The sequence below is a fragment of the Epinephelus fuscoguttatus genome, linkage group LG4, assembly GCF_011397635.1.
Source record: "Epinephelus fuscoguttatus linkage group LG4, E.fuscoguttatus.final_Chr_v1".
NCBI lineage: Eukaryota > Metazoa > Chordata > Actinopteri > Perciformes > Serranidae > Epinephelus > Epinephelus fuscoguttatus.
The window spans coordinates 31086990-31157859 of record NC_064755.1 but is presented as its reverse complement, the minus strand read 5'-3'; the positions used below and the strand labels follow the sequence as shown (position 1 = coordinate 31157859).

General features: G+C 40.4%; 5 protein-coding genes across 9 annotated transcripts; 4 read left to right on the top strand and 1 right to left on the bottom strand.

The window, feature by feature from the left end:
• The first annotated feature begins 14280 nt into the window (after positions 1-14280).
• On the top strand, positions 14281-19798 carry tmpob (thymopoietin b). Its single transcript, XM_049574336.1, has 6 exons — positions 14281-15376; positions 15501-15618; positions 16619-16774; positions 17003-17112; positions 17528-17628; positions 17832-19798. Exons 1-6 carry the CDS (start codon positions 15143-15145, stop codon positions 18220-18222), a joined length of 1110 nt encoding a protein of 369 aa, XP_049430293.1. The 5' UTR covers positions 14281-15142; the 3' UTR covers positions 18223-19798.
• A 4366-nt stretch (positions 19799-24164) lies between these two features.
• On the top strand, positions 24165-32049 carry ldhbb (lactate dehydrogenase Bb). Of its 4 annotated transcripts, none has more exons than XM_049574339.1 (8): positions 24165-24251; positions 26539-26675; positions 27603-27720; positions 28237-28410; positions 28486-28659; positions 28782-28899; positions 29662-29785; positions 31313-32049. In XM_049574339.1, exons 2-8 carry the CDS (start codon positions 26547-26549, stop codon positions 31478-31480), a joined length of 1005 nt encoding a protein of 334 aa, XP_049430296.1. In that variant the 5' UTR covers positions 24165-24251; positions 26539-26546; the 3' UTR covers positions 31481-32049. The 4 variants fall into 4 exon arrangements, with proteins under 4 accessions (XP_049430296.1, XP_049430295.1, XP_049430297.1 ...); XM_049574338.1 differs by having other exon boundaries at positions 24189-24323; XM_049574340.1 differs by lacking the exon at positions 24165-24251 and adding an exon at positions 25849-26072.
• A 7428-nt stretch (positions 32050-39477) lies between these two features.
• Positions 39478-43028, bottom strand: golt1bb (golgi transport 1Bb). The gene is made up of 5 exons (XM_049574239.1): positions 42875-43028; positions 41870-41961; positions 41600-41778; positions 41426-41507; positions 39478-40005 (listed from the first exon to the last, which is right to left on the bottom strand). Exons 1-5 carry the CDS (start codon positions 42897-42899, stop codon positions 39967-39969), a joined length of 417 nt encoding a protein of 138 aa, XP_049430196.1. The 5' UTR covers positions 42900-43028; the 3' UTR covers positions 39478-39966.
• Positions 43029-44305: 1277 nt separating this feature from the next.
• On the top strand, positions 44306-51778 carry slc35b4 (solute carrier family 35 member B4). The gene is made up of 10 exons (XM_049573934.1): positions 44306-44578; positions 46071-46184; positions 46283-46385; positions 46484-46533; positions 46640-46721; positions 46849-46909; positions 48684-48793; positions 48935-49010; positions 49094-49169; positions 50031-51778. Exons 1-10 carry the CDS (start codon positions 44502-44504, stop codon positions 50278-50280), a joined length of 999 nt encoding a protein of 332 aa, XP_049429891.1. The 5' UTR covers positions 44306-44501; the 3' UTR covers positions 50281-51778.
• Positions 51779-53387: 1609 nt separating this feature from the next.
• LOC125887253 (uncharacterized) lies at positions 53388-65891 on the top strand. Of its 2 annotated transcripts, XM_049573932.1 has the most exons (9): positions 53388-53586; positions 60585-62130; positions 62221-62335; positions 62829-63009; positions 63119-63133; positions 63380-63463; positions 63843-63913; positions 65098-65233; positions 65344-65891. In XM_049573932.1, the coding sequence occupies exons 1-9, from the start codon at positions 53509-53511 to the stop codon at positions 65365-65367; spliced, it is 2250 nt and encodes a 749-aa protein (XP_049429889.1). In that variant the 5' UTR covers positions 53388-53508; the 3' UTR covers positions 65368-65891. The 2 variants fall into 2 exon arrangements, with proteins under 2 accessions (XP_049429889.1, XP_049429890.1); XM_049573933.1 differs by lacking the exon at positions 63119-63133.
• The last annotated feature ends 4979 nt before the right edge of the window (positions 65892-70870 follow it).

Genomic DNA, 70870 nt, shown 5'->3' with positions numbered 1-70870 from the left:
GATTAGTGAAGGGTGGATGTGACTCATAGACTGTAGCAAAGCTTGACAGGCAGCCTGTCACTCAAGCAGCCCCGTCCTTTAAATATGCGTAACATGAAGCATTAATAAAATATTAACAGGTGAGTTATATAAAAATTCATCCTCTGTACAGATGTCATGAAGAAGGCAAATCTCTTTTTTTGTACCAGGCTGAAAACATGTTTATTTCTGCTGTAAAGTTGGACATTTTAACGTGGGAGTCTATGGAGATTGGCTGGCTTCTGGAGCCAGCCTCAAGTGGCCATTCAAGGAACTACAGTTTTTGGTATTTCTGTGTTGGCTTCATTTTTGAGCCCCAAAAGTTGCTGCTACATTTTTGTTACGTTGTATACGTGTGATCTGGTAAGTTTCGGTTTCACATTACAATTATGCGAGCGCACTAAATGATTATGCATGACCTACCTATATCCAGTCATCATCATCTACGTGAGCTGCGTCTCCCTATAGCTTGACATTAATTGGTTTATAGATGGGCTCTTCCATCCTCTCTTACCTCCTGTCTCTCATCCTCTTAGAAGATCTCAGAAAAGTATCTGAGTTTTTGTGAGTTTTTCCTGATGACCTTTTATAAAGTCTTCTCTTCCTCTCCCCATGTGCTACAGTAGCTTATTTTGTTATGTTGTATTGTTCATGGACAAACTCAAACCTACACTGTACTACTACTTGACAACTTAGGCCCTGTTTATACGACAACGATTTCAACTGAAAACGGTAAACTTTAGTCGCGTTTTGGCCAATCGTTTACACGACAGCAGCATTTTGGGTGCCTGAAAACGCAACGTTTTGAAAACGGGTTCCAGAGTGCAACTTTTTGGAAATGGCAGCGTCTCCGTTGTCATGTAAACTTGCAATATGCAGTTCCTCTGAAAACAGAGACTTTTCGCACATGCACATTACGGTTCCAGTCACTAGGCATACCGACCATCACAACAACAATACCGAGCTCTGTTTGTGATGCTCACCCTGTTGATTTGAAGTGAAGTGCAGATCTGTTACTGTAGCAACTCCACCTCGTCGTCCATCCAGACAAAGTTATCTGTGCATGCTTTCACCATTGTGTCTTCTTTGTTTTGGTTTGTAATCACCGCATTGTAAAGGAAGGCGCTTCAACGCAGGCGCATGGCATCATGTCGTGGTGTTGCTTTGCAAATTTACACTGCCACCCACTGGCCTGGCGTGCATACTACAGCACTACAGCAAGACTTTTCCGTTTTTAGAGAAACCGTTGTCATCTGAACAGGGCCTTAACTGCTAATTTCTTCTCTGCTCTGATCGCCAGCATCTGTCTGCTCTGAGCACAGCCATCGTCACTCTTTCTGTCGCTCATCCACACACACATACAACACAAAGAGACACTACACTACTCTTATCACTTGACGATAGACTGCCAGAATGTGTTATATGTCCGAAAGTCCAAACCATCTAAAAAATGCTTTCACACCAGAAACGAACTGAATTGTGGTTCAGTTTGATCCATAACAAGACCACCTCTTTTCAAGGAACCAAGGTTCAGCTGTTTGGTCCGGACCATGATCCAGAAGAGGTTTCACACCTGTAATTTTAGTTTAGATCAAACTCAAAAGACCATAAGTTCAAGAAAAGGGCCCCTGAAAGAGTCTAGATGTGGCCATTGTGTCAAAGGTGTGGATCCAGGTGCTTTGCCGTAATAATCTAATCTTACCTAGATCACATCATGTTTCTTTGTGTACTAAAAAACAACTATATTTAACAGATTAGTATCTTAAAATCATAAATTTAAACAGTATGCCAATCAGCTTTACAGCACTGAAACCTTTTTTGAACAAACACTTTACAGATGTTACTTTATCTTTGAAAAAATATACCTAACATACCCTTCCAGTTCTTAAAATGATTATAGTGTGACAACGTAACACACAGTACTGGAATGTTCCCACTGTAGCTCAGTACTATCAGTGGTGTTAGAAAATTTTGATTGAGGAACCTTTGAAGGTGGTGTCAGTGAATAATCGCTCCGTTGAAACGGCCCCACCACAGAAAAATAAACTTGCCGTCTTTTGTTTTCCTTGTGTGGTCAAAGGTAATTCATAGGGTAAAGAGAAATGGGAGGGAATTCTTTTGAGGCTTTTGTTTGCTAATTCGTTACGTTCTCAGGACCGGGGAAAGTGGCTGCGGAAATTAAATTTATTGAAATCTATTTCAGTGGTAAAGTTGGCCATGTTTCTTAGAGAGTCAAGCTCTTTTTTAAACTTGCACAGTGAGTTTTGGTCAGTGAGGAGGTGAACTGCCTTTGTGGCTAAGCTCGCAGGGAGGAATGTGTAGGTTTGTGGCCGGTGGAAACCTGCAGTTGGAGGAACTGGTCATGATGGGAAGTTATAGTCTGATCAGCAGTCTTTCATGTTTAAAATGAAAACACTGTGATTCTTTTTCCTGCGGATAAGTGGCCAGCAGGGCATCACATTGACTTTCAATTTGACTGGATAATGAAGCGTGACAGCGCAATATGTGTCAATCAAAAGCATCAGTACAAGTAATGAAGAACAACGGTTATAGCTGTGTTAAGGAGGAATATTTAACAATGCTTGCAGCTACAGATATTTTGTGTTTTGACCCAACATGCCTCTTGTTTTGCTTTTACCTTCCTGTCACTGTCACTGGCTTTCTAAATCACTAAAGAAAATACTCGCAGTAATGGTAGTTTAAAGTGAGACTATGTAACCTGCATGGATCCGGGCACATTTAAATGGATCTGTATCGGCTAAAATAAATCAGATTAAACTATGGTCATTTTCTTTTACTGTATTCAGCTGGGTTTTGTTCACCTTTGCCTGCAAGTACTGCAGTGTTGTCTCCGGAGATATACTTGCTTTTAATGACGTGTCCACATGTGCATGATAGTTGTCCAGTGCATCCTGTGTCTGTTTGGAGCGTTGGTTGTGCACATCATAGAAATTAACACAACACATCCACAAGATGTAGTATGGACATGTAGGGGCAGTGTTGTCAAAACATAAGGAACATACTCACTATTGTCATGAAATGCTTGATCTGTGCCAGTGTCAGAATTAATGATATAGTAACCTCATTAGGTGTCACCATGTTTAATATTTATTTCAGTGGTTCTCAAATGTTTTTTTTTAAAAAAATGTACCTCCTTTGGAATATTTTTGAGCCAAGTACCTCCTGGCCAGCACAAAGTATTTTTGGTAGAAACACACAGTGAACAATTGTAAACTAGATTGTATTTGTTGCGCCTATTTATGGCCATTGAAGATTGCATCGAAAAGAGGAATATTGACTATGAAATGTTGTATATCGAAATTACACTTACAGTTTTTATTGAACTTGTTACAGTATGAGTATTTGAGGAAATTTGCTTGACTGATATATTTTAAATGAATATCTTAAAGAGTCTTGTGTACCCCCTGCAGTACTCCAAAGTACTTTTCGATACCTGTACCACCATTTGACAAACGCTGATTTACATCGTCATTCCCCGGGCTGGGGGGGTTTGAACTCCAGGGTTAGGGAGCCCTTCTGTTTGAAGTTTACATGTTCTCCTTGTGTTAGCGTGGGTTTTCTCCGGGTGCTCTGGCTTCCTCCCACAGTCCAAAGACATGCAGGTCAGCTTAATTGGTGACTCTAAAGTGTGAATGTGAGCATGAATGGTGGTCTGTCTCTATTTGTCAGCCCTGTGTGAGTTCTCTGGTATGGAAGTGGAATCCTCAAGACACACACCTAGTACAGTTGGCAAGTATGTTAACAATTGCACAACCACTAGAACCATCAGTGTCATTCACGCTTGTTACCATTTTGGGGGGAAATTTTTCTGGCTCTGGCCAAGGAAGTGACATCACTATTCTTAATTCTGCTCAAAACAGTCAGTGAGCCAGACCTTAACCAGATTGTTTTGAAATGCTGAAAAAATACAGAAGGCTCATTTTTGCTGGTTTTTAAGAGGTCAAACCCTATGTCATGACAATATTTTAACAAAAAGAAATTGCATAGTGAAACTGTGGTGACATCCTAATGTACAATGTTCTCAGACACCGTTTTGCTGCTTTCCTCCTATGCAATGTGCCACCAGCAAGTTTTAGATGTGCAGACTTTGACTTAAAGCTCTGTCCATCGTCCAGCAGCTCCGGAGCCTGCTGAGATGAAGTACGACCTGACGGACTGAAAGACTTCCTCTTCCCTGTCCCTCTCACTGGGCACAGAGTGGGTGGATATGGTTAGCAGCAGTCATAACAAGCATTTTTCAAAATGAGCTTCATCTGATGACAACCTCGGACATATTGAATGCCTGTCAGTGTATTCCAGTCCAAGTCTCTGATGAGGCTGTCCAACAAAGACTTTGCTCTCTAACTGTATAGAGGGAGGAAATAGAAAAATAAATGTTTTTGGAAATGGAGCAGACATCATCCGGGACAGCAATGTTTTAAACATCTTACACACAGCTGGACATGAACTACTTCCTCAAGCTGCTAGAAAAATTTTAACTGAATTCACCCCAAATCATTATGTTGTCACTTCAATTTCAGTCTCACATATGGCATTATATGTCTTAATGCATGTGGTTACTACACTTATTACTTTACCATAGTGTGTCCATCAACTTGCAAAGCTTCACCAATAAACTAATTTCCATTTACTGTCTACTGCGTCTTTGCTTTCCAGATCCGTGGTGACTGCCAGCACTTGCCCAACCCACCCATCTGGACTCATTTTGACACCCGAGGATGCCATCTTGTAAGTCAGAAAAAGTAAGAGCTATAGAAAGGTGACAACAGTTTTCCCTCCTAGCTTACCTCCCTGCACCACACTGAGTCTGACAAGCTGCTGAAAAATAGGACCGGGTCACATTTCAGCCTCAAAAGAATGTGCAGGGGCTGTGAGTAACCCTGTGGTCTGCTTCGGCATGTTTGGTCTGGCTCCTCATAATATCATGTAGTGTGCCATTGACGACCGAGGGCATGAACACCAAAGAAAAGTGCCGAGGGCGTTCCTACTTTGGACCAAAATTGACGCCAAAACCTAATAGTAGCACTGTAATCAGTCTTCCCCCTAATATTAGCACCATGGCTTTTTTCTCCAGGGTGGCGGTTGGTGTGTTTGGCTCCGTGCATCCTCTTTGACCTTAAATTCAGTCCTGTGGCTTTATAAAGCACCTCTTGGCATAGTCAGCAGTCAGCACATTAATAAAATTCAGCATTAACCTCGTTCAAGATGCTTTTACCTGAAGATAATGATACCAATGATTTCAAAAACATCCCCGATTTCAGCACTAATCCTTCTTAAAAACAGAACATATTACTGAATTGATCCATTATGCTTCTTGGCATGTCAGATGTATTAACTTCTCAAGCTATTTTTGCCACATGGTTTTATCATTGAACTCAGGAAATCTAATGGAGCTGGTTTCTCTTTTATCAAAACCAGAAGTGCTGGCAATGGCGGGCTGAAGCAGGCACAGAGAAAGAGTCCAGTTACAGAGGGAAATAAATTACGTGTCCCTAAAGGACTGGACATGGACTTAAAGATAGCTTGGTCAATGCACTTCAAATCATGGTTGATATTCTATATCACCCCCACTGGCAATTGTTGCACCTCTCACGCTGCAGGGTTGCCTTCGATGCTATCGCACCTGTGCTGAATTTGCAGGAAAACTCACCCAAAAGAGAAGAGCTTGTCAATTAAATGAAAAGCCGATCTCTGGTCAATCAAGCCACCCAGTATGCGCTCTCACTGTGAATTAAAATTAAAATTGATATCCCCAGCAAGGCCAATATTTTTTGTTCTGCCACTAAATGTCGGCGATTTATCATTCAAACATCCCAGGGTTTTGTGTAGGTACTTCTGGACCTCAGGTTCAGTGGGTTTGATGCTCAGCCAGGGACAATATCGAATCCATGCCAAGAGTCCAAGCTGTGAACGCTTGTCTGAGAGTTACCGTAAATCCTTCTGCTCGCACCACTAAGAAGCTCAGAAAGCCACAGCCCTGCTATTTGCCACCCCTGTGGTCCTTACAGGTAGCCACTGAGACTCCCGAAATTATGATCTTCGTGTATAGGGGAGCAATGCAAGAACAGAGCTCAATGAATAAAGGGCTACCTGTTGCCCCTTATTTTCCTCAGTGGATAAGGACTGGGGCTGTCAGTTTTCCTCTGTGTTGATTAATCTGGCACTTTATTGGATATGATCCCGGTGATTAATGGCATATTATCCTGGAAAGGTTGCCCTTTTGATAAAAACATTGAGATTTCAGATATTTCCTGGTTGAACCTGATATATGTGGCTGTTATTCCTTAACATGCTAAATTTACTGAATGTGATATACACATCATTCCAACCATTTACACTATATTACTGTAAAAATTACAGTAATTTATGACTGTTCTAATGTCACAGTTGCTTAATTTGATTTAATAATAATTTCCTTTAGGATTATGAAATACTTAAGGACATTTTGTCTGTCATTTCCACCTAAAAGAAGCTCAAGGGAGCCTTTCTTCTGATTTAACCATAGTAATTTAAGTGTAATGGTTATTGTGTTTCAGCCCAATAGCCAGGATAAATGTTGGCATTGTCCTTTTCTGCAAACCACATTTGGATGTCATTATGTAGCGGATACACTGAAACTTTACATTTCAACAACACTGTGGATAATTTGTGGTTAGTTTAGGCAGAAAACCTACTTGGTTATGGTTAGTAAAAAGATCATGTTTTGGCCTAAAACACTCTGTTTTGGGGACATAATCCCAACCAAAAACGCAGCAATGTCTCGTTAAAAAACAAGTACCAATCATGCCACTATCCCGTCAGCATATGCAGCGATGTCTCTGTGAAAAACAACAGCTTTTAATAGCACAATCCTCACTGGAAAAACAGCAACAGAAAAATCATCCAAGGTTGGGGGCAAAAAAGCCACGGGAAATGTAGCGACAACTCGCTAAAAAACAACCAGTTTTGTTGTTTGTTGGTCTCATGCAGTGATCTGCAGCTTGGCTGTTGTTTTGCATAAGTGACACGCCATCCACCGTCCCCTCCACTTCCTGATGACAAAGTCAGCTCATATATTACATCACTTTGGAAACGTTGATATAACACCTGCAAATGTAACATGTCGAGCGTGGTTTGCAGAAATGCATAATGCCAATATTTTCTTTTGGTTACTTGGCTGTATATTTTCTGTTTTCTCATTGATGAATGACAGTTAAACTCTTCACATCTTAACCAATTCACTGATAAAGGTAAAATCATATCCATCACAGCCTCAAGTAAATCATGGTACATTAATGTTTGAGATCCTCCGTCCTGATAGTTTTCACTCGCAAATCATCGTGATTTTGCATAATGCCAGTAAACATGATAATGTTCTTAATTTAGACTTCTTTTTCCAGATGGAAAATGGTCCATCGGAGGGGTCCAGAAGGTGAAGTCCAACACTGCCCCCACCAGGAGTTCCCAGCAGGGTTCTGGGATCACACATCAAGGTCTGTCGCTGGCCCTCGACCCCTGCTGAGGCCTCTGTGACGGGGAGGAGCCAAGATTGAGTGGGCCGGAGGAGACAACACACCATAGCTGTGTGCAACTGCACAGTGAGTCCTTTCGCCCGTTGCCATGCTGTAGCTGACCGCAGGATTGCAGTGTTTACTTAAGAGCCGGTGCATAAGAGAAAGGCGGACCACCGGCAGTCACCACCCGCCGGGCCCTGGGCAGGACCTGGGGCTCATCTTTGTTGAAAATGGCTCTGGAACCTGCCACCTCCCACCGGGCTGACCTATATTTAGCAACAAACTGAAAAACCTCTTCATTCTTAAAAAGCTGTTTAGGTTTCCATTGAGAAAGGGGTTCAGAGGAGGACGAGTGGTGATGCTGCACTTCTGTGGTCTGAGAGGTGCTTCTCTTTGCCCTGGACTCACCTGTACAAGACATTCATGTTAACAGCTTACCTGGGATGGAAATAGTCTATCTCCGAAGGACAGCCAAGTAAAATGTGGTAAAATAAGAAAACAGGTCCTGGGAAATCTAAAAAGAGACATCGTTATGCAGCTACACAGTGGTGTAGAAAGGAGGTTGTAAGATCAATATAATAATGATAACAAACTTTATTTATATAGCACTTTTCAAAATAGTGTTCCAAAATGCTTCACAGTGAATAAAAGGGTGTAGTGGTCCAAAGCATAAAACAGCAAGTAAAATAGAGTTTATAACACAGACACTCAACAATAAGAAACAGAATAAAATACAGATATCTGTGAAAAACACATACATGTGTAAGCACACTGCCAATGTACCCAGTTCATAAGAATAGATATAAAATGAAATTTGTTCAGACCTTTTGACTCTAATTCACATGAAAGTGACATATGAACATATGAAACAGCTCTCAGTCAAGTCCAACAGTACAATATCTGATGAAAAAAGTAAAATAAGATTGCACTTTACTGAAGGTGTAGGTGTGGGAAAGAATTTGTCCACACACAGAATTTACAAGCTGCCTTTAATAGTCAAAACTTGACAATTAATTACTAAAAGGGCTTTTTTTGTCAATGGTACCAGGCAATTATCAGAATATAAGATTTCTCCTCTAAATCCAGGTGTCTACTTTCTAAATGTGAGTTTCTCAGAAGTATTATTTTAAGCATCTGAATGTTTAATATTTGGCTGTTTTACTATTTTTGCTTCATTTGCTAAAGAAATCGGGTTGCATGTTTCCTCCCCAATGAAAGTGACGATTTGCTGACTCTGCCTTTTTCTGTTTGCATGCTGCTCTACTCTTCCCACTTCTCAACGTCTCATTGAACTCGGGAGGAGGGCAAATCCAAGACAGGACATGCGTATTACATGTTTTCATTTGCCCTCATATATGCCTGAATAGTGAAACAATCCCTCTTTTCATGCCCATGGTTTCATTCAGTGGGTGGCGAGAGCACCACTATGATTGAGGATGAGGGAGCTGGGTGATTTTTTCCAAGGTGAGCACCTCATGGGAGATGACTGCTCGCTGCCATTAGTTTAAGTGCAGGAGTGTCAGTTAACCCGACACTGGCACCAGGAATACTTAATGCCAGATGGAGGGAGCTGTCCTTGAAGTCGTAACAAGCAGGCGCAGAGAAACAAGCCTTTATTCAGTGTGAGAGAACTTAGAAAAAACTGATAACTTAGCAAGGTTACCACAAAGTGTACGTTAAATCCCACATAGGAAAGGGAGGGATAAAGGAGGTTGAAGGGGGTGGGGAGGGGCAAAAGTCCAAAGTGGATAAAAACACAGTTTAGATGTTGCTGACTGTAATTTTTGATTGCGTTCAAAATACGCAGGAATATAAAACAAAGCAGCGGTTGTCACGCTAAAGGGTCCAGCTGCTTAAGAGGTGTCAAATTATTGTACCTCAGCTGGATACATCGGTGTTGGAAGCCAGGGGGTGAGACAAGAGCCAAACCCAGCAGACTTTGGCACATTTGTCCTTCACCGCTGGCACGGATGAGCCACGCTGTGAGGCTTCAGAGCATCGATAGGCCCCCGGCGTTTTACTACCCAAAACTATGAGCTGCCACAAGAGCCGAACCATCAAGACTACCTCCTGGAAGGACAGTAAACATGACGACAAGTGCTTTTTCCACATAGTGCACCTCCTCGTCCACTGACCAAATAGTTCTGATGTAGGTCCAACTAAATAGCAGCCCATTCAGGTGGCGAGGCACACTGAGGCCTGAAAGTTTCAGTTTTCAAGATTGAATAAATAAGATCATATCAGCTTGAAGTACCAGGTTTTTGGGAATGTGTCCTGGCTGCAGTAGAGACAGAGCTGAGAGCTATTACTTAAAATAACTCGACACCAGAAGGACCTCAAATCCACCGGTAAGGAAATTACAAACACAGTCATGTCAGTCTATGGAAGCGCCTCACACAAAGGTCCCCAAAGAGCTCTCTTGTTGTCAGCTTTTATAAAATCCATTCCCTTTTCTTTTTTGGTACTTAATTGAAAATTGAGCTTGAGTCCTGCCAACGATTGCAATAAAATGCTGAATGCACTGAGCTGTTGGCGTGTTCCCTGATCTGGCTCTTGCACCCAGGAGTGCTGCTGAGTCTCTGTTGATTGTCTGCTTCTCATTCATTAGTACGGTTAATGCTGACGCTCCCGAACGGTGACTCCTTGCTTGAGTGATTGGCCCGTGAGCTCAGAGACCAGGTATCCGGCAAAGAGCGGAAACAGTCGAGGGGCACGGCAGTGTCACAACCGACACATCACAGGAGGCTTTTGAGAAGTCTTTGGCTCTTCCCATACTGGTCCAGCACCAGTGCTCAGCCATGCGGACAGAAAAACTAAGCAGAGGCAGGTCTGTTGAGAACTTCAGCCAAGTTAAGCACGGAAATATTTCTTTCCTGTTAACTCAAGAGTCTGGCAGTAACCTGTGTGAGGTTGCCCTCTCCTGTAGTCACAAGCCACCGGCCGTTCGGTTCAGGCGTGTCAGACACGTTTAAAAACAAAGGCCAACCTGGTGATGAACCATGAGTTAGGTCAAATATGTGGTTTCTGATAACTTTACAGTGTGTTTACAGATTGTTTTGACACTACATTGTACTGCGTGTCATTGTCTCTTAACTAAGAAAATTTTCATTTTGCTGGTTGTGTTGGCAGCCACACATTCCCCCAATTGTTGAAGTGTAGAGTTGCAATGAGTTCCTGAAGGCCCTGTCATTGAGGAGCCAGGTCTGGCTCAGGAACAGTGGATACATTTCTGTTTTGGGCAAGGCTGGTGATTGTGTTTGGCGCACAGTAGCCCACTAGCACGCTCTCCTTTAACCCGCATTAAGTGATTTACTTGGCCACTTGGTTGCAGCAGAAATAAGCTGAGAAACACGACATAAACATCACCTTATTAATATTTGAGGAACTTGTTGGCAAACAGTTGTTTAGTTACACCTCCAGCAGGTATGAAGCAACATTTGCATTGATTTGAAGTTGTGTTTCTGGCCACCTGGTAAATGTAGATCCAGTATTCACTCTCCATTTAAGGGAATTATTGGGCTCTTAAGCTGCGAAATGCTCCACTATGTTCACTAGCTAGTCACCAACTAGTCAAGTATCGCAATACCTTGACATTAAAAACTGTACAGTACCCCATTTTGTTAGCACTAGTACTAGAGCCGTGCTCTAGTGTGCTCACCTGTGTCTGTGGGCCTAATATAATGGTAGGGGAAACACTGTGAAAAGTAATCAATAAGTTGCATTACTTTGAAGTAAATAAAATAGTTACAGTACTTAGGCTATTAGATTTTTAACAGCACAGCTAGTCATTTGTAACCTATTACATTTCAGAAGTAACCTTCCCAACACTGGCTTTCACTCTGCACAGTCTCCATGATCTCCTGAGGTGTGAACTGGATAAAAGATCCACATCAGTGAAGCTTCGTCGCGTTGCAGTGTATTTGCAGTGGTCCCTAACTACGGCAGCAGAGGCACTTTCAGTGGCTCTTGCAGATCAAATTTGTGTTGATCCTTTTATGTCAGTGCATTACATTCTGAGGAGATGGATTGCCTACATTAAGTTTTCCCCCCAATGATCCAACACAGCATCCCGTGGGTGCCTCACTGTGGAGGCTTAATAGAAATTTTTCATTCACGACATGAAAGTTCACACACAGTAATGTTTGCCCTAAGTTCAGCGAGGACATGAGCAAGTGTGTCTCTGTGCTCAATGGCCAAATAAAACGGGAAAAGCCCAAATCATAATAGTAATGCAAATACATGGAGGAGTACTTATGATACAACCAGGCAGGTGGCCAAATGGACATCAACAAGGGCCAGGGAGGCAGTCTCATTTTTCCTCCTGACAGAAATGTCTACAACTAAGCGTGTGTCCTTAAAGTAGAGTTTGGATTGTCAACAGATGAAAATATACTGTGTGAGCACTACTAGATGGCTGTTCCAAGGCCAGGACACACAAATTTCAGCTCCTGTTAAATACACTGCTCCCACTGCCTGCATCCTAACCTCCTCTTTGTACAGGAAACTGCCCAAGACTTGATCTTAATTAGTTTGGCACTGTGTAACAACATCCTCTGAGGATTAGAGATTGTTGTGATAAATTAGTGCAGGAAAACACACCTTTTTTTAGTTTTGGATGGCACAACAACATGCGCTGGTAATATAAAAACTCTCAAATGTGAATTTTATTAACTAGATAAACTTAAACATACATACATACAATAAATTATATGTATTTAAGGCTAACTGTTTAGTTGTCATGCAAATCTGGACCAGGTAGCAGATGTGTGTCCATGAGGTGACAGGGCTGTGATCATACATTGTGCTAAAATTCCATAACTTTGATTAATTTTACAAGCATGTGTTTTGTTGTGTCAGTGGAATTGGATCGGACATCCTCTGGGTGGTAAAGGTTGACTTTTCCTAAGCTACTTCTGTGGTTGGCTCAATTGGGATTTAGAAACATTTAAAATCCAAGACAAACTTGACCGAGGAGTCTGTTCAACATTTTTCTAAGTGATCAGAAATCCACTTTTAGAACATGCATGTTTCAGTCTGAGATGTGCCGTCTTTTCCAAGCAGTCCATAACATTTCTTTTATTTTCCCATAAATTGATTTTTTTCTCTTTTTCTGACAGTTGTTTCATTTGTTCTCTAGATTTATTTTACAATCATCTGTCAAGAAATGTCATCGATTATACTGACCGGTCAAAATCAGGTGGAGTGGTTTCATTTTAAATGAACTCTTTCTGAAAATGTGAATGTTGACGATTAAAGAGCGGGCTTTGATCATTTTTCAGAGGCCATGACTGTTATGCTTAAAGAGGCACTCTCTATGATTCTTGGCCCCTGCCTTATTTTCTGTATAAATTACATACAAAGAAAGCTTAAGAGGTGTTTCTCAAGGGCTCAACATTTTTTATGCTTACACTCCATTGGCAAATGCACTATGGAAAAGCTGAACTGTACTTAAAGTGCTGTATTTTAGTGTGGTTTGGAGCTGAGGTGGGGATCAATTGCTTGGTTTCTGCAGCAGCATCCCAGAAAGCCCCAGAGACGCAGGTCTGAAGGACAGGTGGGGAGCCACACAGTGCCACCTCAAACCACTGTCCCCACGGCAGGGGGGGGGGGGGCCTCACCACAGAGTTAGAGACCAGCATGCCCAGAGACAGGCAGGAGGTGGTGGTCAAACACTGCCATGTCTGTGTGCGAGTGTGTAGGGCTGCAACTTGCAGTTATTTTCATTATTGATTCGTCTGTCACTTGTTTGCTTCAGTTAATCATTTAGTTCGTAAAATGTCAAACAATATTAAAAAATGTGCCCGGCCTCCAGGACTCTGAGATGCTGACCACGTCTCATTTGTTTAGCAATTCAATTAAGTGAAACAAAATGACAAATCAGTCTGAATATCAGGCTAAAGAAATGTCCACCACAGTTTCCCACAGCCCAAAAAGTTGTCTAAAACCCAGAGGTATACAGTTTGCAATCATATAAAAGTGAAAAGCAGCAAATTCTACAATGGCGCATGGGGGATAGGGGCATGCACAGGACATGTCTTCCTCAATATTTAGAGCATGTGCATTTGTCTCCCCCAGTAAAAAACATGAAAGTAACAGAAGCACAAATTGGTGCATAAAAAAATCACCAGAATTAAGGAAATCAAGTGTTTAATCTCAAAATATTCTGGCGGAGGACCCCCAAATTCCCCGTTTCAAATGTGTCCCCTCCAGTGTTGAAATGTAACCTACACCCTTGCACATTCGAGAGGCTACAAGCAGTTTGGGTGTGTGCCTGTGTGTGTGGTGACGGTAGCTGGACGAAAGAGATTATCATCACCTTTTGTCCCTTTTTTGTGCTGTCCCGCTGTGTCCTTGATTTTATAATTTTACTCTTGACACATAAGAGAGTGTCTGACCACCTCTTTGCAGAGACGTCTAGCTGTTTTATGGTCAAGTTTGAAAACTAATGGTAATTGTGCTGGCGTTGTTGTTGCTCCTCATGTCTGGGACAGCCTCATGTAAAGCCAATTCAGTGCACATCTCTAAAAAGCATTTAAACCCATCTGTTTTCTTTGACTCGTCTCAATTTTATACATTTTATTTTATAGCTTGTACACTTAATTCTCCTCTGTCTCGTTCCCATTTTCTTCCCTCTGTAATAAACTTTAATTTCTGTGCTATATAACGTTAAATCTTACTTTATATTGAACAAGATGAAACCTAAAATAAGGCCTTACCCCATGTGTCTTTTACATAATGTGGCTCATGCTGCCCTCTTCTGTTACAAAGGCAGAATTCATTTTAAGGGTTTAACATTCACTCACTCCCACATTATGTAATATGAAAACCACTGCTGATATTGTAAATATTGCTGTTAAACGCTAGCTGTTTTAGTAATGCATGTACAAAACCTACTACACAGACTGAAACTGAAGGTGTGTAAATGCGAGTAACGGCCACAGCTATTATACCGCCATTAACGTTGTTGTGTTTTCGCTCAATGCGACTGTAATTAATTATTTAAACTCGCGTTTTGCAACGTATTAAAGACAATAATGTCAATAACGCTAACAAATTGAAACAATAGTGGAAATATCATCGGCAGGATTCATGTTAATCCGTTATCTTAAACGTCCGGCCTGCCGTTTCTTTGTGGCGGCGGCCTGCGAGCGTTCCATTCATAGCTAGCCAATCAGAGCGCTGCTTACTGAGGCATTCCAGCCAATAGCGTGGCTGGTTCTTTTTCGGCCCTGTTACGACCGCGGACAGACAGAAGCAAGTGGACCGGTTTGAAGCTAAGCTAATTCAATCACATTACAGCGGGTTAATTTAGATTTTTTGCACTGGTTCCGTCAGCAGCACAGCCGCGTATCTGTTTGCGAAAAATCAAATCTACGTGTGGATAATTTCTCCGTCGGGCTAAGAAGCGGAACTGTGCATTTATTTTGGTAAACCGCGTCGGTGCTGCTAGCTGATTTGGCGGCGGTTAGGCGCCAGTAGTGTTTGACAACAGCGCTATTCGGTCACGTTCCCGGTGTTGTTGTTGGTGGCTGCCGAGTCAACGAACTAATTTCCGTTAGGCGCAAGCGGCAAAAATAAGAAAGCTATCGGTCGCTGTATTAAAGTGAAGCATGGCAGAATTCCTCGAAGATCCGTCGGTCCTCACGAAAGATAAGCTGAAGAATGAGCTCACAGCCAACAATGTGCCACTTCCCAGCGGAGAGCATAAAAAAGAAGTGTATGTGCAGCTGTATCTGAAGAACTTAACCGTGCTGAACAACAAGAAGAGCCCGCCTGCAGACACCTTCTCCAGCGATGAAGAGTTACCTGCTCCCGTGGTGTCCAACAAGAGTCGGTCTGGAAGAGTAAGTTTGGGTTAATTGATTTTTATTGTGATTAACTGTAAGATGATGCTGTGATTGTCTGTACTGATAGAAGCTGTGTAAGTTATGACTCGATGTATGATATGTAACTTAAATCTTTCTACAGAAAGCTACCAAAAAGACAGACAAGCCTCGCACAGAGGAAGTGGAGGTGACAGATCTCAGTGATGAAGATTTAAAACAACAGCTGGCTAAACATGGTGTAGACTCAGGACCCATTGTTGGTGAGTTCCTTGAGGTGTCTCTCAGAATTTGTGGGGGGGAAACTTCCCAACAAGAAAAATACAATTACATTTAAGTTACACATATAAACACTGGACATTAAGTTTCTAGATATGTTAAAGGTGCGTGTAGATTTGATTTGATTTTTATATTAGCTTATGTATTTTTATTACATTTTTTATCAAGTCCAATTTTATGTACTTTCACTTTTCCTTTTTCTTTTGCTTCTGACTCTTCAGCTGCTGTTTTGTGGGAATTTCCCTGATGCAGGGTTAATGAAATCTAAACTCACATATAAAGACACAAGCTTAAACAGTGTAAATACGAGTGTAGGGAGGTGTAGAGGGAGTCTTTAACCATAACTGTACAAGATTGTACAAAAAGACTAACTGCACATAATGGTAAAAGATAACCAGATAGCTTCGGGGAGGGAGACAAAGTGAGAATGGAAAGAAACAAATGATTTAAGAGGCACTGAATTATTTACATGATGTTATCATATGTGAATTATTAACATGATATCAATATTCAACTTTTAAATATCACAGATATCAATGATATCTGTCTACATCATGACACCATTAATATCAAATAACAAATTTGGGAATTTATTGGTTCCAAATTAGTTTTTTTAACTAAAGCCTGGCCTACAATGAATGTTTGAGACTGATACCAATATTGGTGTTTGAGTTTGTTTGTTTGTTTTAAAAAACAACTTTTTTGCAAAAACATTTTAGGTAAGAATCTTTCAAACCTTTTTTTTGTTTTTTGTTTGTTTGTTTTTTTGTTTTTTGTTTTTACATAATTTTTACCAGCTTGTTAGACAGGAATATAAAAAATATATTTACAAATATTTCTCCCTAAAACAGTGCTATGTGTGTCCAAGTAATCATGTTTCAATAATATGTCTTGATTGAACAAGGTGTTTAAATCTTCAGTGAGTTACATGCAATGTATTATGTGTGGTTTATCCTTTTTTGTCCCTTCCTCCCCTCCATTCAGCCTCCACCCGCAAGTTGTATGAGAAGAAGCTGCAGAAGCTTTTGGACCAGCCTCCAGCTGAACCTGAAGCTCCTACAGAAGTCACAGCTCTCCCCAAGGCGGACAGTAACCAGAATGGCAACACAAATTCTGACCAGTACAGTGACAAGGAAGATGGTGAGTTCTGACCCCAAATTACCCCTGAGCCATCGTTTACACTTCTTACCAAGACAAATAACATGACCCAAATGTGTTAGTTTGTTTTCTTTTATTCATAAAAATTATCCCGCCCCGTTAATAAACTTGGTTCTTGCAACAGGTCCCTGATTAAATATTGGAAAAACGCTGATTACTGTTCAGATATCATTGTGTTTGACTGCTGTGGTAATATTGTGTGTTTTTCAGAGGAGATTGCTGCCCCTGAACCAGAGCCAGTTCCTGTGGTAGAGAAGCCAGTGAGGAGCAGAGGGAAAGCTCCAGTTACTGTCAGAACCAGCAGCAGACGACAAACTAAGGTGAGGGACATTTTTCCATTTCCATTATTAGTGATAGGATTATATCTAGTGGTTCAAGCCTGAAGGGCTGAAACTCTGTGGTTTTTCTGCTGATTTCCTATTTTTCTTGAGAAAAACCATACAAAGAAGGTTTGGTTCAAAGAAACCACTAGGACACTAATAAGGGGTGGCAGCATTACCAAAAAAGAGTGTGGCCCATCACAGATTTGATCGTGAATAATTTAGCACCTGTTTGATTGTTCCAGACCTGTTAGTTGTCATTTGTGCAGGTGTTGGAAACTGTCAAAGGTCTTGATCCTTCACAGCTTTCAGTTTTTTACAGTCCATGTTGGCTTGATCCCCAGCATTGTTGCTTGTAGCCATATGTTAAGTTTGTATTAACATTTTTTTTTATATATATATATCATGCTGACAGGTGGTGGAGGAAATCATTACTGAAGAAACCCCTAAGAAGGCCAGTGAGAGCGTTGTTGAAGATATCCTTGCCAATGAAATAAGCACACCAACAGGCATGAGGTAACAAGCACATGAATCACGTACTGTCTCCACAACATCTTAGCAAATTTTATCTCCTGAATTAGACTGTGAAATGCTGTTGAAAGCTAAAAAAAAAAAAAAATATCTCGTATGCATAACTTGGGTGAAGATATTTTTTGTGTGTGTGTGTGTGTGTGTGTGTATGGAGCATAAAAGATTGATTTTGTTGTTTCTGTGCTCAGTGCAACCTGCAGGCGTCCGATCCGAGGGGCAGCTGGTCGTCCATTAAAACCAAGTGAATACTGGCTGGATGAGTCCCGTGTACAGCGCAGCCTCCACACTGAGACCCGTTCTTACTCAGAGTCGTTCTCCAGAGGGGCCGGCTCCGTCTCTTCAAGCAAAGCGCCAGCCCGACGAGGCTTCCTGTCCATCTTGCTCAAGCTCCTGCTCCTTGTCGTGGTGGGCGGTTCTCTCTTCTACGCCTATCAGAACCTGGAGGCCGAGCACATCAACACCGTCAAAGGCCTCCTGGACAGCGCTGTCGTCCACGTTCAGGGCGCTGTGACCAACGCAGCCACCTACCTGGGCATCGGCAGCGACGGTGCCGGTGCTACAGAGACCACCGAAAAGTAAAGACCCTCAGCAGTCTCTTGCCATGCCCCCGTCACCTCCCTGCCGCCTACCACAGCACACCATAACTCAAGCAGTAAACTTGGCTCACCTCTTCTCTTTACCCACATGGATGGACAAAGGTTACAGATTTAATTGGGACGATGAACTTCTCTTCTCTGGACTCCAGCTTTCCTCCCATCAGGGGAGGAAACAGTAGCTTCTGGACAACACTGTTTTGTGGCACTCAGAAGAGACTCATTTTACTGTTGATTTTAATCTGTGAATTGTTTGTGTCTTTGTGTGTATTTAACCCTTGTATGTAGAAATGAGTGCAGAATGGAGAGGCCAGTTTATCCATGCATGGTTGTAGTTTTTGAAGGTCATACTGTAGTTTCTAACTCTGTGCCAGGTGTTTTTCTGATGGTGACGTGCCTGGACACTCTTAGCACGTAGTGCCCTCCCATTTTCGAGCACAAAGCAGTGCTACTACTAATACCAGAATGTTACATGTGTTTCTGTATGAATTTCAAAAAAAAAAATGCTCTGTAGCTATAGTTAGGTAGAGTGATTCATTATTTCTATGGTGCTCAGGTCGATTCAGCTCAAAGTTTTTAATGTGGTCTGTGCTGGGAGGAGACACATGGTGTAATCAGGTCACATCACTGCATGAGGAAAATCCGCCCACGTTCAGGTTGAGGTATAAAAACTTTTTTTCTTTTTTTCAGTGGCCGATCACTGCTTGAATCATTGTATATGGGGCTTTATGATTACGACTGAAATGAAGATTCTGGTCACTCTGTAATATCATGATTTTTACTGTTAGTGGATCGAGGAAGAAAATTTACTCTTGTATCTACATCCTCATCAATTTGCAAAGTTCTCAGTGATACAAGTTTATAGTTTCCTCAAAGAAACTAAAACTGCAGTGTTCAATGATAGAATATTGATTTTCCAGCCCTGCCAGTGTGCCCATTTGAGTTTACACGCTTTGGGTTTTAGTGCTCTGTTGTGCTTTTTATGTTCTGTTTTGATTAGATTTCTGATCCTTCAGTCCTTTATGCAGGATTGGCTGTTGCAGTGCACCCACATAGCCCGCCTCACTGACTGCATGTGTCCAGACGTGGCAGATCTGCAAGAAGACACATGGAAAAAGTTAATTTTTGGGACAGTTAATCAATTTATTACCTTAAGAACTCTTTGACTACTTCTGCCTGAGCAAATTACCACAATTAAGACACTGTATGTTACGCTGAAGGGGATTGTTTATCTGCCGGGAGGGAGGATGCATTCACTGGAGGTGATGTTGGGGATGGGAAGATTTCTGGGGCACCTTTTGTTTCTATTTTGATATTTTTCTAAAACAGTGTGTTAAACTTTTTATAGCACATTTTAAGGTAACATTTGAAAGCAATATGTGAAACATGGAAGTGATACTGTATCTTAATTTGAACCTTGCTGACTTAATCCAAGTTGATTTCATCATCATCAGGCAGCTCTCCCACAACGGACAGAAACGACAGGGGTTATGTGGGTAAGGATTTTTAATCTGTTTATTTATGATAATGTAGGCATTATATCATAAAATAAACGTGGCTGTTACCAGATATTTTTTCTTTTCTGAGCATCTTTTAAGGGCAGTGCCAAATGTTTTAAACAATTTATCACAGCACACAGATACATTACTACTAACCATCTTTCCCAAGTAATCCATACTTTGTAGGATTTTGGAAAAGTTTTCCATTGCTTTCCATTTATGTGAACATGGATGTGATTGAGAGTTTCAATTAACATTTTGTTACCATGCTAATTTTCCTTCTATCCTCATGCCTCTACACCTGAATGTGTACACATCGTGACAGCTTTACCAGTTAAGTCCCTTCAGCACCCCGCTGTTCTCCCTGTAGGGGGTCTATAAGAAGCAACTCCTACAGAGGACACCTGTCCAGATTGGCAGCAGCTGCTGTGCCTTGTAAGGTAGAAACCCCCCTTTCCACCCACTCCATGTTGCTTATAGTGTATTTAAAGTGGATAACACAGTTTGTGACCACCTTTGAATGAGAATTTTTTTGAAATCCACACAAGAGCACCAATTGTTACATGTTTCCATTTAAACATTGCTGTCTTGCAGTATAGTGAGTCCAGAAGTGTCTTTCGTCTGGTTAAAGAGCTGCTTCACTGCTTTATGTGAATGTGACAGATCCCCATGGGTTTTCCATCATATACTGAAATGCACATGGCTGTGGGACAGAGGAGTAGATTTCTGGGGGGAGAGGAACCTCCCCTCCAACCCCCACCCCAATAAAAACACTGATGAACTGCTAGATCGCAAATTATAGACACAACAGTCCCTCCACTAACGGTGGTGGTGACAGTACCTTAAAAGCAATGGTTGCACTCTGCCATAGAGCTGAAATAAGATGAAGCAGCTCTGTATTATTAGGGCAGTAAGTATCATGACATTTCCACCATAAACTGATGCTTAAAATTGGGGCATAAGAAATTAACCGGAATACAAGAAATGAACTGTTTGATGCTTAAAATGTCTTGGGTGAGAACCCTCAGACCTTCCACTTCATATGTGTCTCCACCCAAATGTTGAAAAGAAAATGCCCTTCACCATGGTCTTCCTCTGAGCAAATGCCTGAATGCTGCAAAGTGGCCCCACAGTGGTCCTACAGCATGATTGTGGAAGAGACAAATGTAGGCTTTGCATATTTAACACCATAAAATTACAATGTTATCTGTGTCCTTCGTCATTCAGGACAGCCTCTGAAATCCTACCTAGATCATGGGACACTAAACTGAGACACAGATAAAATATATTCTTATGTTTGTTTGTTGGCAGTTCCTGAGTGCAGCCAGTAAAGTTGCTTCACTAATTTCAAATAAGCCTTAAGAGGGGAAAAACACTTTAAAGGTCCCATATTGTAAAAACTCCATTTATTTTATTTTTTTTTAAAAATTATTTTACAGCAGGTATAGGTGCTTTATATCAGAACACTCAATCCACAAAAAAGCCCTCAGTCGGTATTCAAAAAATTTGCCTTTAAACAAGCTGTCAGGACTTCAGTGAAGTTGTGATGTCACAGTTATGCTATATAAAGGTAAAACTGCTGCCACAGTGCTGTCTCAGTTATTCTCCAACTGCACTGAGGAAGCAGACGTGGAAGACCTGGAAACACTGATCAGAGCAGGCTGGGCTTTTTTGGGAGGGGACTTAAGGAGACAGGTGCTAAAATTGGAGCATTTCAGACAGTGAGAGAATTCACGTATATTCAGGCAGACAGTATATGGAAAATAGTGTGTTTTATGGCAATTAAAGTATGTAAGTTTGTTCACACACAAAATACGAGTACAAACCTGAAAATGATAGTATGTGACCTTTAAAGCTTTTAGTCTGTAGGTCAGTCAGAAACTCTGTCATATTCTGAAGTGGAGAGCATGACTTGATTGTGAGCAAATACTGACAGCCAATATGTATTTAAGGCTAATATTGATCCTGAGTATAGCTGCCCTTCACAGATAATAAATGTCTTGTCATCTCATAGTTTCTCTTGCAGTAGTCATACTCGAACAGTGATTCTCCCCCTGCTGGCTCTGTTGTGTCTGTGCTTTGACTGAGAATTGTAGCTCAGCAGTCAGGGTCCTCAAGACGCTCATATTTAAGGTTGAGTAAATGACTGAAACCTGTTGTCTGTCATGACTCTGCCAATATTAGACTCACTCCCTGAAATCCATCTGTTCTGGAGCAGCTCAGAGGCCCCCAGCAGCTCTCTGGCTCTGAAACACCGGAGTCACTTTCATGTGAAACAGTCAGCTCAGCCAAAACACTGCAGTGGCTACTCAACTGGACCTTAAAGGGACAGTCCACCACAAAATCAAAAATCTATATTTTTTTTCCACTCACCCATAGTGCTATCAGTCTAGATCGTTTGGTGTTAGTTGCAAAGTGTTAATGTAATAGAACTAGGTGGCACTCAGCTTGTGGTGCTCAAAGTGCAAAAAAATATGCATTCGAAAAACTTAGTAATGTCTCTGTGGATTTTTTTCTTATTTCTACCGAACTACAACCACCAACTGAATCACTATATAGGAGGGAATGTTTATCTACTGCTAGCTCACCTAGCTCCACAGGGTTAGTTAAGTTACAACTCAGCCATTCATATTTGATTTGATTTGATTTGATTTTTATTTGTCTCAAACAAGCACAAGCATAAAAACAGGCAGTATATGTAATAGAAAAAAAAAACAAATGGCACACTGTGATAACGTGCAATTTCGAGAAGGGGCTGAAGGAAGCAAAGCTGATTGTTTGTAGTTGTGTTTAAATTGTTTTAAGTTAATGCACATTTTTGTGTCCTCATCTAGTTTATTCCACAGTTTTACACTACAGACAGAGATGCACATACTTTTCAGAGTCGAATGGATGGTAGGATGTTTAAAATTATGATTCCCTCTTAAATTGTATTTTCCCTCTCTGACCATGAACATCATTTGAATGTTGCTTGATAACAGTTATTATAGGCTTTAAACAGAATTTGAACAGTTTTGAATTTAACTAGGTCCCTGAATTTTAACATACCCGATTTTAAGAACAAAAGATTAGTATGCTCAAGGTACCCAGCATGATGAACCATCCTTATGACTCTTTTTTGTAAAGTGCAAATCTTTTGTAAAGTGCTTTTGTATGCATTTCCCCATACCTCAATACAGTAGGACAGATATGGATCTCTAAGTGCAGAGTACAGAATTTGAAGTGATTTCTGATCTAAAATGTGTTTCGTTTTACCCAGTATTCCAATGTTTCTGGATACTTTGGAGCACAAATATTTGATGTGAGGTTTCCAGCAGAGCTTATGATCAGTTAAAACACCAAGAAACTTAATTTCGTAGACTCTTTCGATTTCAAGATTTTCAGTTTCCAAATGTACTTCTTGCTTAATTTGACGATTTCCAAATATCATAAACTTAGTTTTGTTCAGGTTTAACGATAATTTGTTTACATCAAACCAACACTTTATTTTTTGCAATTCACTTTTGACCACCAATAATAGCTGCTGTAAATCCTCCCCCGAACATAAAATATTTGTGTCATCTGCAAAAACCACTAGTTTTAAAATATTAGACACTTATTTAATATTGATAATGAATATTAATAACATGGATACTCACATTTTGTGCTGTCATGAGCACCAGCATCTCATTCATGAGTAGATGCACTCTTCCTTCTGCACAGTGATTGGTGATTGGCGATTGGTGGGAGTAGTTTGATAGAAAGAAAGTAGTTCCTACAGGAAACTGCTCACAACAAGGTCTGTGGATTATCTTGAGTAACCAGGTCATGATTTGTGGAAAGACATTACTGTGCAGTTTTCAAATGTTTCCGTTTTGTTGTGTTTTGTATTGTTTTGATTTGTTTTGTTTTTGAGGTTTTTTTGGCAGCCACAAGCTAAGTGCCATCTAGTTCCATCATATTTGAGAGAAGCAGACATCTCTATGTCCATGTCCAACACTCAGCAACTCATACCAAAACAATCTAGACCGTCAGAAATATTTTTCTATGCTAAATGCTTGATGTGTGTTTACTCTGGAACCAAAAAGCAATAAAAATATATTTAAGAAAAAAAAAATCTAGACCGATAAATAGCACTACAGGTAAGAGGAAAAATATGTATGTTAAGGGGTGAACTGTCCCTTTAACCAGTGCAGAGAAGCTATGAACTAGGTGCTTAATTGTAGTTACAGATTAAGTCTAACATTGCGTATGTAAAATAGAGATGTTTTCTATGTGGAGTTGCACAGAGGGCATAGATTATCATAACTGTGAACTGGTTTGTGTAACATTTTTTAAACGAGCTTTTTTTTCTTTATTATTGAATAGGAAGTGTGTGTTGTTGCAGGTGGATGTGCACCAGCTGCCTGAGGTGACCCTTGCAGTGCCAAACTGAGACTTTGTAGGGGATGGAGAGGCTTAATCAATTAAATCCAGAAGGCTGCAGCCTGACAGCACAACAGAAAGGGGAGCAGGCACACAGTGCAGCACACCAAGGGTGAGTCTTACTGAAGAGTTTGAGAACGGACCAGAACTGACTCTCAGCGTAACTGGACCCCCGAGACAACAGGTGAACAGCCATGATTTTATTTGTTATATGGACATTTGAAATATCTGCAGAAGGCATGTAGATTGTTTTGTGGTGCATTTGTCTAACTGTGGGGAAAGTTATGCTTTGCAACCTTATTTTTATAAAGGGGCATTTGTTTTGTATGTGTCCTCTTCATGTTCTCTGTATTCTACATGCAGATTTGAGAGGCTTTCAGGCTTTGTAGAATTGTACATGAAATGTATTATGGCAATGTGTTTATCCACCATGTTTAATTAGGTCTGCATAAAGTTGCGTCATCACTAACTGTGACAGCAGTACTCTGAGACAACTACCACCTGAACCACTGAAAGGCCATGTCACTTTTCTATAATCAAGAACAAGAAATATGTACTAAATATAAATTGATTTATAGTCATTTGCAGATAGTTTCTGTCTTGAGGTGTGAGTTGGTTGTTTCTTTTTAATGTAGTTTTGTCTGGGACCTTGAGGCTCAAATATTTACCCAGACAACTGGAAGGGAGGTTGTGAGACATTAAATTAAAGATTTAATTTAAATTAATTTAATTTAATTTAAATAAAATAAAATAAAATAAAATCTTTTACACAATGTTCTCATGATATTACAATTTTTTTTTCTTGCAGTTACGACTCTATTCTCAAAATTTTAGATGTTTTTTTTCTCAGTTTGACCCTAATTCTCCTTCTCAAGTCATAAAGAAGTGGACTGTTTTTGGATTACATTTTTCAAAAACAACATTGGTGGTCTGCCATCAGCACCATACGCTGTTTGTGTTCAGGTTCAAAGGTGCCTTAACTTTCTCAGTAAACATCTGACAGATTGAAACACAACAGCTGTCTCTAAAATGTTGCCATATACAGGCAAATTCTCTGATGATATTTGATTATTTAGACACCAACCATGTTTTTATTGTAGAGTAATTAAAAGTCATTAAACCTACTGTCCCTGCTGTGACCTTGCAGGCCAAGCCACCTCATTAACTGCTCGTGTTTACATCCTTCGAGCACACAACACTTTCTCTCTTTAATCCAGTTTCATTAGGGGTTAATGAATGGGCAGTTTACAAGTGCAGTTTCAATGGGACCTTTTACACTCATTCAGAGATGGGAAGTTGTCAGAACGTTAGCAAAATCTTTTATTTTTTTGAATATCATGCAGTGATCTCTTGCACAGACAACAGTTTGAGCGTGCCTCGTGTATTACAGCACCTAAAATCTGCAGGAAGAAGTAAAAAAAAATTCCCACATGGCAGCTTGATCATACATAATTCAGATTTCTGCCTGTCATTATGTAACAGTGATGTTATTATAGCTGTGATATAGGATAATGTGTCATACTGCATTTATCTCAGAGAGTATTTACGTTACATACTTTGTAAAATAATTATCACACTGTGTATGATAAAAGTAATTAGTTATTGTTCTTTAGGGACATCCTATTAAATACAAGGTTAATGTTCATCTGTAGCTCAGCTGCAGCAGATGGCGGCAGCGTTAAGGGATTACAGTAACTCCTTTAACAGTCTGCAGTCAGCCAGTCAAGTTCGGCATCCGATTATAGTGCTCCATCCTCCATTTGGGGAGGAGAGTGGAGGGGAGAGGAGAGGAGCCGGCTCTGAGTCACATGTGCTCTGTGCAGCCGCTGCAGCTGACCGGATACCTGCCTCGACTGTCTGGACTGCACAAACAGTGACTGTGGGAGGTGTTGTGGATGCAGGGGGTGCGCAGCTCTGTGGGAACACACCTTAGGTACCCATTCACTTTGCCATGCTGATTACATGTTGGTATTTATACCTCGCAGCTCGGAGCCTCGCCAAACAATGCAAGTATTGCTGCTGTTTTTGTGTCTGGCTGCTTGTCATTTCAAGGTGAACTCTGCAAAAAGATAATGTGTTGGACAGCGTTCAGCCAGTGTGTTTGCTCTGTGTTTAGGTAATGGATCTAGACGACAGCGAAGTCTCGCTTCTCTTAGTGCCACTGAGATAGATGTCAGGCTTGATGTGTAATCCCTCTACACTCAGAATATAAAATGTGACGTCCTGAATGCAGTATTTATGAAGTTTGAGCACGCAGCCTGTTTTCTGGATGCAGGACTGTTACCCTCAGCTGTGCAGAGTGTTTGCCACTTGTCTGTGGTCGGCATGTTTTCTAACCAGGAACACTCTTCTCCCTCTCTTTCTCCTTCCTCCTCTTATTTCATTTTACTCTCCCTCAGCACTGAACATGGCCTCAATTCTGCAGAAGCTGATCACCCCACTGTTCAGTGGTCCTCCTGAGCCCCCGAGGAATAAAGTGACAGTGGTAGGCGTGGGCCAGGTTGGCATGGCCTGTGCTGTTAGCATCCTGCTCAGGGTAAGAGCCACACTCATTTTACCTTTGCTCAGATTATCTTCATGCCTGCTGGTGTCACAAGACGGGGTAATACTTAGGATCCTCCGAGACTCACACTGGATTACTACTGATCTCTCAGTGTCTGATCTGTTATCCCTTCACTGTCCTTAAGGTGTCTGACAGTGACAGAAAACAGTATTTTTCAGCAAAGGAGAACAACTCTGATGACTTTCTATTACAGCAAATAAAAATGGACAGCAGCTTCCTGTCTGTTTATATCTACTCAAGAAGCGTGTCTTCTTCCATTATGTCCACCATGTTGTTTCTACACTAGCCCATAACAGACAAACCGAACACTAGCTCCAGACAGGGCTGTTTGCGTTTTTTAACTCAGCCATTATAGTTCCCTACTACACACTTGGCACATGGGAGAAGTTTCTGTTCTTCAGCTTCACCACTAGATGCCATTAGATCCTACACACTAGACCCTTAACTCCACTATGAGAAGTTTTAACCCTCATTATACTGGTTGCAAAGCAGGTCAGAGCATGCACAGTAGCTTAGTATTGCCAACACATATATAAGCATTTATGATCAGGTTTTGATTTGATTTGTGGCCATTGTATGAACATTACATTTCATCTGAATTGAGTGAGGAAGTTTTCAGTCATTATTAATGCTCTAAATATAATAGAGTGTCATCTGTGTAAAAGTAGCCAAAGCAACATCAAATGTGACCTTTCAGGAAAACATACATGCAGACAACTGTTGTTTAAAATGACTTGTGGATGTGTTAGTTATATATTTAGTGCCTAAAACAGACAGCTTGAACCTCTCTGTTGAGGTTATGTCATCTGGAACTTAAAGAACAGGTAGATTGGTGAATGACTGTACTGTTAGGGGAAGCATTGTTGTGTGTGTCGTTCTGAACCTCCCTGATGTGTGCAGGAGCTGGCTGATGAACTGGCCCTGGTGGATGTGATGGAGGACAAGCTGAAAGGAGAGATGATGGACCTGCAGCACGGCAGCCTCTTCCTAAAAACTCCCAAAATAGTCGCAGACAAAGGCAAGTTTATACGTCAGACAGTGCAGGGTGCAGCTAACAGGTAGGCATTGTGACTAAACCATTTTTGCCCTCACTTGCATTTAAAATAACCAAGATTCTTACCAGCTGGAAGGTTTATTCATTAAAAGATACCTGAGTTATGAGAAGAAATTGAAAGTGAAGATACTTAATGTTCCCATGAAATCAAAATAGATGTTTAAGGGGTTTTTTTAATCACAAGTATTTCACGCAGATTGTCTATAAAATCTGCAAGCATAGACAAAAAGTCCTCCACAACAGAGAGCAGGCTTTCCTCAGGTTGTTGTCTATGTTGAGCTAGTAGCTACTGTCAATCTGAAATTTGCCAGGGGGGCGTGCACATTCAGCACTATTGGCTACTATGAAAGCTAATCAATATCTGTGACAAGTCCCCCTCTAGCTTCCTGTTTTTACTGGAAACACATAAATAAGCAGAATAAAATAGCACTCTGCTCGCCGTTTCATTTACCCATTATGACACATCTCCTTCTCTCTCAGACTACTCTGTGACAGCAAACTCCCGCATCGTGGTGGTGACAGCCGGAGTCCGCCAGCAGGAGGGAGAGAGCAGGCTGAACCTCGTCCAGAGAAACGTCAACATCTTTAAACACATCGTCCCTCACATTGTCCGATACAGCCCCGACTGCACCATCATTGTGGTTTCTAACCCAGGTACTGTCTCAACACGCATTCCTACAGACATACAGTACGCACCCTTTAATAACGCTTAACAATGCTATTCAACAGTTGATGTGCTGACTTATGTAACCTGGAAACTGAGCGGCCTTCCCCAGCACCGCGTCATCGGTAGCGGCACCAACTTGGACTCAGCGCGCTTCCGCTACCTGATGGCCGATAAACTGGGAATCCACCCCAGCAGCTTCAACGGCTGGATCCTGGGAGAACACGGAGACACCAGTGGTGAGGATCTGTGGGACTTATGTTATGTTTTATGATGTTATCGACAAACGGTAGTTCAGACTGTGACTGTGTGATGTGTGAAGCGTGTGGACGAAGGTCAATGGTTTCAATGTGTGTTTCAGTGCCTGTGTGGAGTGGAACAAACGTGGCTGGAGTCAACCTGCAGACGTTAAACCCAGACATCGGCACCGACTGTGACGAGGAGAACTGGATGGAAACACACAAGATGGTGGTGAACAGGTAAAATAATCATCATTTTAAATATGTATAGTTTAGCAAAGACTGTCTGCTGCACTTACAATAACAGGAAAGTTATCAGGAACTTGATGAAAGTCTCTGTATTAAAATGTTACTCTTGTTCCCAATAGATTTCCTATTATTGCAAGTGTAGCAGACAGGTTGTGGGAGTTCTTTGTTCTATGATCGTCAGCCGATGGTCCTCTCTGCTTTTTGAAATACATATAGTTTTCAGAATATTTTGTTTAAAGTTACAGGTCCTTACTCCAGTAAAACACTAAAAATCTTTTGTCTAAATGATATTATGCAATATTTAAACTTTCTTTTATCTGATTTTGAATACTGGTACTGTAATAACAATTGTCACGTATCAAAACAGAGACAAAGTGAACTAATTTTATCAGTATCGCCTTCAGCTGTCACCTGTATAAGCTCATATTGTATTGGTGTGAAAAAAGGAGAGTGAAAAAGTGAGGTCATCTTATATTTGAGGACAAGAAATAACAAATGTCATTATGCATTCAGTGCTGTCTGTCTCTGTCTGACTCTGAGACTGAGTCACTGTCTGTGTCTCTTTCATCAGTCTAGAGGACAAAAGCAGCCGTCCTGCTTGTGAGAGTGTTATTGTGTTCTATCAGTTTATTTTCAGCACCTCTCATCTGCTTCATCACCTTTAAAATCAGCTGTCTGCAATAAATCCAAACATGAAGCAGTCTGAAAACTGTCCCTCAGCCCACACCTTTTTTTGTTTGTTGTGTGTCTCAGTGCCTACGAGGTGATCAAACTGAAGGGTTACACCAACTGGGCCATTGGTCTGAGTGTAGCCGACCTGACTGAGAGCCTCATCAGGAACATGAACAGGATTCATCCCGTTTCCACCATGGTGAAGGTAAAGGCTGCTCACACACACTCAGATTCATTTTCACACACATTTCAGACAGAGCTGAAACAAATATTTAAACTATGACATCCAGAGCATTAATACAGCAGCAAACCACTTTGCCATGTATCGATAAATTGGAGTAATGGCGTCCTGAGCAGATCATGAGGTCACACTACCTGTGTGTGTGTTGTAATCGGAGCTTCTCTGTTCTTTGTCATGGTTGACAGTCTGGTTGCGCATGCATGTTAGTGCTTGTGTGTATCCCACTGGCTAGCTCATGGCCGCCACTCTGCACTGCTCTCATACTGCTGATAACACTGACAGCGTTGTTGAGAAAACACCTACCCTACAGCCAAGATACACATGTCACATAGAGCTTCTTTAACTTATAATAATAATAATAATAATAAAGTTTATTTATATAGCACCTTTCAAAACAGTTTCAAAGTGCTTTACAAAACTGAATAAAAGACAAAACAATAAAACAAGATAAAAGCAGTAAAAATAGAATACATAAACGTAAAAACACGTAATAATAAAGCAGTTAAAAACACCGAAAGGCAATTTGAAACAAGTAGGTTTTCAGAAGTGATTTAAACGATGAGACAGAGTTTGCAGCCCTGATCTCCTCAGGCAGGTCATTCCAAAGTCGTGGAGCTCTGACTGCAAAGGCTCTGTCACCTTTGTGAATTAATCTGGACCTCGGAACAAGAAGAAAAGATGCATCCTCAGGGTGAGAGAGGGAACATAGGGCAATAAAAGATCTGTTATATAACTTGGAGCAAGGCCTCTCAGGGCTTAGTAAGTAATCAATAAAATTAATTCTAAAAGCAACAGATGACCAGTGTAGGGAAGCCAGAACTGGTGTGCTGTGGTTATGTTTTCTAGTCTCAGCCAAGATTCTGGCAGCAGAGTTTTGGGTGTGCTGAAAGAGGGATTTTTTACTGATGCCAGAGAGCATGGCATTGCAATAATCTAAACGACTGGCTATGAATGCATGAATAACTGTTTCCAAACCAAACTGCCTTTGCCTGCAGACAGCATGTTGCTATGCAGCCTTGTAGCAGACATATTTTTTAATACATACACCAAAAATACCTCTAAAGTGCAAATGAGCAAATTGTCATAATCCAATGCCACCTCTGGCTTTATTTGCCATTATTCAAAAGCTTTATAGACATTTGTATTTGTAGATATAAATTCCACTCCAAGTTAATTTTTCTTATACACCTACTGTATGAAGAACAAAAGATGTATACTGTATAAAATATCTTTTTTTCATTGGATGTGACATTTAAACAAAGGTGGACCAAATAAATGAAGTAATAGTGACTTTTAGCTTTAAGTCTTTTCATTCAGCTTCAAATTGTGGCTTGCTTTGTAGATGACTCTTTCTTTTGGTTCAGGCTTTTCAAATTTTAGCACAAGAATCCACATTTTTGCAGTTTATGAAGTCTATCTTCTGACAGTTGTCTCTGTCTTAAAGGTGTATGTTCTATTATGGACAGTAATGATGTGGTTGATTGTGCACAGGGCATGTACGGGATCAGTGAGGAGGTGTACCTGAGTCTGCCCTGCGTGCTGAACAACGGAGGCGTGGCCAGCGTGGTCAACATGACCCTGACAGACGACGAGGTGGCCCAACTGCAGGCCAGTGCCAACACGCTGTGGGACATCCAGAGGGACCTGCGGGACATCTAACTGAACAGCAGAGGGCGACGTAGCTGTACCCTCCTGACGTATTATCACTCTGCAGTCAATAAACAGCACACAGCTCCACCTTCCACACCTCCAACCCACTGCCCTCTGTAGATTCACAGGCGTACGGGAGTTTAATCCCGGCAGATTTAGCTGTAGGTGTCAGTTTGTGACACCGTCTGAGTGAAATGCTGCTCTGACTCATTTGTCCTCAGCTGTGTTGCAGTGTGGGGCCGTGTGTCACTCGTGTTGCTTCGGTGTGCAATAAAGCAAGTTTGTTGTTGCTTGAACAGGAAGTGCATGTGTTCAGTTAATCAGCTGTAAAGGGAACATCTCCAGGAGGGCTGAACCAAGGATGCACAATGGTGGATTTTTACCGATATCCGATTTGCTAATATTTTCATTCTTGATTTATTTTGACCAACTGCTGATACAGATATATGCACATTTGTTTCTCCACCTAATTGCAGATAACATCATGTAGCACTTCTGTAGTCAGCATATTATGCCTAATCTTATTGTGATGGCCCACAGGCAGATACAAACATAAAATACAATGCTTGTAAAAATGTACTGAGCAAAATAAAAACCTATTAAAACTTAGGTTACATGTAAACATGCCATATTTATTTTTACGTAACATTTTCAAACAAATCTGTAAAATATATCCTACTAACAGCTTAGATGAAGCTCTCCCGAGACGATCCTGAGAGAAGTCACAACCAGGGCAAATTTCGACTCATTAAATTCACATACATAAAGCAGCGTCTTATCAACCAGTCATATCGGCAGAAATGTTCATACGTACATTAAACATTTTATCTAGAAAGGTTGCCATGAAAAAGTTAAACAAGGTGATTTTACTGGGACGTGTGTAGATTTTCTGAACTCTATTTGAATGTGTTATCACAGAAAGAATATCTGTGAGTCATTGTTTTGTATCAATCGATGAACTCCTGATAAAAACTTTACTTAAAGGTCCAGTGCGTAGGATTCAGCAGCATCTATTGGCAGAAATAGAATTTAATAATTATAATTATGCTCTCATTTGTTTATAATAACCTGAAAAGACGAATCGTCGTGTTTTTGTTACCTTAAAACAGGCATGTCCAAAGTCAGGCACGGGGGCCAGTTGTGGCCCACGGATCTATTTTAAACAGCCCACAGCTTGTCTTTTAAAATATACTATATGTGGCCCTTCACACAATATTGGTTAATCAAGCAAGTTCACTTTGCATTTAAAAATGTGTGGACACCTCTGCCTCAGATTATGCTTTTTATGTTTACATATGGAGCGGGTCTTCTTCTACGAAGTCCACCATGTTGTTCTACTGTAGCCCAAAAAGGACAAATCAAACAGTGGTTCTAGACGGGGTTATTTGCTTTTTTGGTTTTCACGTCCGCCAGTGTTGTTCTCCTTCAGTTTGACTGATTTTTCAGTTCTGCACCGTCACCTCTAGATGCCACCAAATACTACACACCAAACCTTTAAAGTCTTTATTAGTCAGATTAGCTCTTTACTGAATCTATTTTAAGAATGTGTATAATCCAAACAAATGACAGGGACATTTGAACAATTAATATCACTTGTCTTGCTAATAAGGTGACAAAAGCTACAATGTTCTTCTCATATAGAAAGTCAGAGTGAAGGAAAGATCCTGAGTAAAGCTGTGAACAGGTACGATGCAACAGTTCCTATAGTAATATATAATATTCTCTCTGTCTACTCCTTACCTACGTCCTCCTGTCAACATAGTTAGTAGCCAAAACATCTGCTTAAGGTTTGCAGGGGAATGATGACATCACATTCAAAACCGTTATTTGTTCCTAAGGGGCTCTTAGTTTTGCTGCGGCAGCAAAAAATAAATATCACAATGGCTAGACAGAAAAAACATACATAAGCAAACATAATAAAACCGTAAATACAGAAGTAAAAAGGTGAACAAATGGAGTACAAAAGTTAAAATATTGGCAGAGAAAAAGAGAAGAAAAGGAGAAAGCGGCCTGGTTGGAGATGTGCCGACGCTACCTGCACTTGAAAGAGTTGAGCAGTGAGATGTGAGGGTCTGAAGGAGCTTATGCATCTGTTGGTTTTGGCTGTGTGTGCGTGTAAGCCACTACACTGGATCCCCGTGCGTCTTGCCGTACACTGCCACCCACTGGCCAGGTGTTGTAAGTGCAACACAAATCTCTGAAAACCAAGATGGCCGACGGAATGGAAGAAATGTGCAGCTCAGGAACTTGTCGCCAATCCTACTGTAACAGGAGACCCCGGTAGGTAAATAAAATTTGTAACCATCAAGTAGCATCCAAGAAGTGATGAAGCTGTTAAAACTTCTGAGTATTGATTTCATGTTGGGAGGAAATTATTAATCATCTGTCCACTAAACTGGTCATCATGCAGCACTGGCTGTATTTTAACTACAATTAACAGTATCACTGAAACCTTGTACTTCATCTGCAGGGACTTTATGGGCTGTGAATACCTCAATTTATGTTATCAGAGTGTAACTTGCAATTTTTGTGACAAAAACAATATTTTGACAAGATTTTTGTAGAAAACGTTAATTGAGAAAATATATATAGTTTAACAGGGAGGTTTGTTGGGGGCTGAGGAGTCAGAAGAGAGGTTCAACGCTTTTGCAAAAGCACTGAACAGTATTGGAGTATATCAGAATATGTGAACACTCTAGTTTAACAACATTAAAAATATACATATTAATAGTTTTACCTAATTTTTTTTCATTGGTTTATATTTCTTCAGTTGAGAACTTAAATACATGCTGTCCAACCAAGTTGAACATGCAAAAAAAAAAAACTCCTTGAAAAATGCTTTTTTCTTTCTTTCTTTCTTTTTTAAATGAACTTAAAATTTTTGTTTTTCATGCCTAAAGAGGAATATCTACACTTACATAATTCATAATTCATGCATGAAAGGGTAAAACTCTAAGTGGAGGGGTCTGAGACATCGATCACATGTGGGGACCTCTACAGAGTTGGTTTAATAGGAATAGTGAGGTTCGATATTTTGATCTCACTAAAAGGAAATAGATGCTTTTACAGAAACCTGCTTTACTTACGAGCCCTGTATTTTATTCCCATTTACATCAGAACAAACAAACTGGATTAAAACTCTAACATCTCAGCTCGTGACCTTTGTTTGACTCAGTCACGGCTGGTTCAGGCTGCCATTTCCAATCAGACTCACTGGTCGATCTCTCACAGGCAGTGTGATGATGACTGACTGAATGGTGTTTAGCATGGTGTTAATCACTTGTGTGGTGTGAATGACTTAATTGTTGCCTCAAGCTGACGCAGACTTCTTTTGTTTTTTGTTTTCTTTTCTTATTTCATAATGTGTCGTGTGACTGTAAAAGTGTTGAACTCACAGCTCACTGACAAGGCAAGGAATTTTATTTAATTGCAAGTTAACACAAACTGACAAGTAACATGTATAGAAAAACATAGACAATAAGACAGGTAAAGAAAAAACATTTGTCTTCACAAGAAGTTATAATTCAGCTCTTGATCGTCTGGATTGTCTCCACCTGAAGAAAATAGAAAAATCTTTAAGCTGCTCAGATGATGGTGATGCGTTTGTGATAACTTTCAGGGTTTTTACCTTCTTCCACAGCTCGCTGCAGAAGCTCCAGGAGAATAGATGAGAGAGACAGCCCAGGTCCATCACTGCTCTGGTTGTGAGTCACTGCAGAGACACAGAGTCAAGACATTTAAAAGGAAGTTACAGTTTTTGTGAGATAAAGTCCTGGTGTCAAACTGATGTCATTAAGTTTTTAGTACCACTTTCTCACAAAGAATTCTTTATAAAATTTTAATAAGTTCCTTTTCACACTGATTTCTCTTAACCCAAGACTATCCTTAGCCCTGGGTTTTCTTAGTCCCTTTTTCACACACACCAATTCGGTACGCTTTTTTTACGTTTCCACTGTGAAAAGTTGTGGATGGTACCAATGGAACTGTTCTGTACCGTCCCATGTTTGGTCCCCCCTCTGTTGGGGTACCTAGCACACAGATCTGGTACTAAAAGGTGGAGCTGTGAACACTGCAGTCTGTTGATTGGTCAGTAGAGGATGGTCACTCTGCTCAGGGCGGAGTCGTGGCTGGTTTTGAGGCTCATGTAACCACTGTTCATACTGTGGAGAGTTTTGTTAGTAGACTGTAGCTATAAAATGAAAGGATGTTTTGCTGCCTCTTGCAGCAGCTGGAGTTTGAGGAAAAAAAAATACTTATTTCACTGTGCCGTAACTTTTAAGGTGGAACTTTAACTTGTAATGTTCCTCAATGTATGCATTGATGACGTGAATCCATCAACCACCTTAAAGTTCACTGTGACAACCATTACTTTAGCTTTTATTTGACATACACTTTTAGAAATGTGTGGATCTTCAAGCGTTTGGAGCAGAGCCAGCAAGCCCTCAGCTAAAGCCGGAGTTAGTCCATTTATAATGTGTCAAGATTGTGCCAATGTGAAGTCCTTCTTAGCCCCAGGATGACAGCTCAGCCCAAAACCTGAATGTCATCGATAGATTTATTAATGAATAATGAGTAATTCATCAGAGCTGGGACCAAGTCATTTCACAAGTCTCAAGTCTTTGCACTCAAGTACCAGTTGAAGTCCCAAGTTTTTTTTTTTGTATTTATTTGTTAAAACTAGTGCGACTGAACTTATTCATGAAAAAGAAGTGCTGATAGCATACAGTATTATTAATTTTTGGATGTTTTTGTTCTGTCTTGTTGTATTTATCTCTTCTCAAATTGACTTGGTATCAAGTATTTTTTTTAAGTCAAAAGGCTCAAGTCCAAGTGAAGTCACAAGTTGCAAATCTAAAGTCTAAAGAGATTTGTGACTTGAATCCTACTCCAGTCCATACTGCTCTCATTTACAAATACTTTATAAATCAGAAACGGTATAACCATTGTAAAGAGCAACTGTTGCAAAAACAGTGTGTTTATAGTGGTAAAAATAATGATAAGTGAATAAAAACAGCAGCAAACATTAAGTCCTTGACTGTCATCAGCACTGATGATAGTCCATAGCCCAGTTGCATTGGTGTGCGAGTATCTCCTCTGCAGTCCTTTCTTGGTTGTCTCTTGTACCGACACACCCAAGATAAAAAAAATTGTTGCCCTTAGTAGACACAGTTTCACAGCAGCCTGAAGACTTATATCAAATTAAAACAGCATCAGTAGATGACTCATTAACTACCAGTAAAGTCATTAGTTACAACATGTAAACCCTTTATAAAGTGTCACTTATTAGAAAGTGGGGAAAAAAAGCTTTTAAGAGTCTAAAATAATACTTCACTGCTAATATAACTATTATCTCTCACCTATGTGTAAAGTGTCCCCGTCCTCTCTGCTGGTGCGCTGCACCACTGAGCGGTGTCCCTCTGCAAAACATCAACATGCAGCACAATTTTCTCTCAATCCAAGTTAAAAACCAGACACTTATACAGTTTTATATTTCCTCTACAAACTCTTACGGGCTCCTTTTAGGTATAAGATGGCCTGAGGGGTCCAGTTTCTCCTCTGAAAAATGATGCACAAAATCACCATTTAAAAGTCATTATTGTTTTCTTTATATTTTGTTTAAAATCAGCTTAAAGCATGAAAATAGAAACATTTACTCTCACACACCTGTGGTGCACTCCAACACTGGGCAACCAATGTCAGCATGAGCAATGTGACTATTAGAGACATTGTTCAACTCTGTAATGACATTTAGTTTAATTAAAAACAGTAGTATTAATATAAATAACAGAATAAAAGAAATATAATAACCCTACATCCACACCACAGTTTAATAAATGGTTTGTTAGACAATATGATGTAGTTATAAGCAGATATAAGGACATTTAAAGTGTTAATTACTGCACAGTATTTGTCAACAATTATAATTTCACCTAGAAATTGTATTTTATTGTCTTAAAAGTGTTTCACTATATTGTCATTCATTATCTATTCATACACAGGAGGAGTTACAAATGTTGACAAATACATGAAAAGTCTTATTTCTGCTTACAGCTGCATCACACTGGGTTATAGACAGTTTATTAAATTCTATAAATGCTGCACAGGGGCGCTTATGGTAATGTGTAACTGTTTAAATGTTTATCTTAATTATAACAAACTCAATTTTCATTTGAAACTGACTTCACGTAAAATAGTTAATAATTAATATAAAATAGTTAAAACACTAACAAAATATAACAACTACTACTTACAATCATAATAATAATCATATCTTACCGTTAGCTGTGTGTCGTGCTCTCCTGCAGTCTAAATGTTTGATTTGTGTGTCCTCCGTCACCAGTTACATTATAAAAACAATGATAAACACCTCATCACACAGCGTCATCGATGAGGATCATTGGTACCTTAATTACGTCTCACGTGATGCTTCCATTGACGAGAGTGACAGGTGCTGCTAAAACTGTCACTGCTCGTTAATCAGACACACACGACAGAGATTTAAACTTTTCAAGACTTCCATGAGTCTCTTCACAGGGTCACCGCCTGATGACGACACTGGTGAGATTTTATGAATGAAAGCTGACGTGATGACAGCGTGTCAGTGGAGTACGTGGGTGTAGACACCTGCACGAGGCCTGCAGGCTGTGGAGGAGTGTTGATGCTTTCCATAAAAAGCTGCACGGGTCATCGCATGTCATGCTGTAAAAGTTTTAAATGGCTTTCTTTCTTAAGTGCACAAGAAGGGATCCATTTGATTTATTTCACTTAATAATTATTATACATTGGATTTATATAGCACTTTTCTGGTTACTCAAAGAAGCTTTACAGAGAACAAGACAGAAAGGCAACAGTAACTCAAATAACCACTGGTTACAACCAAGGTCTGCAGAAGACCATCTCTGAACTAACAACACGTCCAACCTTGAAGCAGATGGGCTACAGCAGCAGAAGACCACACCAGGTGCCACTCCTGTCAGCTAACAACAGGAAATTGAGGCTACAATTCACACAGGCTCACCAAAACTGGACAATAGAAGATTGGAAAAATGTTGCCTGGTCTGATGAGTCTGGATTTATGCTGTGACATTCAGATGGTAGGGTCAGAATTTGGTGTGAACAACATGAAAGCATGGATCCATCCTACCTTGTATCAACGGTTCAGGCTGGTGGTGGTGGTGTAATGGTGTGGGGGATATTTTCTTGGCACACTTTGGGCCCCTTAGTACCAACTGAGCATGGTTTAAACACCACAGCCTACTTGAGTATTGTTGCTGACCGTGTCCATCCCTTTATGACCACAGTGTACCCATCTTCTGATGGCTACTTCCAGCAGGATAACACACCATGTCACAAAGCTCAAATCATCTCAAACTGGTTTCTTGAACATGACAATGAGTTCACTGAACTCCAATGGCCTCCACAGTCACCAGATCTCAATCCAATAGAGCCCCTTTGGGATGTGGTGGAACGGGAGATTCGCATCATGGATGTGCAGCCGACAAATCTGCAGCGACTGTGTGATGCTATCATGTCAATATGGATCAAAGACACTGAAGAATGTTTCCAACACCTTGTTGAATCTATGACACCAAGAATTAAGGCAGTTCTGACAGCAAAACAGGGTACAACCTGGCACCAGCAAGGTGTACCTTATGAAGTGGCCGGTGTAGATCTCAGGGATGTGTAGAGGAGGACTTTAACTTAGACAAAATTAAAGAAATCTCCACCATAAATTGATGCATAAAAATTCACCTGGACACAAAGTGTGTGACACTCAAAAATTTCTGGGGAGGCTGCCAGATAAGCGGATGAAAATGGATGGATGCACATGATTTAAATTTAGTTTCATCTGTGACATTTTCAGACAGGAAGTAAAAGTTCGGATCTGTGAGAAAATCAAAGGCTCTTTGTTGAGAAGAACACTTGTACCCTTAAGCGATTGGAGGGCCATCTCCTGGGTGGGTGGCGTATAAAACTGTGGTCTCTGCAGCAAAACATCAAACACATTTATAAAAAGACACACTTTATTTAAAGTATGAATTTACAAAAGTTTCAGTAAATCATCTCCTTTACAAGCTCCTTAAACGTTTTTCACAACAGTTCAGGTTTCTTTAGCTCAGCATTATTGTGAAATGTACAAAATTCCAGTAACACGTCATCGAGGGACTCGTAAAAAAAACTCTCAGTGTTCAGGCACAGGATCTGAGGGAGAGGACGCTGTAAAGAGCTCCTGACGCTCCGCTGAGTTAATCCAGTGGTCCCAACTTATCAGTCATAAATATCACACTGCTGGAATGATACAAAAAGGGAGACCTGCTTCCAGCTTTTAAAGTAAAAAATCTCTTGGCAGTCGGATACAAAACATCAGTCGAACGTCCAAAGAAACACTTGGTCTGGTTTCATAGCTCTGCAGTGGCAACGACCAAAATATACAGTCACTATTAGAAACTATGATAAATACTGAAGCTCGCCGTCGATACAAAAACAGTCCTGTGTTATACCATCGTGTTGCTCTCCCCAATTTTATCCACCAGCTGAAAGATAATAGAGAAATAAGTTGTTAATAAGCTGCAACTTTTACTGAATCAGACAAAAATTTACTAAATAAAGCTCACAGGAAGAAAAAGAGGAAAATTATCTGTGAGAAGATTCATTTGAAAACGACTGAAGAGGAGACTTTCCCTGCAGACGCAGTGAGGTTTTCACCACACACTCCTGATCCTGGACACTGACAGTCTTCATAAACTCACAAAGGTCTCACACAGACTCAGAGTTCAGTACAACAGAGACTCTGTTCTCACACTGTCAGCGCTCACATCTCGGTAAAAGCCTTCCTCTAAACCTCTGTTTTACAAAGACCGTACAGGCTGTCTGAATAATCTCAACTTTCATCTACGTCTCACAGTCTTCATCAGAAAATAGACTCTACTGCAGAAACTCCAAATCTGCTGTAAGCTCCAGCTGAGTTTCTGTTTCATGCCTGTTTAAACAGTTTAGCTAAAACCTGTTTACTTTGCAGCATTATTGAGGCATTTTCAGAAGCTTATTGATCCTTTTTAATGATTTCCTTCTCTCCTGGTTTTAGTTTTTGTCAGTTCAGTATGAAAATCAACTTGCAGAGACTTGAACATGTTTGATAACACAGCTACAAGCAGGGACAGGCTCCACTGCTGCTGAGTTTAGGTACTCGGGGGAAACTCGGACAACTGAGAATTATGTGGAATTTATAGTTCTGCGTTGAATCGACGCCGTGGCTACGGCACAGGCTCCATGTCGACGCAGAGCCTACGCCATAGCCTGATGTGAACCTCACCAGAAATGTAACTACATGTCGTTGTGATGCAGACTTCCTGTCTGTTTCTGTAAGCTGACACCATTTCCCTCAGTGGAAACGAAGCTTTTATTTAATTTCACAGATAAGAAATAATAAATCGTGGAGACAATAAAGCCTCCATTAAAATAGCATTTTAAGTCTTGTGTGTGATTTATCCTGGCTTCATGTGAGCAGAGGAAATCTCCGCTTGTCACTAGGCTAATTTATACAGTGTAAAATGCCATAGGCTGGCGCTAATAATGCTAGCATGTTATATTTGTTTGGAAAATGTGATTAGTGTAAGACAGTTGTTTGTCAGTGAACCTTGTGAGTTGTAATGGAGCCGAATTTTGTAACATTACCTTTGTTAAATGTTGCTGTTGTCCCTGACTTCATATGAGAAGAGGTAAAGATCACTAGCTGCTAGGTTAACAACCAGAACACAGCAGATTAAGAAGAAAATAAGAAAATACAGGCAGAGAGTCGCCGCAGATAAATACACCGCCCAACAGTTCTAATGGGTCATAACTGATGACTGAGAGATGAGTTTTGTATGAGTCTTGTTTTTTTAGGAATATCCTGCATAGTATATCTTTAAGGGGGCATTTGATTTGTGATTCATTGATCGTCATGATACTTACTGAACTGATTCCTGGCAAACTGAGCAAAGACCCGAGCACAGGTATTCGTCTGATGAAGCCCACCGCCACCGGGAAGAATCCTCTGTAAGAGAGAAAGAATCAGATCAGACCCCAAAAAATTACTGATTCAGGATAGTGATGACAAAGATTTGTTTTCTTTCTGTCTGAGCCGACCTGAACAAGAGGAAGAAACCGTAGATCTCCAGAACAACTCCAATGATCGGCCAGCCGATCAGCACCACAAACACTCCTCCCAGGAAGAAGCTGGTGGCTTTTACTTTGTGCCTCTGGAAGAAGAATCTGAACGTTCGCTCCAGGCCGATGACGAAGGACAGGCCGGACACAAACAGGATCTGCACAATAAGCGAAGACGCACAAGGTGAGACACCAGTCAGGTGAAATGAGGGAGATGTTTGACTGTAGTAGTTTTACAGGTTAACTCACATTTCCAATGGCGAGGAGAGCTTTATCGAAAAATAGCACCATCCCAAAGAAGAGGAAAAACACGCCGAACCCTGTCAGCCCCATCCCAATTTCTGTAAGAAACAAGACAGACATCAATTAACATCACATCATAAACTGTTTTTAAAATAAATCTTTAATTTCCATGAGGAAACTGAGCTGCTGCAGACACTAACAGGGTGCAACAAAAAAGTAAGATAAAACTTTAACACACAAAAAAGGTAAACTGTGAAATAAAGAGTGTGTGGATAAAAGTATAAAAGATAACAGTAGTTGAGAAGTGTGTTGGTCTCCATCCAACTCAATGAGAAAGAAAGAAACTACACGAATAAGAGCAGTGCTGCATCAGTAAAAGATAATATTCAGTGTATATTTTTTTTCTTAACACCATAGATTATTTTATCGTAGCTTTGTTATTGTTGGTAATGTTGCAACTGCTCAATGATAACATTGGATTTTTTAAATGATCTTTGCATCTATAAGACAAAGTACCTTGATCTCTAGCCAGGTGGCCCCAAAACAGATATTACAGTGTGGTTACTGAACAATAAACAGTTTATCAAATGACTTTAACAGAAAATTCAACATCTCATACACTGTGGTAGAAAATTGTATCCATATGACAGTCTCCTAATTCATTGTATGTACAAACTAGCGCTGAAAAAACCTTTACTGTAAATGGTATACTTCCATATATTAATTCCAATTTTAAAACCTGGTAAACTGGTAATTAATAGTAACTGACATGTAAACAGATAAAGTATTAACAGATCAAATACAAACACTAGCTGATACAATGAATTAAAGTTAAGAGAAGGATATTTTAAAGAAAATAAAACTAGTTACTTCTCCATTTAATAAACAGTGACGTGCCGCTAAGTGACGTAACTACGCTCTCAGCCAATGGTGTTAGAGATGCTAACATCCCGCAGCTAACAAACCGGGTTTTTACACAGAAACGTTACAGACACAATAAACGGTTCTTACTCTGTGAATCCGTGAGTGAAATCATTTTGACGGCAGCAGGAGGATTTATCAAACAACACAAAGCTCGTAACGACTCGGACCTGCTGCTTTCTGCCGCTAACTAACTGATTCAACAGCAGCGGGGAGGATGAGGACGAAGAAGCTAGCGGTCTGTGACGTCACGTCCTCCGGAGCTACGCACGCGCATATTCCGCCAAAGATCGTCTATGAGAGCAGATGTGTTGATGACCTTCAGTGATGTTTCTGCTCCCCACAGTGAACTGTGACTTTAACTAATAACTGTTTTGCTCTCCGTATTATCCTCCTGACACCTGAACTTTTGTTTGGTGTGCGTTTTTAATTTCTCCTATGTATCTGTGTTCAGTATGACTCGGTGACTTTAAAAAAAAAACATTGTCAACAATAATAAAGTCCTATGTCATTTACATGAGTACTTCCTAAATAACAGCGTCTTAGTTTGTAACTGTTGCTAAAACTGGTCAAATTTGTTGTCATATCAAACTACAAATATTATTAATCATAAATAAACAAGTTTCAATCATAAAATGTGATCAGGTTTTGGATCTTGTTCACTTCTGTGTCGGGAATGGCTGCAGACTGACTTGGCAGAGACGGCTGCCATCTTGTTTTTACGTGGATTAGTGCATTGCGCAAAATCACAGATGGAAACCTGGTTACAACTTTTACTTTCTCAAGATTGTCAAGTTTGATTTTCCTCTTGGCGCTCCACCAGGGCCATTAGATGGGACAAAGAAGTGTCCACGAACGAGGACACAGGTCTAAGTTAAACAGAATAAAGTATAAGGTCACGTTAACCGAAAATGTGATGCAATCATATGAAGGTATAACCAACGTGCATTTCCTTCCTATCCCACTTAACTCCATACAGGGTCACAGATGAATCTGTCATTCTGGAAAATCTGGAACCCTTCGAGAACATGGACTGATTTACACGTTAAAAACAAAACTTGTTTTTTAGAATAGAATTCTGGTGCTCATAAGAACCCAGATAAGTTCACGTCAGTATTAGTGAACTGAGTATTTATTTTTGACAGTCTACAGTGACATAACTTTAGTATAGGACGGGAGGTGTAGACCATAAGCATTGTGAAGTTATTTTCTGGTCTGTGTGGTTTCTGGTACCCAGAGATTCGCGCGGAGTGAGACCTCTTCATATTTTTAAAGCTACCCTAAATCTGCGCACGCGTGTTGGAGCGTTTCTGTGCGTCATGGTTGCGCAGGGATTGCGCCTTTTATTTGTAAACTTACGCTTTCTGTTCACTATTTTTCACACATTTCACTAATATTTACTCCTAATACTGTTTCCCAGACGGTGTATGTGTTTGATTCGTGATGTTGCTTTAAATACAGAGAACATCGCGGACACTACGTACCATTTTCCGTGATGTCAGAACGGAACTACAACTCCCATGAGCCCGCGCGATACGGAAGCGTCTCAGGGAGAATCTCAGATTCAGACGTGTTCAACTGAAACAGGAGTTTGTGTTGAATCAGAAAAACCTCCGGTCAAACACAAACCGCAGCTCGTTAGCAAATATGCTCCGAGCAGAGACCCGCTTAATGAAGTGACACATTTTCCTCCGAGTTATAGCCGCACTGAGCCAACATGGGGACTGCTTTTGCCATTGCCCTGGTTTTTGTCGGATGCTGTAGCAATGTGGTGTCTCTGGAGCTGCTCGTCAGGTCAGTGACTAACTTAGACTGTTTATGAGTTTGTGTCCGGTTTACTGCACCAAACTTTTCTCAGTTGTTAGTTGTCTTTGTTTTGACTTCATGCTGCACCAGTACTTTGTGACCATATTCAAAAACAAGGTGTAGCAACAGTGCAGTGACACATAAACATGTTGTCAGAGGTGGAAACTAACTATTGAGCTGTTCATGTAACTGCTATTAAGTAGCTTTGCCATTCACTGGTGCAGAACTACTGTTCATGAAGCTTAAACTGACTGGCACCCTGATGTTTTCATAATATAAGATAAGACAGAACTTAACTCATCTCAGCGGTATTCTTTGTGGCAGAGGTGTTTAATACTGTTAGATAATAGTATAAATATATAATAACCTGTGTGTACATGTAGTGACGTAAAATCATATATTCATGATTAAACAGAATAAGAATAAGTAAGGGAAAATGAAATAAATAAACTGTGAGGCACTGGTTATTTGTTTATTGGATCCTGGATCCTCATCAGCTTCTGTCACTGCAGTTGTTATTTTTCTTCTCTCATAAGTACATGGATGAATGAGTTGGTTGGGTCTTGTCATTGTGTGCAGCTCTTCTAATGTTTCTACATGTTACTGTGTGTATTTTTATTTTTATTGTGTGGTTGTTTGGCTGTAACCTTTTGTATGCTGCTGTCTTGGCCAGGTCTCCCTTGTTAAAGAGATTGATGATCTCAACAGGACTTAACTGGTTAAAAATGGGTTAACTAACTAAATAAATAAATAAATGGAATATACATGGGCAGATCATGAGACTGTGGGCCCCTGGACACAGGTATTCAAAGGCCCCACCCCCACCATTCATACTCAAGTCCTTTTTTACACAGAGATTACGTCATCAGGCGTCTATGAAGTCCCTTCATTACGCTGCCTTGTTTTTTTTTAGATAGAAACCAAACAACAGCGACATCATGCTGCCCCAGTGAGTGATTTTAGTCAGCATGTCAAAGTCCTGGAAGCAAAAGAAACATGATGAGCGTGATGTGTAACACGACAGCATCGGCCTCTAGTGTGACATATAACATACATGTCGGTAGTGATTTCGTTACAATAACAATGGCATAACATGGCAATAACAATCATTTATTGTCACTGTTATATGGCAGCTGATCTTGTCCTTAGTCTCTTTGTAGTCATGATGCATCTCTCTGTAGTTGTTTTGCCTGTTTTTGTAGTTGTTTTGTCTCTTTGCTGTCTTTTTGTGTTTCCTCCTGGTCAGTATGTGTTAATCTGAGTAACATTTTGCCGGTGTAGGCCAGGCGGGCCCCCTGACACTTGTGGCCCGTGGGCCCATTCAGTCATCCAGCCATGGTAGATAATAAATCAATCAATAAATAAATACCAATGTGTTGCCCTGACCTGTTTTAAACTGTACAGTGTTTTGCAACGTCAGACATTTTTAGCTTTACCTGATTTGCTGTTAAATCTGGATATTTTCTGTTTTGTCTTTCAGAGAGTTTCCAGGATGCGGCAACATCGTCACCTTTGCTCAGTTTGTATTCATCGCATTAGAGGGTTTCATCTTTGAAACAAACTTTGGGAGAAAGAAACCAGCAATCCCTGTGAGGTAAGAACTCATCAATGGGGTTTTAAATTCCAGCTGCAGGAACATATGTAGGACAACGTAGATGTTTAAACAAACCTGTTATGTTCTTTTTTTTTCAGTAACTATGTGATCATGGTGACCATGTTCTTCACCGTCAGTGTGATCAACAACTACGCTCTCAACTTCAATATCGCCATGCCATTACACATGATCTTCAGATCGGTAACATTTTTTGTTTGGCTGCTTTTCACCCCCATGTTTAGACTTTTTCACCTCCATCCATCACCTCCAACTCTGTCTGAACTCTTGTTTCTTTGCAGGGATCACTAATCGCTAACATGATCCTGGGAATCATCATCCTGAAGAAAAGGTGCTTCCTCTGACAACAATAATACTGCACGTCTCATACAGATGAAGTCATGACTGCAGGTTTAAAAGCCTAGTTATTTGTATCTCACCTTCTTCTCACCCTGCAGGTATTCAGCGAGTAAATATCTGTCAATAGCTTTAGTTTCAGCCGGTATCTTCATCTGCACCATCATGTCTGCCAAACAAGTGGTGAGTCTTCTGCAGAACATGTTTTCTGTGCAGCATTTTCTTCAGTCAAAGATTAAATCTCTTAAAATATGCAAACTTGTAGTGGCTGTAATATTTTTTTATGCATTCTGTAATTTTGTCTCTGCAGAATGTGGCCAATGAGGGATCAGAGGAGCAAGGCTTTTATGCCTTCATGCACTGGCTTGTAGGTGAGTTCCAGGTGCCAAACACTTCAAGTTGACATTACATTTGGAAAGGCTGAAGCTAGTGATTAATTTCATGATAACTTTAGCTATTGTTTTTATTTAATTGATTTAATTTAATTCTATTTTGTCTATAAAATGTCAGAAAATAATGACAATCCCCTTTATATCTTTCCACAGTCCCAAAGTGACTTCTTTAGATGGCTTTTTGTTCCCAACCAACAATCCAAATTCAGTTCATACGTACATAAAGAGCGGGGTGTCAGTGCCTTAGTGGATAGAGCAGGCACTCCATGTACAAGGCTGTTGCCGCAGTGGCCCGGGTTCGACTCCAACCTGTGGCCCTTTGCTGCATGTCCCTCCCTCTCTCTCTCTCTCCCCCTTTCACACTTGTCTGTCCTATCAATTGAAGGCTAAAATGCCCAAAAAATATCTTTCTATTTCAATTGACCCTTCGCTAAGTCCCGCCCCTGTACACAGACTGGCCAATTATAATGTAGCATCAGCCCAGCTCTCACTACGGTCTGACAACAACACAAATTTTAGACAGACTCTGATGCAATCGTCTCAGATTTCCTTCATTTTCAGGCTGGTTTTGTGGATTTGGAGCTAAATGTTGTGTCTGGGGCACGTCGTGTATTAATGATACTCGTTACCTGGAGAGGTTTCTTCCCTGTTCCAAAACCAAAATCAAACCCTGAAAAGTGTAGGGTTAGCTAGCTAGCTACTGAAGATATAGCCTACTGAATGTATACACATGCTGCTTTTGCTTTTTAATGATTATAACAGTGAAACAAAGACCCTGACAGTGTGGTGGCAGAGGTGCGGGTGTAGCCAAACACTATTCATCTGCACACACAGTGATGCCACACAGCTGGTTCAATATCAGCAAAGTTTCCCTTTATATTCATTGTCTTGTGTGCAATCAGCAGTGGTGTGGTGGTTCACTTTTACACTGTGATCTGTAGCCTATAGTTCGGCTTTAGCTTCTAACTATCTTTGTCTTTTTAACCTGTTGTTGCTGCTGAGTCAGTTTGACATCCTGGATATATCCTTCAAACACAGACTGTAGACCCCTCTGTCTATATTTGGCAACAATTAAATCGTAGGCAACTGGACTTTGATTTTGTCTAGAAGACGTTTCGCCTCTTATCCAAGCGGCTTCATCAGTTCTCAACGCATCGGTCTGACTAGTCCTCACTAGTCTGACCAGACTAGTGAGGACTAGTCAGACCGATGCGTTGAATTGACCTGGATAAATGAGAATATCCACAGACCCCTCTGTCTGCTTCTCTCTGGAATCACTCTTTCATTTTTACAGATATTATTTCTTCAGGGAGTGCAGTTAGTTACAGTGTGGGCTCCACGCTTACTCTGAAAGCTTGTCGGACCATCACAAACAGGCGGTGCTTAGCGAAAGGTCAATAACTTTTTAAAAAAACACTTTTTTACTTTACACGGCCGCCTGTGACTTCAGTTCATCAAGAATTCTTTACATTTTTGTATTCTTTGTTGACCGGAGTCATGCATCATTTAATGCGGGCAACCAGCTACATTAACATTATGTTTTGGGGCGCCCACTAACTCACCTGGTGGAGTAGCCATCCCATGAACAAAGGCTGTGACCGTGCTGCAGCAGCTACGGGTTCAGTTCCAGCCCATTGCCCTTTGCTGCATGTTATCCCCCCTCTCTCCCCCTTCTGTCCTCCCAAAAATGTCTTTTAAAAAAATAGTTGTAAAAGTGTTTTGATTTTGTTGTTGTTCATTTCTACCCATTCAGGTATCGCCATGTTGACCTTTGCTCTGCTGATGTCTGCGAGGATGGGCATTTTCCAGGAGACACTGTACAAGCAGTACGGAAAACACTCCAAGGAAGCTCTTTTCTATAATGTGAGATTTCTCTCTGCTCTGAGCACTCCCAGAAGATTCACACATCTTCAGGGGAAGCTCAAGCTTAGGAAATATTCCCTCTTGAGAATTAATTATGGTGTCAGCAGCTGTTGATGGTTTCTTTTTCTTGTCTCTTTGTAGCATTGCCTGCCTCTGCCGGGCTTCCTGCTTCTCTCCACAAACATCTACAAACACTGTGTCTTCTTCAGTCAGAGCAGTGAGTGACATCGGCTCATTCAGGAAAACTCATGTTTCTGCATCTTTATTCACAGGTGTAAATAAGTATCTTCTCTCTCTCAGCTCCTACAGTCATTCCTGTGGTTGGAGTGACGATGCCGATAATGTGGGTCTACCTGCTCATCAACATCATCACACAGTATCCTGTCAAACAAAAAGTTTATTTCACTAGCTTGTGTTTATTTATCTCCCGTAACAGTTATTACAGTGATGAGCAGCATCCACAAGATGATAGAAAAACCACATTTCTGCTACACAAATGTATTTTTTTCTGGAACAGGTGCTATTTTGTGTAAAATACAACTTGGTTCTGTTTCTTTTGACATCTGAACCTGCTCTCAACTAGCATGGTAGACACATCCAACCTGTGGTGAGAGGTTGCAGGTCGACACACTGCTTTAATTTACATTGAGGTGTCAAAACTTGTTCGATTTGAGGTTTTCCTGTTTGATTTTTTTTATCTGAAGGATCAAAAGTTGGTCCGATTCTTAAGTGCGTAACACATTGGGGGCCTCAGATAGCGCTGCATCAATCAAATTTACTGTTCTCTGATCAGATATTGTGCTAATTTTAAAGGGACAGTTCACACTAAAACCAAAAATACGTATCAGTCCTCTACCTGTAGTGCTATTTATTAATCTAGATTGTTTCAGTGAGTTGCCAGGTGTTGGAGATATCAGCCGCAGAGATGTCTGCCTTCTCTCCAGTATAATAGAACTAGATAGCACTCGGTTTGTGGTGCTCAAAGCGCCATAATAATACCTTTGGAAAAACTCAAGATCGACATCTCTCTCCAGAAATCATGACTTGACGCCTGTACTATGAAGCCAGTTCAACTTACTCAGGATATCTTCTCGTTACCTGGTTTGACTAACCTGAGCAGTTTCACGTAGGAACTCACAACAACAATATCACTAGCTGTTTATTACTGTTCATTTTAAATTGCAGGGTGCTTTATTTCCTCCCACTCTGTTTACAGACTTTAACCAGTTATTTTCAGGTACGTGTGCATCCGTGGCGTTTTCATCCTGACCACAGAGTGCGCCTCGCTGACCGTCACTCTAGTGGTGACGCTGAGAAAGTTCCTCAGCCTCATCTTCTCCATCATGTACTTCCAAAACCCGTTCACTGCGTGGCACTGGGTGGGCACAGCGGTGGTGTTCCTGGGAACTCTGCTGTACACGGAGGTGCTGAGCAGCGTGTACACAGCTCTGCGTGGACCTGGCGTCAAGGAGAAGAAGGCAGAGTGAAGACGAGGAAGAGGAAGGGACTAGAAAAACAGCCACTGTGTTGGACTCGGAGATTGTTTTTGGTTGATTATACTGCAGCGGTTTTATACAGTTAAGTCATTTTGTTTAGGTTGTGGTAATTCCCTTACACACTCACACGCACACAGAGTTTACAGGATAAGGCTGGTGATATTTTATATTTTAACTGTGTTATTCTGTATCTGAAACACAGACAAACGCAGTTAGCAACTAGCTGGTGAACATAGTGGAGCATTTAGCAGCTAAAGAGCCAGATGTTTTTCTCAGGAGTTGGTGGAGACCAAAAATGGAGCTAAAAGAGAGTAAATATTGGATTTAACATGACTCCAAATTAATGATAATATTACTCCATGTCTGCTGGACGTGTAAATATGCAACTGTTTACTAACAGTTTCACCACATCAGCTTGAAAAGGGATGACATGTCAGAAGCTACAACAATTAGTCAATCGAAAGAAAAATAATTTGCAACAAGTTTCTTCTTGTTGTCATTCTTGAAGCAAAATTCCCAGATATTAGTAGTTTAAGATTATAAAATGGGAGAATTTGCTACTTTTTAAAATTTGGTTTAACATTTAGGTAAATGGGGCTTTGAACTGTTTCTGATATTTCAGAGACAAAACTTTTAACAAAGAACAAAAAATCTGCAGAATAATTGATAATGAAAAATAATAAAATAATTTTAATAATTATAATGAAATAATTGTATTATTTTATTGTATTATTTATTATATATTAAAAAAAAAAAATAAATTACTTGCAGCCTTAAAATAGTTGTATGTGAGTGCTGAGTTCTGAGATTGTGTGTGCTGCCCCCTGGTGGCCAGAAAACAGTTATTGCGGCTTTAAAATTTCTGTAAAATGGTTAAATATTTTCCAGAAGCAGCTGGGCACTGACATTTTTAAGCAAACATCACTCACATGGGAGCAAATAGTGCATTTGTTGGGGACTGTTTTCAGCTGTGGATGAATACACAGTGTTAAGGATTCACTCTTTAATAGACGCTCTGCTGCACAGATTAGAGGAATAAGTTATATTAGGCTTTGGCTTCTTGTTAAAATGATCAGTTCATCGTCAGTTTTGGTCTTTAAACGGAGTTTACTAATGATAAATATAAATAGAGGATATAGAGTATCACCTGCCCTATTCTTTAACATTAGTACCTCATTAGCATTCACGGATGCAAAATCATGGTGCACCTTTGTTTTTTCTGTAATGTTATTTCAATATTTATTTTCAAAGATGACAGCTGATTTACTTTATATTAACATCAGTAGGATTACAGTGAACACGCTTAAGTGATGCTGGATGGATAAAATATGTTCATGTTAAAGGAGCAGCTGGAACCTGAGTATACATTGGGATCATTTATGGAGCTCATGTTTAGGCTGTTTTGTTTTCTCATGTGTCAACATGTCTCAGGTGTATCGGACCAGTATGTCAACAGAAAACATCAATAAATCTTTACACTCCCTGCCAACTGAAATTAAAACGACAACCTGGTGACAAAAATGTTTAAAAAGCTGTAATAGAAAGTAACTAAGTACATTTACTTAAGTGCTTTATTTAAAGGGTAACTTCTGTGTTTTGCAACCAGGGGTCTCATTTATAAAACAGTGTGTAGGATCCATACTTAAAATGTACGTACGGACAAAAGCCAAAAATGGTGTGTGCCAAAAAAACCCCGCCAATTTCCGTCTCCAAAGTGTTGGTAAGCATGGGTCAAAATTTCTCCCATCAAGTTTTTTTTTTATAGCTCCGAACTTTACCTTTGGAAATGATGTACACCTCTTTCAGGCCTAATTTTGTGTGTATGTGTTTATAAATGAGACCCAAAGTGACAAATGGAAACAACAATTTTTGACACTGGTCCAGTATTGGGCAAGAGCGCTGCAGCCGTCAGCGGCGAAACAGGCTGCAGAGTAACCTCTTGATGCACATACAGGCTGAGATTATTATTCTAAGTGTGTGACAACATCATAGAAAAGATCCCTACAGAGACGGACCCTTTTTCTTAGAGGTCCTTTTGTTGAACCAGAGACAGCCACAAAGTCACTATCACCAAACTCCCAGAGTCCGTTTAGATAACCAGTCATTTTAGTTTGTGTGGAGGCAGCATATTTTACCTAACTGGGTGATTAAGGATTTATTTCAACCAAACCAGAATTGGAGATAAACCAGGATGTTTTTTGAAAGTTTTATTTTGTTACTGTTGACTTAGAATGATGCGTTTCACGATGATAAAATCAGGCTCAGATATTTACTATAAGTTTTTGACAACATTATGGAAAGGATCGCTACAGTGGTTGACCTTTTTGTTAAAGAGCAGGACTCCACCAGGCTCCTTTTGAATAAAAAAATAATTCTATCTTTGTAAAACACACTTTATTCAGAGTTTACAAAAACAAGATTGAAATCACGAACCCATCTTATTTTGTCTTTTCACTCTCCCAACAATCACCATCTCTGGTTTGGTCGCACATTCTAAGCTAGCCAATGTTCAGGTGGGTAGTCAACAACCTGTTTTATACATCCAAAGAGCTTGTGTAAATATGAACTGCTTGGCAACCAGACCAGGTGTCTTAACTGAGACAGGCCTTTATTTGTCAAAATGTGTCGACACACGAGCTTGTAAAAGGGACTAGGCTTTTAATTGAAGTTTTATGGTATTATAGATGTAAGATAAATAGTTGTGATTTGCCCACCTTTACCAGCATGAACATTCAAATGAAGGTTACACATAAGTGCATCAATGATTTTAATACAGTTATACATTATTCTGAAATGAGACATTCTGCACAGAGTATGTTTATTTATGTAGATTACATCTTGATTATAATACTTTTTACTTTTAATTAAATACAATTTTTTAATGCAGGATTTATACTAAAGTATTGCTGCTTTTACTTATGTAAAACATCTGAGCACTTTTTCCATCACTGGTACAAAGCACAATGGATTATTTATTAGGTAAATACATTATTACATACAGGGACACAATGTTCTCTCATACTTCATTGGCTTTAATGACCTGACCAATCCGGAGAGGCGTTGTTCAGCTCCGACCAATAGCAGCAGCTGTTATTGAGAGTCAGTGGTGGGAAGGGCAGGTTGTTGCTGCTGAGTTGATTTCACGGAGAGCGGATCCACGCTGTGGATTAAATATTTGCAGTAAACAGCTGATAGTGGTGTGCAGCTGCGGGAGTGTGGATGGGGGGAAACAGCCCGAGTCACCTCTCTCAGGAGGATGGAGAAGGTGGAGGAGTCACTTTTGTGAAGGGCATCCGGGTGAGTGAAGCTCAGGGGGGACATGCGTGGACTCAAGTGGGAGAAAGTATTTTAACAAAACTCATGCATGATGTGATAACAGAGAGACCGCTCAAGAGTGCAAGGGTGTTCATGTTTCATTTTAAATCCTGGCTCATAGCTATTTCCCTGGTCATGTGATACATAATCAATAAGTATTGATCATGCTCTTGTGTTTGTTGTTGCACAAAGTCAGCTGGCGTTAAATATAGAAAGAACATGGTCGCTTCTCACAGGGAGCACGAGAAAAAACAAATAGTCTTAACGTAGATAATCATTTAAATCACGAATTTAACTGAATAAAGTTTTTTTTCCTAAATCCTTAAAGTGACAAAAACAATATAATTAAAGAAGTCTGTGAATGAACTCTTAATTATGTGGTTAATTTTAGGCAATTAATGATCTGCGACCTTTGAGTATCGACCACTATCGGTGACCTCCTGCAACATCAAGCAAACTTTTAATTAACAAGTCGCCAAAAATGGTTTGCCGTCTTCCCTCAAAAGTATTTTAATTAATAGTAACAATGAGGTTAAGTTCATAGAATAATATATTTGTGATTGTGATTAAATATTTTATCATTTTCTAATCTTTAAATAAGCAGTAATCATTTTTATCTCATCATATCAGGCTTTCAAACCTTTCCTCCCTTACAAGCTCCATGCAGTAACTATTATGGAGCTTTCAGTTGTATCACATGGTCTTCCTCAGTAGATGAAGTAGTCACAGAGTTGTAGATGTTCAAGTTTCTGTTTTTCTGAGCAATTCAAGAGCTTCTCCTCCATGTTGGCTCAAAAGTTGACAGCGAAAGATAATTATTTTTCATGCTTTTGAAGGTCAAGAATTAACTTTTTTGGGGGGGAGGGGGAATAATTTTATTTTCCACACAACTTGCAGGTATACATTAATCAATAACTGCTGTCAGTGTCACAGCACATGTAGACATAAAAAAATAGAAACAAAAATAGTCTGATCTTAGTATCATACCTCGTGTAACACAGCTCTACTGTTTTGACAAGCATGATGTAACCTGCCACCGTCATCCTAGCAACAGAGAGTTCCTCAGAAAAAATCTATTTCCACTGCTGAATAGAAAGACTGTGTGGCGGCTTCCACCTCACCGCCAGCATCTTTTAAGCAGCAGTCCATGCTGATAACCAGAGCTAACTTTGAGTTTGATTTAAGTTCTGCCCTGAATCATCGTAGCCTACATGCTGGAGAGCAAATTTCAGATGGATGTTCTGTTATTTGCTCTCATAAACTTTTAACTGATGGACACTCCCATGTGATATGTAAGACTGAACTTTTAATCTAAAATGGTTTTTGTAACTGGGAAACCATCAGTGCTAAGTGTGGAGAACATTAATTTGATCACACAATGATCAATACTAGATTGCAGGGAAGAGGGAAGCTTGTCAGGTTGAAATCATGAGAAAAGATTTTCACATAAGGCATGCAGGGAAATTAAAAGGAGAAAAAAAAAGACAATTTTACTGCATTTAAACATTTAATCCTTTGATTTCTAGTAAGATCTATTGAAGAAGCCCAGTTTTAAAACACAAGACAGTATACAGAGGGAGTACAGGGTTCAAAATTAACTCTTTTTTTCCACCAGCCACTTAATAGATCAGCTTTGTGTCTTGGCTGGTGAGTGAAGCAAATCTAGCAGCCACTTGCCTACCTGCACTTGGCTGGTGGCTGGTGCTAATTTTCAACCCTGGTGGAGCACATCTTAAATAAAAAACCCAATACTTATGCTGCTAATAAGCTAAAGAATTACCTGTGATGTACTGTAAGGCCGGGAGAAATTAAAATTCCTGTAGTTAGTTCTTGCTTCTGCACTAGGGTTGCAGCAGTACATTGTAAAACAGTTTACTGTGTGTATTTGCTTATCTGTGGTATTGGGGGGAAAAAAGAATCTTGCCTGTGCTCATATCCCCTTTCCTCCTAAACCCCTGTCCAATTGTTTTCACATACTTGTATTAAAAAATGGTTTCAAGTTCCAATGATAATAAAACATTTGGTCAACCTTAAAAACCTTTATTTCATTCCTTTAAGGATCATTGTAACTGATAATGATAATAATAATTGTGTAGTGTCTCGGGCGTTGGTGGCTTAGTGGATAGAGCAGGCGCCGCATGTACAAGGCTGTTGCCGCAGCGGCCCAAGGTCGACTCCAGCCTCTGGCCCTTTGCTGCATGTCTCTCCCTCTCTCCCTCTCCCCTTCACACTTCACTATCCTATCAATTAAAGACAAAAAATGCCCTAAAAATATCTTTAAAAAAATGTGTAGTATCATATCCTGGGATAACATGACACCGTGATAATTTCATATCGTGAAAATCTCATAGTGTTGTGACCCCGTTCTGCACCATGCCATTACTGAGCTGTTTGTGCCAGTCAACCCTCTCCTCCCATTGTGGCAGTAAAATCACCTTTTAAAATATATATATATTCATTGTAAACAGTGGTTGAATTGTTAATTTTTAACAAGGGGGATGCAATGTAGCTTTGATTTTTTTGCGTGCACACATCATGCCCACAATGACTTTCACAAAATGTACACCTCCCAAAGGACATAATTGCAGGATGCCTTAACCATAACTATAATCAAACAACGAATGATACCAATATTATTTTTCTACTCCAAATATCAAGCAAGTGATGTCAGATGTCACCAAAGCATGCAGGTAAAGTTTGCAGTTAGCTAGCTGCCTAGCTGGTCAATTTCACATTACTTTGGCTAGCTGAATGTTAGCTCTATCACAAAATAGCATAGGCTAACAGTAGCATAGCTAAATAAGGCATTTCTGTGGAAATAGCCACTGCAAACATTCAAGTTTTGTGTGAGAAATCATGTCACTTAAATTGTCTGGGCATGAGTCAAATCCAAGCTTCTCGCCTGTTCTTTTCTTTTTAAAATAATCACGAAGGTCAAACTTTATTTTCGTTTGGTCATGCTGCCAATGAATGCATCAACTGAGGCCCAATTCCAATGCGGCCCCTAAAGACTCAAGCCCCGAACCCTCACTGACTTAACTGACGTCAGCTGTAAGTGATTGAGTGTGAGAGTCTGAAAGGGCTCCGGATGCTACAAATAGGAATGGGACAGCGCTTATCCCCCTCTCTACAAAATGTTGTTGACACTGGCGGCTCTGGGTGTGATCATTTATCAGTTATTGTCAGCATATATTCCACACACAAAGAATATCTATCTATCTATCTATCTATCTCTCTCTCTCTCTCTCTCTCTCTCTCTCTATATATATATATATATATATAGAGAGAGAGAGAGAGAGAGAGAGAGATAGATAGATCCGCATCGATGCTGACCTACAGTAAGGGGGCATAAAGGGCTCACTCACTGACTCACTGACTTGACGATTTGACAATGGGACCGCCCTCACACACTCACGCACTTCACATGAACGCGCCTCTAAGTCAGTGAGTCTGTAAGGGATCGGATTGGAATTGGGCCTGAGTGCGTGAGTGAGTGTGCGCACAGCTATAACGTGCTCCTGTCTCGCACACATGTGTTTTTTGGTTCCACCAAGGGCAAGCAGTTTCAACTCTCTGCTACGGGTACACGTCTTCAAGCATGATAAAATAAACTGAGTTGCGGGATTTAGCTAGCAGCGCAGCTCCGCCTACACACACAGATTCTAGATTAACAAGGGGGTGGTTTTTGGTCAATTTTCTAACAAAGGGAATGGCATCCCCCCTCATCCCCCCTCAATTCAACCACTGATTGTAAAGCTTGATAACTGACTTCAATTCTTCAATACTCTAACCCACAGAAGTCTTGTGATTTTGTTTTTATGTACCAACAAATATATACAAAACATAGGAAGAAACCCGCTTAACTTTAAATAACTCCTAACTTAAATAAAAAGTAGTATAAATTAAACTGGAGAGAAATAAAGCTGCACATACAGGACTCTTTAACCCATTACTGCCCCCAAAAAGAAATAACCAAAATGAGATTATAGGAACCCACAAAATGACTATTTATATATCAATAAGTCACATAGTGTTACCTTGAATGTGTGAAGAAAACTTTGTCAAACGACGAACATATTGATCGCACATACATTTTTGCTCAAACCTCAGTATTTGATTCTGACTTGAAGAGAGCATAGATAAGTTTCACTGTCAGTTCAGTTTTAAAAGGTAAAGTTTTAGTGAAAATGAATGTGTTTGAGCTAGACCTACCGCAGTTTGTAAATGGATGATTTGATGTGTTTTATTCTGTTGTTAAGCATTGGTTGGTCCCCAATCAGTCAGTCCATCAATATGTTTGCCATTTCCTGTGGAGGCATGTGAGAAAAAAGTTTTCTCTATAACAGGGGTGGCCAACCAGTCAGAGACCAAGAGCCACAAAAATTACCGTGGTAGTACAAAGAGCCACATCACACACCCTGTGCTTACAAACACACTCCCTCTCTCACACAAACACGAAATGACATAAAACCAAAATCCATATATTTCCAATTTTCAAAGCCAGATTTATTTATCTCACACACAAATGAATAACCATGAATAGAAATACACACAAACACAGTCTCTCCCTCTCATACTGTCTTTCTCCGTCCCCCCTCCACACCCACAGTCTCTCCCTCTCCCACTCTCTCCACACACATCCACACAGTCTCTCCCACTCTCATACTCTCTCCAGATTAGTGTTGTCACGGTACCAAAATTGGGACCCACGGTACGATACCAGTGAAAGTATCAAGGTTCTGAGTAGCGTCAGGATACCACAGTGAAAATGAGGCAGATGTGCCTTTTGTCGTTTATAAAAAGATAAATCACTTTTCTATAGTACATCAATGATATTTCAATGGAATAAATTACTTATTGACTTATTCATACTTCAAAAACAGCATCAATAAGTGATTACCATAGGGGGGATCAACATAAAATAAATAAATGAAATAAAATCAACCAGCCACCCTCCTCCCCTGACAAGTAAAGAACAGTCCCTAAAGTGCAGTGAGGTTTGTGGGCCGTTACCTGACACAAAGAGAAATGTGAACGGCTCGTTTCTCCTCTGACACGCCACATACCTGTGTGCCGCCATGGCTCGGCTGTTCAGGTATTTCTGAGCAGTCATGACGCCAATTTATTCACCTGGAGCCGGGCTTCTCGGGCGCCGGTCAGCCATTATCTTGCGCCGCGAAGCACTATGGCCATTATTGGCCAGCGCATGGACACTCACCCTCCTTTGATTGGACTTTGAACTTATCCCACAGTAGTGGCACCATGTCATGTACCGTGGTGTTTAAGTAGCAGCCTACTGCGGTCTACCGTTGGTACCAGTATACCTTGCAACACTACTCCACACAAATCCACACACAGTCTCTCCCTCTCTCATACTCTCTCCACACACACACGCACACAAAGACACACATTTCTGCCCTGACATTTTTTGTTGTGCGATATCCAGTTCTGCATTCCTCCCGAACTCCACACCCTCTCACCTGCCCGTGCGCACTCCTCTCTCTCTCACTCGCTCCACTTAAGCCTGTTACATTTCTTAAATGGCCATACGCACTCATAACAATAAATTGATTTTTTTTATGACGGAAGAGCCGCACGCCGATGGTTTTAATGAATGGATCGAAGAGCCACACACTGATAGGCAAAGAGCCGCGGGTTGGCCACCCCTGTTCTAGATTAACAAGGGGGTGGTTTTTGGTCAATTTTCTAACAAAGGGAATGGCATCCCCCCTCATCCCCCCTCAATTCGACCACTGATTGTAAAGTTTGATAACTGACTTTAATTCTTCAATACTCTAACCCACAGAAGTCTTGTGATTTTGTTTTTATGTACCAACAAAAATATACAAAACAAAGGAAGACACCCGCATAACTTTAAATAACTCCTAACTTAAATAAAAAGTAGTATAAATTAAACTGGAGAGAAATAAAGCTGCACATACAGGACTCTTTAACCCATTACTGCACCCAAAAAGAAATAACCAAAATGAGATTATAGGAACCCACAAAATTACTATTTATATATCAGTAAGTCACATAGTGTTACCTTGAATGTGTGAAGAAAACTTTGTCAAACGACGAACATATTGATCGCACATACATTTTTGCTCAAACCTCAGTATTTGATTCTGACTTGAAGAGAGCATAGATAAGTTTCACTGTCAGTTCAGTTTTAAAAGGTAAAGTTTTAGTGAAAATGAATGTGTTTGAGCTAGACCTACCAGTTTGTAAATGGATGATTTGATGTGTTTTATTCTGTTGTTAAGCATTGGTTGGTCCCCAATCAGTCAGTCCATCAATATGTTTGCCATTTCCTGTGGAGGCATGTGAGAAAAAAGTTTTCTCTATAACAGGGGTGGCCAACCAGTCAGAGACCAAGAGCCACAAAAATTACCGTGGTAGTACAAAGAGCCACATCACACACCCTGTGCTTACAAACACACTCCCTCTCTCACACAAACACGAAATGACATAAAACCAAAATCCATATATTTCCAATTTTCAAAGCCAGATTTATTTATCTCACACACAAATGAATAACCATGAATAGAAATACACACACCCACAGTCTCTCCCTCTCCCACTCTCTCCACACACATCCACACAGTCTCTCCCACTCTCATACTCTCTCCAGATTAGTGTTGTCACGGTACCAAAATTGGGACCCACGGTACGATACCAGTGAAAGTATCATGGTTCTGAGTAGCGTCAGGATACCACAGTGAAAATGAGGCAGATGTGCCTTTTGTCGTTTATAAAAAGATAAATCACTTTTCTATAGTACATCAATGGCCGCAGGTTGGCCACCCCTGCTCTATAAAATGAAGCTTAAACAATATGACTAACGGATATAGAAATGGTCTTTGTGTGGGTGATGTGTTCCTTCAACAGAGACGGGACGCAGTTGAAATAAAAACACATCAGAATGACATTTTAATTAAATCCACACTAACGAGTCTGTTTCTCTTGTGTCTCCACAGCTGTCAGATAAAGTCATCAACAGGATGAGACAGTCCTCAAAGGTCATCACTCCTCCTCCACCCTCACCTGAACCACAAACACACACTCCAGTCCCCGCCCCCTCTGTCGAACACTTATTACCTCTGCTGACACCTCCTCCTCCATTCATTGCACCTCCTCCTCAGGAAGCTCCATCCACACCTCCGTCAGTGGAACCTGCTCCTCCTGTAAAACTTGTCCCTCCTCCTCCTGTAAAGTTCCACTCCCTTCCTCTTGCCCCGTCTCCACCTATAGAGCCAATAACTCCACCTGTATCCGACCCTGTTGTCTCAGCCCCCGCCCCACCACCACCACCTCCTCCTCTGCAAGAAGTCCCATCCACACCTCCATCTGTGGACCCTCCTCCTCCTGTAGTTTTTCACGCCCTTCCTCCGACCTCTGTGGAGCCTGAAGCCGCGCCAAGCACTCCACCTCTATCTGACTCTGTTGTCTCGGCCCCTCCTCCACCTCCAGCTACACCTTCTCCAGAAATAGAGGCACCTGCTGCTCCACCAGTAGAAGCACCTCCTCCTCCACCTGCTGTAGTGGAGCCAATAGTCCTTCCTCCTGTTGAGTCCTTCATCCCACCTCATGTAGAGCCAGAAATCATGTCTACACCACCCATAGCAGAACCTGTTATCTTACCTCCACCTATGGAAACACCTGTAGCTCCACCTGAACCTTTAGCTTCACCTCTGCCCTCTGAAACACCTCCAGCTACTATTGAACCTGCCGCTGCAGCTCCCTCTGTTCAACCTTTAGAATCTGTTCTCCTGTCTGCACCACCAGTGGAAACGGTTCAGCCTCCACCCACTGTTGAATCTACACCAGTTGAACCCACAACCCCACCCTGTCCTGTTGATTTAGCTCCAGTTGAAGCCATAGTTTTACCTCCGCAAATGGAGACGCCTCTTGTTGAGGTTACAGTTAAAGAAGTAGTGCCTCCAGTCGTGGCTCCAGCTGTGGAGTCACCGCCTCCATGTGAACTGGTCTCACCTCCACCTCCTCCAGAGCTGGTGGCAGCACCTCCTCCAGAGCCTGTGGCAGCACCTCCTTCAGAGCTAGTGGCAGCACCTCCACCTCCTCCAGAGCCAGTGGCAGCACCACTTCCAGAGGTGGTGGCAGCACCTCCACCTCCTCCAGAGCCAGTGGCAACACCACTTCCAGAGGTGGTGGCAGCACCTGCACCTCCCCCAGAGCCACTGGCAGCACCTCCAGAGCCAGTGGTAGCACCTGCACCACCCCCAGAGCCGGTGGCAGTGCCTCCACCTCCTCCAGAGCCAGTTGCAGCACCTCCACCTCCTCCAGAGCTCACTTTCGAAGAGCCTTCTCCACCCTGTCACTGTGTGGAGCTGGCCATCATACCCACCAATGCACCTGTTAGTGATGAACCCCTCCCTGAACCTCTGGCACCACCTCCACCTGCTCCAGCTCCACCTGCTGAAGAGCCCGCCATCACCCTGTCTCTGCCTCCTGTCATTGAGGATGAAGTACTTGCTATCACAGCAACACCTCCACCTGCAGCAGGTGAGCTGATCACCACCACCATGATGAAAACTGTAGCAACTGTTTGAAATAAATTTAAATTAATAAAGTTTTTTGGTCATGTGTTTCCAGTCCCACCTGTTTCTGCTGAAGTGATGGAGGAGGAGTTGAAGCAGAAGATCAAAATGGAGATGCAGTTGAGTCTGGAGGAGGAGATCAACCAGAGGAGGCAGGAGCTGCAACGACAGTAAGGACACATTACTGTCAACGTCTTACTGAGTTTCTGTCGCATCTGAACGTGTCTGTGTGGGAAGATTTTTATTTCCTGTCTTTCATATTTTATTTTTCTTATTTTGTAATCATGCTTTTAATGTTGCTCTTCTGCACTGGCAAGGGCATCTACCCATTTTTCAGAATCTGTTAATCTACCAAATACTTATAATTGATAGTGAAAGATTTTTTCATTTTAATTACCTAGATCCCAAGATTTTCTTTAAATGTCTTTTGTTCGACCAAAACCTGATAATATTTATTTTACAGTGACATAAGGCAAACTAAAGCAGGAAATCTTCGCATTTCAGAAGCTAATTTTTGTAAATTTCGCTTGAAAAATAACCTTGAATTTGCAGTTTTCAGTTTCATCTATTAACTAATCGACTAATCATTTAATCTAATGAAATGTATGAAGGGTGCATCAAACTGCGAGTAGAATAATGTTATAAACTGTGATCTGTGTGAAGGCTTGAGGAGATGAGGGCTCAGGCTCAAGCTGCGGCCCAGGCATCTGCTCAGGCTCAGGTGGAGGAACAGGTGAAGAAGACGCTGGACGGGGAGATGATGGCGTACAAGGAGAACCTGACAGACGCCATCATGAAGGAGCGAATGAAGACAGAAGACCAGAGGCTCATGGTGCAGCTTTATGTACGTACGAGACAAACATTATGTGTGTGTGTCAGGATCTCTCTGTGAAATGTGAAAATCTTTCCTCTTATTGTGCCTCTTTTTCTTTCTCGCTCTCGTGGTTTTTCAGCGGATGGAGTTGAAGGTAAGAGGGGAGAGAATTTATACGTGCATGACTCACTTTTCACCTTTCCGCTCTAATGGCATCTAAAACAGCAGCTGTGTTTCTCTGGTCTTTATGTCTTTGATGACGGGACAAAAAATAATTTATAACTACGTGGACGTTCTGGCATAAGCCTACAAAATATGAAACAATGAAATGTCGTATTGGCATTTATAAAACAGGTTTTAGAGGAGTGATGATGTCATTATAAATATTTTGAACTCACAGGCTCACCAGCTGGAGAAGAGGGAGAAAGAGCTGAGGAAACGAGACGCTCTCTACAAGGAACATATCGCAAAACTTGAAGCAAAGGTGAGCAACATTTCTCATCATCCCTACATCTCATTTAAGTTTAAGTTACATAAAAGCCCCTAAATGTCATGTCTTAAGTTTGAAGCAGCTATAATCTATATTTGAATAATAATAATAGTGTACGAAAAAGCACTGTGAAAGGGGGTCGCTTATAGTGATGAAGCTATTGAGAGTCATCACCTGAATCTTTTTACAGCTTTATGGGGAGTTTCAGCTCATTGTTTAGGAGTCCAGCTGTGACATCACTGTTTGGTTCACTCTCATTGTGCTCATTATGTCATTTATGGCTGCAGCAGGCAGCTGCTTTCACACAAAAAGCTCTAAATACTGTATATATTTCACCTTGACAGTAACTTGTGGTGTTTTTATTCTTTGACAGTGTGCTGAGTTTTACAGAGTGACTGCTGAGAGCTTCCAGAAGGGCAAAGTAGAGACTCGCAACCGCTTTGCGTAAGTTTGGAACCACTGTGAATTTTATAAATGCAAAGATGAAATGCAAATGTCCCTTTCGTAATAATCAGGACAGAATCATTCCTATACAAATGCTATTTAAGTATAGTGATCAAGTAGTCGACTTACAGTGCTCAGTTTGGGTCTTTTCATACATTTTTAAAAAGATATTTTTAGGGCTTTTTTGCCTTTAATTGATAGGACTGTTGTTAGCGTGAAGGGAGGAAAGACAGGGGGATGACATGCAGCAAAGGTGGGGGGGGGGGGTTAAAGCTATGTTATGTTTTTTTGTAGTTTACTCCCATGACACTTTGCCAGCACCTTAGGTCATCAAGTGGACTGATAGTGTCCCCTTGAGCAGGCCTGTGGTAGCTAAAGCTGTCTGTTTCGTTACTTCAGATTAGTGTTGCACGGTATACCGGTACTAAAATAGTACCGCGGTACTAGAGTATTCCAAAGGGTACTATACTGCATTTGGAAAATACCGGTGCTTTGAAATTGATTCAGTTCATTAATTTAGTTAATTTATTTTACTCAATTATGCACACAAAGGCCTTTCTTGTTCCTATTGGAGCACAGATTGCACAAGTGGTGTGTATGACAACACCTGTATCAACATTCGCAGCTGGCGCATGTGAAAAAAGGCAAGAGAAAGTCTGCCTCGCAAAGGGAGACAACACGAGACAACACAAACTTGGTGGGACATTTGAGTTACCAAACCGTGACGTCCGTACCGAGGCACTTACCGAACCATGATTTTTTTTGGTACCGTTACACCCCTGCTATTTATTGTTCTAAAGGTTTGTATCCAAAAGGACTTTTCCTTAGGAAAAGTACCGAAGAATATCGAAAAGTATCAAAATTCATATTGGTATTGGTACCGAAACAAAGATTTTGGTATCGTGACAACACTACTTCAGATTAATGTAATAAATCAAATGTCTGTTAGATAGTTTTCTACTTGAGAAGTAAAAGAAAAATTCAGTTATAATAATCATCTGCTTATAGAGCTTAGTTTTACCTAGACATATGTGTAACATACAAACATTTTTACAGTCTGTATGGTTGAGTTAGTCAGGTCACAGACTGCAGAGGTATAAATGACTGCTGTGCATGTTTCACAAATTTGGTGGTATTATCTACCAAACCAACCTGATGTTTGATATTTGCATTGTCTCTCTCAGGCGTTTCAACATCCAGCCGGTGTGCGGTGATTTGCAGAGTCAGATTTTAAAATGCTACAAGGAGAACACAGGGAAGACTCTGTCCTGCTCAGGTATCGCCTCGGCGTACATGCAGTGTGTGGACAACGCCAAGAAGGTATGACTCCGATAAACAAACTGATTTCTTCTTTGAAATATCCAGAATGACTTCCAACCTCTGATTTACTGTTGGTAACATTTTAACACATTTCTCTCCTCTGTCTACAGAATAAATTGAGCACTGGAGGTTAATGTGGACCACCTGATGAAGATGATGACATTTGAGAGCTTTACTGCCGCAGCAAGGAAAAGTTTATGGACAGAATTCAAGCAGAGTTACAGGAGAATCATCTCCAGCCTTTACATACTGTCAGACAGACTTGTAGTCTGCTCTGACAGGAACAACATGTTTGCAGCCTCTCCGGTTCTTGGGATTATCTTAAAACCACTTGTGCCACAACAGTAAGAGATGGATCGAATCATTTTAAGTGCTTGTCTTTTGTAAACAAGTTGAAAGACAACAGAGGAGAAGAGAAGTTCGTGTGTGTGACGTATATACTGAATGGGATGCTGGTAAATCATGTTTGTGTGCCTTGAAGTTATGAAAGCTAATTATCAGATTGAAAATGCATGAGAGAACTGATTAATGAGTGTGATGTAACAAAGACCTGTAAGTGTTTAAGGGTTATTGTGATGTACATAAATTATTTCAGGGGTTATTTCTGGTGCATGCCTAGAACTTTAATCAGTCACAATAAACTTTGTTGAATCACTAATGGCTTTTAATATTTTGCTGTGTGGGAGAATATTTGAAGGTGGTTTGCTGCCCTCTGGTGGATGTGGATCAAGTGAAAGCACACAGTAGAAAGTTATTTTAGTCGCTGGGATCAGTCTAATTCACGTTATTAATCTGTGGTAATATAAAAAAAAATACAGCTTAAATCTTTGTTACTGAATTCAAAAAATATTTGCAGTGACAGTTAGGCAGAATAATACCCACAATTATGAAACGACAGGGTTCGTGAACACTTCCTGATTACGCTTCTGTGTTACGGGTCACGTGTCACTATTAACCAATGAGAAGCTAGAAGGACTTCGACTGAGGTAAATGTGTGTAAGAATCACTGAGGCAGATCCAGCAAACTATTTAACTGTTTTAAACACTGCTGCTGTGAATATTTTAACATGTTAATATGTAAATAATAATTGTGAACATAAATGTGTAAATAGATAACTGTACGGGGGTCAATACAGCAAAGTATTATGGTATTTTTATGTGGCCATATCGTTTCATCACACAGTGCCAACTATCAATATCTTTATTAGCCTATATAAATTACTAATGTCACAAATACACATTGAACTTTAGGTAGCCTACTAATCAGTTGATTTTTCAGTCCACTAGGTACATTGTGCTGCAAATAAAATGACTGAGGTCAGATGAACAGATTGAAATCTTTATCTTATTAGATAATACAGATGTTGACAAAGTTTTTCTTCAAGGACACAATTTTCGGTTTAAAAAAAGGTAATAAATCGCAATATATTTTTCCACAACACTCAACATATCGTATCACGTTTAAAATCACAATGATATTGTATTGTGACTTGAGTATCGTGATTATATTGTATTGTGAAACCTCTGGTGATTCCAACCCTAAAAGATATTATGGTGATTTTCTCTAATGAAATGTGTTGGAACATAGAAAGAAACAACAACAACAACAACAACAACAAAGAAACAACAAATCAAACGGAGCAACTGGTCGACGTTAAGGCAAACAGACTGAAGCTCCATGGCAACAAACAGCTGATTCAGAGAAAAATAAACAAAGCTACTGTTAGTGATGATGATGATAATGTAGCATCTCTTCTCTTTTAAAGTTAACAGACAGTGTGTATTCTAACTAATTTCATAATTAAGACAATGTTCATTATTTACAGAAGTTGTGGAGCTTATTTGGTCAGTAGAAATCTCTAATATTCCTGCATTGTAGTTTAATTTAATTAATTAATTAATTAATTAATAATTAATATATTATAATACATCTCCTTACAGACTGCTTTTATATTTCCCTATATATGAAGACCAAATTTTATATATATGATATAACCTAAATAAAAAGCATAGGGCACAAACAAGCGCAGCACTCCAAACTGAGTGGGAGTTTTTATGAGAAGATTTTAAACACAACTTCATGTCATGAGTTTTGAGAACATAAAGATAAAAAACAATGACTGGTCAGCTCACCAAGTGTAAGTGTCCATGGTACAGGCAGGCAGTCCAAAAATACATCCCAGGCACTCTGACTGTAGTTAAAAATCCACTTCCCCTGACTTTATTATTTATTATTATTGATGATTATTTAATTATTGGTATTAGTGATAACAGGTTAAAGGTAGGATTAGTCTTAATATACTTCCTTCCCCTTTATTATTATTATTATTATTATTAGACTGTGAAAAAAAATAAGATTAATAAAAATGGCACCAGTGTGCAGAAATTTTTTGATCAAAACAAAAAAAAAAACAGTCATGCATATCCAAAAACCATTTCAGGCAGGAGCTGGACTGATTAAAATATAGCAATAAAATATAAATGAATTTGCTTTAGTCATGTGTGTGTGTTGTACTAATAAATTGCACCTAAAGTATCTACAGTGTGTGAACCTGTTTCGTATTTTAAATGCATCAGAGTACACACTCTCTGCTAACATCACCAGTAGAGGTCCTCCACCTGCAGCTATAGACTGCTGCAGCTGAAACTATCAACAGTATTCACTGTGCAGAACAGAACAGCTCTCTGTGTGTGTACATTATTGGATCATTTTATTGAGCATTAATGTGTCAGCAGTACTGAAATGTTGCATTAGACCTAATTTAAAAAGCTTTATTTACTTTTTAAAGTGTAATCATCTTATTTCATAAAGCGACTACCTGTTATCTGGAAAATAACCATGAGCCACAACCGTGAAAAATGTGTTTGCAATATCTGAGGAGAAAACACTTGCAAGTAAACACAAAACTAAAGTTAAGTACTTTTTAAAGTGTGGTAAGTTTCATTTAAGCACCAGTGTTATTACACAATCCCGTGTCTTTCTTCTCCTCATTTCGGTAAAAACCACAGTGCAGCTAAATGGAGGACTTGCGTGTCTGTTAACATGTGAGTGTTTGTCTCATCTAATTTTAGGTGCACCATGTCCTGGTCGATATGAAGAGGAAGTGAGCATTTGCATGTATGTGTGGCTGCGTGTGGGTGCAGACAAACCCCAATTTTGGCAATTTACATGCAGGAGATATTAAATCAAAGGATTACATGCTCTTTGTGTAGAAGGATCTAAAGATGTGGAAATTTCCTGACAAACTGAGTTTTGAATGTCAATGTAAAAACATGGCTGATTCTGTTAGTTCCTAAAACTTTGACATTTTGGAGGTTAAGTTACATGTGTCTGTATGTCGAAACTACAAGTTTAACTCTTTGGCCTCACATTACTTGACTTTGGGTTTGTCAGAGCTCCAATTTTACAAATCTAATTTATTTAATCAGATATTGTAACCACTTTGTTTTGTGTCTATGCCTTTTACAAGGACTTCCACAAACAGTGATGGATTGAAGCAGACGTTAAAGTGTTTGTTTTCCCTGTGCAGCTTACAGCCTCCTCCACTCGTACACGACAAGCCAGGAAAGTAAAACAGAGGTGAAGCTGTGGTCTGCAGACCAGACCTGACGTCAAGTTCTTTCATGAGCCACAGAGGAAGCAGCGGCCAAACACACCAGTGTTTATCTGTGGCTTTTTGTGTTTATGCACAAGAGTGGTGTGTGTGTTATGTAATTTCATCTGAGTACACTCGTGCCTTTTGAAAATAGCTCTGCTTTACATGTATTTGTTTTTGTGTGTTTCATCTGTTTTTACTATCAAATGAAGCGCAAACACCCACTACAATGAAATACAAACATGGACAAAATGGAATTTCATGCACCCTGTTTCGCAAGTTCTCCAGAAACAGTATTTGTTTGTCATCATGGATTACACAACAGTTAGTTCCAGCCAAGCAATATGACTGGACAAGAGGCATTCTTGTACAGTATAACAGCACTGGGACATTTAACTCTGCATGTATCACTTCACCTTAAGCGTGATTTATACTTGTGTGTTAGCTTTATGCAGAGCCTACGCCATGACTACGCTGTTGTGAGCATTTATACTTGTGCGGTGGTGTGTCTGTGTCACTCTGCAGTTACACCTCCAAAACACTAGTCGACGGCGGAGGTTTCTCTGAGGTGGTGTAAACTTCAGTTGATTCAAAACACACATTAAACACACATTAAACATGGCTTAATAGAGACAATTTCAAACACAAGTACACAAGCTTCACTATAATTTGCAGCATTCACAGACAAACACTTGTCGTTAATACAACATGCTAATGTTTTTAGCACAAGCCTATGGTATTTTACATTGTATAAATTAGCCTAGCAGCTCGCGGACTTTTCCTCTACTCATATGGAGCCAGGGACAACAGCAACATTTAACAAAGGTAACTTTGCATAATTCAGCTCCATTACAACTCACAAGACAACTGTCTTCCAAACAAATACAACATGCTATGGTTATTAGCACAAGCCTATGGCATTTTACCTCATATAAATTAGCCTAGCAACAAGCGGAGATTTACTCTGCTTATAGAAAGCCAGCTTCCAATAATAGCCTCACCGGGAAGCACAGTTATATTTCTAAGGTGGCATGCGTCAAGCTATGGCGTAGGCTCTACGGTGTCAATACGATGCAGAAGTATCCTGCGTTACAGGTGTTCTGAACCCTTAATTACATTAGCCATTAATTAGCCCACAAGTTGAACATATTTCCACAAATAACGTTTGAGTGAAATGATAAATGGCTTTCAGAAAAGGACGATGTAAAGAAGCCTGGACACTTAACTGCAAATCTCCAGGTATGCTGACAGCAGAAGAAGACACAACTGGTGATTAAACTGCCAACTCATCGGCATCAAACATAAGACACAAAAGCGACTGTTAACTAACATCTTTCATTGGTCACAAAATAACTGAAAACACACAGATGTAGCCTACATCCTATTAAGTGGCTGGTCAGTGGTGACAACCTATGCAGAGTACCAAGCTTGTGTGCAGTAATGTTTATGTGTTGCTTAGCAACAGTCCAGTCCCAGTCTAATTACAGAACTATTTGTGTGGGCTGAGACAAATAAATAACTGAATAAACAAACACATTATAACCTGTTGTCACTTTTCACTGTTAATAAAAGGCGCTTGTATAACTGTTGTATAAAGTTATATGACAATCAAGGTCGTGCTGATGTACTGAATATTATGGTTTTCTTCACTGTGACAGTCCCTGACTTATTCTCTGTTTTGTCTCTTTAATGCAGCAGGTAGGCTACCTGGTGGGTGGAGTGATGATCAGCAGTTGGCAGCACCTGGCCTGGTGCTCTCACACTTTAAAACCACTGCCTCTTCAGCTGAAACTCTTCCCTTAGATACATTGTTTGTTGCACGCTACACACAGCACTCATGCAGACACACACTTTCACCACTAACGTTAAACACATCTCATTGTTGTCTTACTTCATTTTGGGTTTCTTTCGTTTACTGTTTTTCTATTTATGTAAATAAATTACTCATTATTTTGCCTTTAGCCTGCGTCTCTCTTATTTTTGTCATGATTTCAGAGCCAGGTCGTAACATCACAAATTCAACTTCACACAGGGTGAGTAA

Coding starts and splice junctions, on each gene's coding strand:
- ldhbb (XM_049574337.1), top strand. CDS start 26,091: ATGCTGATTACATGTTGGTATTTATACCTCGCAGCTCGGAGCCTCGCC. Junction 26,676..27,602: donor CTGTTAGCATCCTGCTCAGG/GTAAGAGCCACA, acceptor TGATGTGTGCAG/GAGCTGGCTGATGAACTGGC. Junction 28,411..28,485: donor CATTGTGGTTTCTAACCCAG/GTACTGTCTCAA, acceptor GCTATTCAACAG/TTGATGTGCTGACTTATGTA.
- tmpob (XM_049574336.1), top strand. CDS start 15,143: ATGGCAGAATTCCTCGAAGATCCGTCGGTCCTCACGAAAGATAAGCTG. Junction 15,619..16,618: donor AGACTCAGGACCCATTGTTG/GTGAGTTCCTTG, acceptor CCCTCCATTCAG/CCTCCACCCGCAAGTTGTAT. Junction 17,629..17,831: donor AGCACACCAACAGGCATGAG/GTAACAAGCACA, acceptor TTCTGTGCTCAG/TGCAACCTGCAGGCGTCCGA.
- golt1bb (XM_049574239.1), bottom strand. CDS start 42,899: ATGATTTCACTCACGGATTCACAGA. Junction 41,962..42,874: donor TTCACTCACGGATTCACAGA/GTAAGAACCGTT, acceptor TGTTTCTTACAG/AAATTGGGATGGGGCTGACA. Junction 41,508..41,599: donor GGTTTCTTCCTCTTGTTCAG/GTCGGCTCAGAC, acceptor TCTCTCTTACAG/AGGATTCTTCCCGGTGGCGG.
- LOC125887253 (XM_049573932.1), top strand. CDS start 53,509: ATGGGGGGAAACAGCCCGAGTCACCTCTCTCAGGAGGATGGAGAAGGT. Junction 62,336..62,828: donor AGGCAGGAGCTGCAACGACA/GTAAGGACACAT, acceptor ATCTGTGTGAAG/GCTTGAGGAGATGAGGGCTC. Junction 63,464..63,842: donor TCGCAAAACTTGAAGCAAAG/GTGAGCAACATT, acceptor ATTCTTTGACAG/TGTGCTGAGTTTTACAGAGT.
- slc35b4 (XM_049573934.1), top strand. CDS start 44,502: ATGGGGACTGCTTTTGCCATTGCCCTGGTTTTTGTCGGATGCTGTAGC. Junction 46,185..46,282: donor AAACCAGCAATCCCTGTGAG/GTAAGAACTCAT, acceptor TTTTTTTTTCAG/TAACTATGTGATCATGGTGA. Junction 48,794..48,934: donor AGGAAGCTCTTTTCTATAAT/GTGAGATTTCTC, acceptor GTCTCTTTGTAG/CATTGCCTGCCTCTGCCGGG.